This window comes from Colobus angolensis, unplaced genomic scaffold, assembly GCF_000951035.1.
Source record: "Colobus angolensis palliatus isolate OR3802 unplaced genomic scaffold, Cang.pa_1.0 Scaffold306, whole genome shotgun sequence".
Taxonomy (NCBI): Eukaryota; Metazoa; Chordata; class Mammalia; order Primates; family Cercopithecidae; genus Colobus; species Colobus angolensis.
This window is the reverse complement of record NW_012116333.1, coordinates 966,318-1,037,297: the sequence shown is the minus strand read 5'-3', so window position 1 is coordinate 1,037,297 and position 70,980 is coordinate 966,318. Positions and strand designations below refer to the sequence as shown.

General features: G+C 48.9%; 2 protein-coding genes across 8 annotated transcripts; one reads left to right on the top strand and one right to left on the bottom strand.

Annotated features, from left to right (window-relative positions):
- Positions 1–14,765: 14,765 nt before the first annotated feature.
- RBP3 (retinol binding protein 3, interstitial) lies at positions 14,766–24,482 on the top strand. The gene is made up of 4 exons (XM_011950325.1): positions 14,766–17,934; positions 19,749–19,939; positions 22,211–22,353; positions 23,924–24,482. The coding sequence occupies exons 1-4, from the start codon at positions 14,881–14,883 to the stop codon at positions 24,277–24,279; spliced, it is 3,744 nt and encodes a 1,247-aa protein (XP_011805715.1). The 5' UTR covers positions 14,766–14,880; the 3' UTR covers positions 24,280–24,482.
- A 7,852-nt stretch (positions 24,483–32,334) lies between these two features.
- Positions 32,335–50,177, bottom strand: ZNF488 (zinc finger protein 488). 7 transcript variants are annotated; one of them, XM_011950323.1, is made up of 3 exons: positions 50,067–50,133; positions 48,138–48,183; positions 32,335–35,769 (listed from the first exon to the last, which is right to left on the bottom strand). In XM_011950323.1, the coding sequence occupies exon 3, from the start codon at positions 35,607–35,609 to the stop codon at positions 34,638–34,640; it is 972 nt and encodes a 323-aa protein (XP_011805713.1). In that variant the 5' UTR covers positions 35,610–35,769; positions 48,138–48,183; positions 50,067–50,133; the 3' UTR covers positions 32,335–34,637. The 7 variants fall into 7 exon arrangements, with proteins under 7 accessions (XP_011805713.1, XP_011805712.1, XP_011805708.1 ...); XM_011950322.1 differs by lacking the exon at positions 48,138–48,183 and adding an exon at positions 49,574–49,678 and having other exon boundaries at positions 50,067–50,127; XM_011950318.1 differs by lacking the exon at positions 48,138–48,183 and adding an exon at positions 45,341–45,459 and having other exon boundaries at positions 50,067–50,127.
- Positions 50,178–70,980: the final 20,803 nt, after the last annotated feature.

The following is a 70,980-nucleotide window of genomic DNA, read 5'->3' as shown; positions in this document are numbered from 1 at the left end:
AGCATCCAGTTTTTCTCCAGAAGTCACTGGGGCACACGACTGAGGGGCAGCAGGAGATAGATAGATAACAAGACTATGTGTGTTTTCAGTTATCCCAGAGAGACCAGCCTCTTTTTAAGCCTCAAACAACACAGGTTTGAATTGAAGCAGAGCCTGACCAGGAATGACAGCTCCCTCACCCACACCCGCCCTAGACACATAACTGGATACACATGTCCACATGGACACACCACACACCACATGTGGACATGTCCACACATGTCCACACCATATATGATTTAATATATTACATTATAACTTAATATATTCAATCTTTCCATATTTCATATATTTTTTAAGATAGAGGCTCTGAGTCAAGATTCCTGTTTCAAAGAGTATGAGCATTGCAAGACTGTTTAACAGAAACTTCTCATTGATTGCATACACTTCACTTGTGTGCACACATGGACACATCACACATTAACACACGCCTGTATGCACGTGTGTGCATGTATACACATGTGCACCACACATGTGCACACCCGCACAGGCTCACACATACATGCAACAGGAATTTCTGATGCATTAGGCAACTTCTGAAACTACTAAAAGGCTCAGAGGAAACACTCTCTTCTTGGGCGAACTGAGGCAGAAAGAACGGAAGAGAAGAAAGGGTGTCTGAGGATGCTGTGGTTTACAATCAGGGCCAAAGTCAGATGTAGAAGAGAGGATTTGCATCAAAGTGTTGTCTGTGTGTGCGCTTAGCCTTATTTATAATTATGGAAAAGCAAATGGAAATGATAGCAAGATTCCGTTCTATATTCATTAGATTTGCAAAAATGAAAGCATGTGACAATACAGCATATTGGCACTGGTAAGGGGAGGAATGAGCACTATCATCAGTGGCTGGTGGGACTGTCATGGCTTCAGTCATCCTGGAGAACAATTCGGCAGCATCAAATAGAGATGAAACACCTAGAAACTCCATTTACTTATGCCCATTCTGGAGACACGCTTGCACATGATCAAACAGGCACTGCAAAGAGAAGACTGGAGCATTACTTGTAATCACGAAAGGCTGGCCATGGCCTCATAGTGGGTGCTGAGTACCTGCCCCGATCAGGACCCCTTCCCCTGGAATTGCCCTCAATAGCCTAGAGGGAGCAATTTGCCCAGTCCCTGCTGACAACCTCCATCTGAGAATGGCATGACGGGCATGAAGGCTTGGCTCTGGCTTCAATTTGGGGTGATTTTGAAGAGACAACCCCACTCCCCTGGGAACTGGCTGAGGTCTGTGGCAGCTGCATCACTCTCAAACTTTCCTTCTCCCTGCGCAGTCCAAGGCCCTCCCCTCCTGACAAGTGCAGCTGCCTAGGGTGCCACCTTCATGCCTCCCGCAGCCAGTCCCCTCTCAGTCTGTTTCACTGGAAACCAGAACTGTGACAGACCAAATATCCATCAGTCACTGAAGAGCTGACTAAAGAGCGATACATGGCTATGGTGACATAACGTAGAGCCATTAAAAATCATCCTAATTGACGCACACCCACATGGCTACATGTCAAAAATATAGTGCTGAGCAAAATGAGCAGGTTGTGGAGTGGCATGTGATATCTGGCACATACATAAAAACCCACAGAGAGTCTGTGTTCCAAGGATATGCTTATATATAAAGAAGTAGTTCATAAAAGGACCGGAAAGACACACAGCAAATGGCAGGAAGGAGAAGAATGTCAAAAAGACATGTCACTTAATTGGTAATGGTCTTTTTTACTTCTGTGATTTTGTAAAATCCATACATGGAAACAAGAATGGAAGTGAATGAGCTGGTGTTGAGAGTAGGTGGTTCTGGGTGATTTTGTCCCCCCATTGCACTGACACCTTCATGCCTGATGTCTCTTACTGACCTGTCAGCTCTTAGGAGAGTGTGTAGGCAGAAAGCTAGGGAAGAGAGGTCTCAAAGTCCATCCGCACTCCCAGTCTCCTGGTGTTCTGAACTTGCACAATGACATTTCGCCTCGGTTGGTGGGGGTGACATCCCTAGTACTAAGGGCATTAGGAGGTCTCAGCGTAAGTAAAATGAAGCTGACCCTGGAAATGACTCTTGGAAGCAACAGGCTGTCCCCAGGCCACACCGGACCGGGCACTCCGAGGCTCAGCAGTGGACACAAAACAAAGGAAGATCCAGCTCAAAAGGCACAAAGCTGAAAACCTTTCTCAAATCACCGACAATGTCTGAGGTGCGACCACCTCATGTGAGCCAGGTGGTGAGTGTGTGAGTGGTCAGGACCCCCACATCACACTCAAATCCTGGAGGTCATGCTGCACCCCAACATCTGGCACCTTTTGTGGTCATCCATGTGACTGCTGGACCATTCTTCTTCCCTTCTCAGGACAATGCTTATACTAGGCAGTACTTGGGCCACCTCTTCCTCTGGCTCAGTGACCATTGTCCTGGTTTGCCTGGCATGGTTCTGGTTAATGCCACTGTTCCCGTGTAACTAGTACTAGGGTACTGGATGATGTTATGCAGTATCCCCAGTCAGGGGCAGCTCAGGAGCCAATAGCAGAGGCCAGGTGGAAGCAGCAGGGTGGCTGGCAGGGCACGGGGGGAGAGTTGGCCCTGCCTGTGTTCAAATCCTGACCAGGTCACGTGCTGGCTGCATGCTCACAGCCAGGGGACATGGCTTACTGGGTCCTTGCTCATCACCCACCAAGTGCCACATACACAAATGTTTCCCAGGCTCTTGCATTTCTGTTCTTGCCTGCTTCTCTTTGTGTGTAATGCTCAGGAAAACATTTGAATCACCGCGTCCTCTGTCACCTGAAACCTTCATTTTATTCCTCATTCTTTTTCTTCCTTCCTTCTCTTCATTGTCTTTCCCTTGCTCTCCTAGTGCCGTCAGCCTTTCTAGTCATACCTGAGTTGGAAGTTGCCGCATGCAAACCCCCAGGCCCTCTGTCTGCTGGGCAGCCACAGCCTCCTGAAGGCGAGCCAAGTGCCTCCGGCTCTCAGGAAAAAGATCCTAACGCCTGTTCATAGCTGGGGTTCAGACACATGCACACGTCTGATGGGCTTAGGAGAAACAGCAGGAAGAAATGCAAAGAGAGAGGCTACATCATGGAAGGACTTTCCTAAATGAGAATGGCACCCCACATTGCTGTGACTTAGAGTTCAGGCACAGTGAAAGGAGGAATGTATGCTTTAGAGAAACTCTAGTCATTTACACAATGTGTATGTCTGCCATCAGTGAAATGGTATTTTTGTCTAGAACCTACTTGGAGTTCTGAGAACTCAAGTGCTCCCTAAGCCTGGACTGTTCTCACAACAGAAAGGCTTAGTGTGGGCATAAGAACGGAGTGCCCTGAGGAGCTAGCTTCTGGTCCAAGTGTCATTTTTATCCGCGAGCTTTATGAAATGTCATTGACAAATAAAATTGCATATATTTACGGTATGCAATGTGATGTTTTTGTACACATTGCAAAATGATTGAATCAAGCTAATTAACATATACATCACCTTACACTTTTTGTGGTGAAAATATTTAAAATCTACTGTCTTATAATTTTCAAGCATACAATACAGTATTATTAACCATAGTCACTAAGCTACACAGAAGATTTCTGGAATTTATGTATCCTTTGTACCCTTTGACCAACTTTTTCCCATTTCCCTTGCCTGACTCCTCACCCAGCACCTGGTAATCCAGTTTATGTTTAGACTCTGCTACTGACTGTGCTTGTGGAGAAATCTTTTAACCTCTCCAAGCCTCAGATTCTTCTCCTAAGAAACGGCAGCCACACTACCTGTGATGACTGATTTGATGTCAACTTGGCTATCCTGTGGTGCCAAGCTGTTTGGTGCAGCACTAGTTTAGATGCTGCTGGGAAGGTATTTAGTGGGTGTGATATACTTTTGCTACCAGTACCCTGTACATGAAGCAGATCACCCGCCATAATGTGGGTGGGTCTCATCTAATCAGTTGAAGGCCTTATGACCAGTTTCCTGAGGAAGAAGCAATTCAGCCTCAAGACTACAACAGAGAAACCCTGTCTGAGTTACCAGCCAGCTGCCTGCCCTTTCAAATTTGGTCTCAAGACTACAGCATCGACTCTTGCCTGAATTTGCAGTCTGCTGGGGTTTGCACAACAGATTTCAGACTTTCCAGCTCCCACAATCACACGAACCTATTCTTTAAAATAAACATCTCCATTTTACATATCCCCATAAGACTCCTTAAAGGGGGATGTAAAAGGGAGATGTTTATTTTAAAGAATAGGCTTATGATATCTCTGGGTTGTAATGATTAAATGAGAACATGGTGAGACAACTGGATTTCCATATGCAAAAGAATAAATTTGCTTCCTTACCTCATAACATATACAAAACTTAACTTAAAATGGATCAAAGACCTAAAAATAAGACCTAAAACTATGAAACCCTTAGAAGAAAACATAAGGGTAAGTCTTCATGAGCCTGGCTTTGGAAAAAGATTCCTAGATATGACATCAAAAGCAAGAGCGATGAAGGCAAAATTAGATAAACTGGACTTCATCAAAATGAAAAACTTTTGTGCTTCAAAGGACATCATCAAGAAAGTTAAAGATTAATCCACAGAGTGAGAGAGAATACTTGCTGATTTCATATATGATAGGGGACTTGAATCTAGCATATATAAAAAAACTCTTACAACTCAATAATAAAATGATAAATAACCCAATTTTTAAAATAAGCAAATCATCTAATTAGACATTTCTGCAAGGAAGACACACAAATGGCCAATAAGCACATGAAAAGATGCCCAATATCATTAGTCATCAGGCAGTGCAGATCAATGCTGTAATAAGATACCGCTTCACACCCACTGGGATGGCTATGATCAAAAAGTTGGATAATAATTGTTTGCAAGGTTGTGGAGAAATCAGAACTCACACATTGCTGGTGGGAGTGCAAAATTATACAGTCTCTTTGGAAAACTGGCAGTTCCTCAAAAAGTTAAACATAGAGTTACCATATGACCCAACAATCCCATGTCTAGGCATGTATCCAAGAGAAATGAAAATGTATGTTCACACAAAAACTTATACAGATATCTTTATAGCAGAATTATTCATAATAGCCAAAAGGTGGAAAAAACCCAAATTTGTATCAATTAATGAATGAATAACAAAATGTGGCAATATGCATAGAACGGAATATTATTCAACCATAAAAAGGAGTGAGCTTGAGCCCAGGAGGCCGAGACTATAGTGAGCCATGATCATGTCACTGTACTGTAGCCTGAGTCACAGGGCAAGAGGAAGACCTTGCAAAAAAAAAAAAAAAGGAACAAAGTACTGAAACATGCTACAACACGGATGAACCTTGAATACATTTTGTTAAATGAAATAAGCCAGTCACAAAAAAACACGTATTATATGATCCTATTCACATGAAAAATTCCAGAACAGGAAAATCTATAGAAATCAAAAGTAGATGAGTGGTTTCTTAGAGCTGGGAGGCAGAGATGTGGGTGTGGATAGTGAGTAAGAGCTGAAGGTTACAGGGTTTTATTTTGAGGTGACGAAAATGTTCTAATATTATTGATTGTGGCAATGGTCGTACATTTCTGTGAATACTAAAAAACATTGAATTATATACTTTAAATGGGTGAATTGTATCTCAAGAAAATCATTTTTTAAAAAAAGATTAAACGAGACAATCTTCATGACAGGGTACAAACAGAAGCGGTAAGTATTTTCCAAAGCCATTCTGCCTTTGTCCCAGCTACTCCTTCCCTTTTATGAGTCAGAGCATCTCCTCCAGTCCCTCATGGTTAGGCTGTCCTCAGATGCCAGACTCCAGGCTTTTCTTCTCAGAGACAGACCCACCAGCGGGGAGCCAGATGCCCCTGTAGACCAAGTCCTCCCTGCAGCAAGGCTCAGGACACACAAGCCCAGGTTTCCAAAGCACAGGACTGTCAGGGGAGCGCCCGGCACAGGGCTTCGTGGATGTGGTGCTCTGGTGAGATACCTACCTCAGCATCCCTGCTCAGCTTCTAGAAAGTGCCTAGGGTGCTGATGAAGGAGGACACTCAGGGAGGATGACTCCTGCGAGTGCCTGCTAGGGACCTCCTCGCCTTAGGCCACCCTGAGCCCCTGGACCAACATCCCCACTTCCTTGAATCAGTTCCACATCAGACACCTTAGGCAAGAGAGAGAGAAGGCTGCTTCCTGTTGCCTGGCCACGCTTTGCATGCCCTGCTCCCTACATACTCTGCTTTGCCCAGAAGTCGGTCCTCATGTTGCACCCACATCCTGATGAGTGGACTCAGCCTCGCTCCCTGGACTTTAAGCCAGTCCTGGGCCCTGAGCCTTCTGGGGTCTGCTCCTCTCTCTGCTCTCAGCCCTCCCCAGTGAACCCTGCTTCCCAAACCCTGCAATGTCCTGCTCTCAGATTCCCAAGGCTGTGTTCCACTAACGACTCCCAAGCCCCGTGTGTCATCCCACCTAATGGCCTGGATTCCTGAAGGGCGCTCGGGGTTCTCTGCCTGTTGGATTCAGGCTTCACCCCTGCATCTGTCAGTGCGGGGTCCATCTCCTTCATCTCCTCTAGACTATTGCTCTGCAGTTACTGGAGACACAGCCTTGCCACAGCCAGAGGGGTCCTAGTCCCTGCTGGAGCCTCTCTCCCCACCCCACCTCCTGCCACAAGTCCGTGCCTGGGATTATGACACCAACAGTAACCAAAGCTCACGGGAGTGTGTGTGGAATCCTCTCTCCCTTCAGCAGGCCCATGGCTCCTTAGCTCTGTGCTCTTGAGAAAGTTCTGTGCTCTCCCTGAGCCCCAGCTTCCTCATCCCCAAAGTAGAAGGAGCAGTAGCTTAGGAGAAATGGCCTGGGTGGGGAGTGATTAAGGCATCATCCATAAACACAAACACGGCACGTTCCCTGCAGATGCAGGCAGCAGGGACCCGACTCCGATCCTGGGTCACTAGCCTCGTGGCCTTACTTTCGTGTTAAACAATGTCATTCATGCATTCTCTCCAGATGCAAATTGCTTCCTCATTGCTTTGTGCAAATCAAGCCTTCCAAACCGCCTAAGGCCCCGCCCTCCTGTGTTCAGTCTCTAGGATATCTCTGGCCGAAATTTACTCTAATTGTCTGAAAACTTGAATTTCTGTCCTCACTGCACAGAAAAGATGTTGCGCAGGGAAGGCAGGACAGCCATGTGCTTCCGAGGGGCTTCCATCCTGCAGAGAACGGGCTTCCATCCTTCTACCCAACCACTGTGTGGGTGATGGGCCCCTGGCTGTTGGGACCTTGGTTACTATTCTGAGCCCCTTACACACCTCAGAACTCATCCAGGTTCAAAGGCCCTGGGCTCCGTTGCCTGACACACAGCACCCCCTGGAGGCGGCAGTGGGTAATGCGCCCTCATGACTCCAGCTCCTGCCTTGCATCAGGCAAGTGATGTCATCTTTGAGGCTGTGAATACTTTCTAATATAGATCATTAACAGCTGGAATAATCTATGTTCTGATACTTCAGTTATCTTTTCCTCTGATGGCACAAAACTGTGAAATGCTCAGCTGAAAGTAGGAATAAGGTATAAGCACAACCAGCCCTCCTTACATGCTTAGCGCAATACTTCTCAGCCCCTCAAGTACTTGAAATAATATCAATTCCATAAAAACTTTTCCCAGCAAATAGAAAGAGGAAGGAATAGGAAGAGAAAAAATTACTTTCCAACATTTTTATGAGATAGACGTTACCTTGATACCAAAATCAAAAGAAAACTTGAGAGCGATATTCCTTATAACCATGCAAAAGCCCTCAACAGAATACCAGCACATTAAATCCAGGAACATATTCAAAGGCTAATACATCATGAACAAGTGAGATTTAACCCATAAATGAGTGGCTGGTTCGAGATTAGATAACCAGTTAATATGATTAACTATATTAACAAACTAAAGAAGAAAAAACATCATGTTAGTAGATGCATCTGACTATATTCAAAACTCATTCATGATTTTTAAAAAATTCTCAAAATACTAGCAACAGAAAAGAATTTTTTAACTGATAAAGAGCATCTACAAAAAAATCTACAGCTAACTTTATACTTAATGGTAAACTGGATGTTTTCCCGCTAAGATCATGAACAAGGCACTAGAGACCCTAGCAAGGGCAATAAGACAAGAATAAAAAATAGCATCCATAAGTTGTCAATCAAGAAATGCAACATGAACAGCCTTTCAGAAAATTCCAAGGATTCTTCCAAACGTATACTAGAATAAATAAAGGAGTTTAGCAAGTTGCAAAATATATGATCAAAACAGAATGAATAACTGGACATTAAAATGTAAAGAAAAAAGTGCCATTTACAATAGCACCAAAAAAATCCCCACAAAATACGTGGGTATAAATCTAGCAAAATATTTGCATGATCTATATAGTGAAACCACACAACACTGATAAATAAATCAAAGAAGCCCTAAGTAAGTAAAGTGATATAACATATGCATGGGTTGGAAGACTCAGTATTGTTAAGAGATAAATTGTCTGCTAAACTCATTTGTACATTCAACTCAATCCCAATCAATAATCTGATTGTAAAGTCAATGATTTGAATCAAAAATTTATATGGATAATCAAAGGAACTAGAATAACCAAAATGATTTTGATAAAGTAAAACAAAGTTGGTAGACTCAGATTTCATAATTTCAAGACATATTATAAACTGTAGTAAACAAGAGAGTGTGATGTGGGTAGAAAACAGACAAATAGATGAACGCAGTGGAATAGATTGTAGAAATCGGCCCACACAGATGCGATCAATCACTTTTTTATCAAGATGCCAATACAATTCACTAGAACAAGGAAAGTCTTTTCAACAACTAGCGTGGGGTCAACTGGATATCTAATTAACTGAAAACAGATCATAGACTCATGTGAAACCTAATGCTATGGAAATTCTAGAACAAAATACTAAAGGAAAGATTTTGAGGCCTTGAGATCAGCAAATATTTCTTAGTTGTGTCACTAAAAGCATGAATCCTAAAGGGAAAAAAATGATAAATTTGGATTCATCATTTTAATCTTCAAAAGATACTGTTGACAGCATGAAAAGACAGGGCATGGACTGGAAGAAAATATTTGCAACACATATATCAGGTAAAAGACTTACATCCAGAATATAAAAATAACTTTTGCTTTATCAATAATAAGACAAACAACTGCCTCCCTTCCCCAACAAATGGGCAAAAGATTTGAACAGCGAATTCACCATAGAAGACATACAAGTGGCAAAGGAATACATAATAAGATGCTCAACGCCATTGCAAATTAAAATCACAATGAGATGCTACAACATACTTATTTGAACGCTAAAATGTTCCCCTTACCAATTGTTGCCATTGATGTGGAGGAATTGGCAGTCTCTGGCTGCTGGTAGAAATTTAAATTTTGGAAAACAGTTGAGTCGTTTCTTAAAATGTTAAATATACATTCCTATCCTAGGTATTGTATTACTCCAGCCAAAAAAAAGACATACATCCACACCAAGACTTGCACTCAAATATTTGTATCAGCTTTCTTTCTTTTTTTATTTTTTTAAACAGAGTCTTGCTCTGTAGTACAGGCTAGAGTGCAGTGGCACAATATTGGCTCACTGCAACCTCTGCCTCCTGGGTTCAAGCAATTCTCCTGCTTCAGCCTCTCAAATAGCTGGGATTACAAGCATCCGCCACTAAGCCCAGCTAATTTTTGTATTTTTAGTAGAGACTAGATTTCACCATGTCAGCTAGGCTGGTCTCGAACTCCTGAACTCAGGTGATCGGCCCACTTCAGCCTCCCAAAGTGCTGGGATTACAGCTGTGAGCCACCATGCCTGGCTCATATCAACTTTCTTCGTAATATTCATACACTGGAAGCAACCTGAAGGGCTCTCGACAGGTGCATGGATAACAAATTGTGGTCCATCTGTGCAATGGAAGGCTACTCAGCAAACAAATGAACTATTGGTACATTCAGCAATCTGGGTGAATCCCACAATCATTATGTTGGGCAAAATAAAACAGATAGAAAAGCAACACACATGGTATCATTTCATTTATAGCAAATTCTAGAAGCTGCAAGCTGATCTATAGTGTTGGCAGCAAGTAAATCCATGTTTGTCTGTATATGGGAATGCAGAGGGGACTGGGGAGCAAAGGGGCACCAGGATGACTTGAGGGGGACAGCAATATAAGTCGCCCAGGTGATGGTGAGAGTTTCGGGGGGGTACGCACATGTCAAAACTGACTAAATGATACACTCCAAATAGGTTCATTATATGTTAACTATACATCAATTAAGTTGTGAAAAAAAGGACATACTTATTAGATAATTTAAAAGGTACCGAAAAAACACAATAAAAAAACAAACAAGTGTGTATGCCCTTTGGCTCAGCAAGACCAGGTTTGGGAATTTATCCACAAACCAAAAAGCACCTTAGGCCCTTAAGAACATGTGTTCAAAAACATTTATCACAATATCGCTGAAACAATATTGAAGCAAAAACAAAGACAACTTAAAATATGCCTCACAAAGGGAACAGATCAGTAAATCATCAAGAACTACTATAGGATGAGTATCCCCTATCTGAAAGTTTTGGAGAAAGAAGTGTTTTAGATTTCGGATTTTCTTTGGATTTTGGAATATCTGTATGTACATAATGAGATATCTTGGGAGTGGGACCCTAGTCTAAATACAGTATTTATGCCTCTTGTATGCCTTACATGCACAGCCTAAAGGTAATTATATCAATATTTTAAATAATTTTTTGCATGAAACAAAGTTGGTGTTAAGTACTTATGTGTGAAGTTTTCCACTTGTGGTGTTGTGTCAGTGCTCAAAAAGTTTCAGGTTTTGGAGCATTTCAGATTTCAGATTTTTGGATTAGGAATCCCCAGACTATATGTAGCCATTAAAAGGATGAATTTAATGAGTATACTTCAACTGGGAAGGATGTTTATGTTGTATGTTTAAGTGAGTAAAACAAAATGCAAATTACCATCTATGCTAATAAAGGGTTGACAATAGAATGGACAAATGGATGGTCTGCCTATAGATGTGCGTATGGATCTCTCCTATGCGTGCACCTCCCACAATAGGATGGACAAATGGATGGTCTGCCTATAGATGTGTGGATGGATCTCTCCTATACGTGCACCTCCCTGCGTGTACGCAGAGACAGGTGACAATGGTTAGACATTCAATGCTGATTATTTGTTACTAAAGGAGGCTGGATTTTAAAAGATTTGGGAAAGGTTTGTTTGCACATTTCTACAAAATGAGTATGTTTTACTCCTCTGATTTAAGAAAAAAGTAAAATGAAAATAAAGTAAAATGAATAAAAAGTCAAGGTTCAATTTGCTTTGAAGTGCATTAAAAAATGTGTTGGCTTACAGGGGAGAGGAGGCTTTCAGGGTAGAGGAAGCTGGTAAGTCAGAGCTGAGATGAGAAAAGGGTAATAAAAATGTCAGTGGTAGAATCTATGGAGGCAGCCATTAAACTAAGGTAGCTCTAATGCCCTGATTTTCTACAAGAGCAAATTGAAACCTAACTCAGACTCATTTCCTATAAACAGCTAATTTAAAAGAACCCGAAGCTTAAGCCCAGTCAGTCACTGATGGCCAACTGGACATCAGTTACATGGTCTCGAACTTTCCACCAGGATGTTCCAAATCATGCAAGGGCCGAAACGCTAAGCAACCAAAGCATCTGTAATATTTATTGCACTTTCGCCTTCACCCTGTGGAAGCCTCCCCTTGTGCTCCCTTGCAAAGCCCCAAACCACCTCTTGTGGGGAGCTACCAGATTCATGAGTCGGTGTCTGCTCAGATAAGCTCTTTAAAATGTGAACATGTCAAAGCATTTCTTTAAATGATAGTATATAGATATTTGCTGTACCACTTGAACCATTTCCATTATAAAACATTGAGGGGAAAACTAACACAAAACAATAGACAGACATAAAACAACAATACACTGAAAAGACAACATCTGTGATGAAATAGGTAAGTCGCTCCTTCCTGTACTGCCCAGCTCCGCGTGCCCCCTGACCATCCCTGCAGCAGCCCTGACGTGTCATTGTCCCCCTCTTAACCTGCACTGTGGATGCTGCAGGGCTGGTCTCTGGAGCCTGGGTCTGGGCATTTCTCCTTAGATATGTAGAGGCCCAGGAAAGGTTTGGAGCCTAAGAAGCCCTAGGACTCCAGGTCTCCAGGGCAGCCCCAGCCTCTTGGAATGACTTTCCCTAATACCACAGGGGTGTTCTAATCCCAGGCAGAGCCAAGCTGCCCCTCACCAACTCCTGTGTCCTCAACTTCCTTTCAAAACTTCTAGGATGGTAACACCTAATCCTCCAGCAATACTGAGGCTTTTCTCCTTGTTCTATTTTTCCCTTTTGAAGAAGCCAAGGCTTAGAGCAGTCGAGTCACCTAATCATGGTCTCATGTCACCTTATCAAGGTCTCACCCACTCACCTATTCAGTTCTCACCAGTTCAGTTCAGGGTGGCTTCTAAGCTGCCCTCCACAGCTCTGCCCACAGGACATTTGTATAAGTGAGGGGGTGCAGGGCCTTCCAGCCCCCTCCAACTCCGAAACTCAGCCCCCAAGATCAAATGGACTCTCTGAACCCACCGTGGGCCTACAGTTTTCGGGGACTGGATGGGAAGACGTAGAGCTCTCGGCTTTCACTCTGGGGACTTACCCAGAACATGCTCTCCTCATGAGCTAAGGAGGCTGGCCACCATCGGCTTACATACCCCCACAACCCCTGGAGCTCAGAGAACTCTGAGGACAGAACTTGCCCTTCCACCTGCTTGGGCCTTACCCACAGGAGATGCACTGCCTCCCTACCCATGCCCCTCCAACTCAGGCACCCCAGGGACTTGCAACAGACTGATTTTTTCTCAAGTCCCTCTTAAGGCTCCGGGCTAGCCAAACAAATCAAATCCCAGTGATAGGTCCTGACATCCTATCCTGAAACTACATCTAGTAAGACTACAGTGAATCCTTTCCCCAAAGACAGTCTTACTCCTGTTCTCCCCCAAGCCCTTTCTGGGCCAGAAGCTTTGCCTGGACTCAAGCAATGGCAGACAAGTGCCCTCTGAGGACATGGAAGTACATGCTCAGAACTGTGATTCTCCAAGTGGAGGCAGAGAAGACCCAGCCTTCCCAGCAGGGCTCAGGGTATGCAAGGAGTGCATTCATCCGGAGGTGTTGGCAGCATCTCAGCCCTGCCCCATTCTCATAGTAAATTAGGCTCACTTCCATTGGCTGCATACGGTGGAGTGATGTGACCATATGTCACTTGAGCATTACACAAATCCTAATGAGCTAAAAATATGTTTGTTTTAGCTAATTGACCTCTTTGGCCTTCATAAAGCAGTTGGTAAACATCCTCAGATAATGATTTCCAAAGAGCAGACTGTGGGTCTCAGCTGTGCAGAGAAAGCCCACGTCCCTGAGACCACCTTCTCCAGCTGCCTGCTGAGGCACACAGGCGTGCCTGCCTGCTGCCTGCTCAGCCAAGGCGGTGTTACCGGAGCTAGCTTGGGACAGCTCTCCCGACACTCTGCCCTGGCCTTGCGACCACTGTCTGGACGGTAGTTGTCTGTCTGTTAAGTAAGGGAAATGCCCATTTCCAGGGGCATTCAGTGGCAAAGCAGGGCTTCCAGGTTCCGACCCCATAGCAGGACTTCTTGGATTTCTACAGCCAGTTAGTTGCAAGCAGCACCCACATTATTTCAATAAGAAGTGGCAGGAGCTGGGATCTGAAGAGTCCAGCAGTCTACCTTTCCCTGTTTCTTGTGCTCTATGCATTCGGAAGGAATGATTTGGATTCCACGTGAAGCCTGGGACCACAGAGACCCAAGACTTCCTGCTTGATTATCCCTGCAAACTGTGGGCTGTGGGCTGAGCCTTCAAGAATCAGGAGTCACCTCTAGCCATTAACTCTCAGAGCTAACCTCATCTGAATGGGAATACTAGTCCTGTGATATCTGGAAGGTGGGCGCCTCTACACTCCACACTCTACATGATGATCCAGCCACATCATTCTTAGCATTAGAAAGCTGTAGGGGGACCCCTTCTGTTCCCTGGAGGCATTAATAGGACATAGAAATAAATCTCAGGCTCTGAGGCTGATGCCAGCCTCAGACTCAGCCTCTGCACTGTATGGGCCAACTGTAGCCCCAAGGGCTTCTTCTTGCTAACCCCCTATCTGTCCCCACCTAAAACAATGGGCTCCTATTAGTTACAAAACTCTCTGGCCTGTTTTTTCTTTTTTTAGCTATGAAACAGAGATAATATCTAATACAGAGAACTTACTAGTAATGAGTGCTTCCTACTTGCTGGGTACTGAGAAGAAGTGCTTTACACATATTTTCTCACTTAATCTACACAAAAAGTAATTAAGACACTTCCCTGAGGCCATGGGAGAGACAGTGGCAGAACCAGTTCTCCAAGGAGGACTTGCAAGTTAATAACTGGACTTTGCAAGGCTCTGGTGGAAACTGTCGGCTTGTAAAGGATGGAGCACGGTGTCTGGCATGTGGCAGGAACTAAAATAATGGCAGTGATTAGTGTTGTGATATGCAGACGCAGCACAGCAAGATAAGATGCAATGTACCTTCTGGGTCAAACCACCCTGGCCACTCCTCCCCGATACCCAGGGTTGATGTGCTTGAATTAGACAGGATTAAAGGCTTACTGGAGCTGGAAGCCTTGCTCCAACTCAGGAGTTTAGCCCCAGACCTTCTGTCCACCAGCTGAGGAGGACAAGGGCAGAAGGCAGCTGCACAGAGCAGGGCCACGGCCTTGCACACAGTCCAGGGGGCTTTCGTGCAAGAGCCAGGCCTCCCCCTGGGTCCCATGATGAGAGAATGGGTTCTGCTCATGTCTATGCTGCTCTGTGGCCTGGCTGGCCCGACACACCTGTTCCAGCCAAGCCTGGTGCTGGATATGGCCAAGGTCCTCTTGGATAACTACTGCTTCCCAGAGAACCTGCTGGGCATGCAGGAAGCCATCCAGCAGGCCATCAAGAGCCATGAGATTCTGAGCATCTCAGACCCGCAGACGCTGGCCAGTGTGCTGACAGCTGGGGTGCAGAGCTCCCTGAACGACCCTCGCCTGGTCATCTCCTATGAGCCCAGCACCCCCGAGCCTCCCCCACAAGTCCCAGCACTCACCAGTCTCTCAGAAGAGGAACTGCTTGCCTGGCTGCAAAGGGGCCTCCGCCATGAGGTTCTGGAGGGTAATGTGGGCTACCTGCGGGTGGACAGCGTCCCCGGCCAGGAGGTGCTGAGCATGATGGGGGAGTTCCTGGTGGCCCACGTGTGGGGGAAGCTCATGGGCACCTCCGCCTTAGTGCTGGATCTCCGGCACTGCACGGGAGGCCAGATCTCTGGCATTCCCTACATCATCTCCTACCTGCACCCAGGGAACACCATCCTGCACGTGGACACTATCTACAACCGCCCCTCCAACACCACCACGGAGATCTGGACCTTGCCTCAGGTCCTGGGAGAAAGGTACGGTGCCGACAAGGATGTGGTGGTCCTCACCAGCAGCCAGACCAGAGGTGTGGCCGAGGACATCGCGCACATCCTCAAGCAGATGCGCAGGGCCATTGTGGTGGGCGAGCGAACTGGAGGAGGGGCCCTGGACCTCCGGAAGCTGAGGATAGGCGAGTCTGACTTCTTCTTCACCGTGCCCGTGTCCAGGTCCCTGGGGCCCCTGGGTGGAGGCAGCCAGACATGGGAGGGCAGCGGAGTGCTGCCCTGTGTGGGGACGCCGGCCGAGCAGGCCCTGGAGAAAGCCCTGGACATCCTCACTCTTCGCAGCGCCCTTCCAGGGGTAGTCCACTGCCTCCAGGAGGCACTGAAGGACTACTACACGCTGGTGGACCGTGTGCCTACCCTGCTGCAGCACCTGGCCAGCATGGACTTCTCCACAGTGGTCTCTGAAGACGATCTGGTCACCAAGCTCAATGCCGGCCTGCAGGCTGCATCCGAGGATCCCAGGCTCCTGGTGCGAGCCATCAGGCCCAGAGAAACCCCTTCTGGGCCCGTGCCCGATGCTGCAGCTGAAGACCCACCAGGGGCTGCCCCAGAGTTGCCTGAGGACGAGGCTATCCGGCAAGCACTGGTGGAGTCTGTGTTCCAGGTGTCGGTGCTGCCGGGCAACGTGGGCTACCTGCGTTTCGATAGTTTTGCTGACGCCTCCGTGCTGGGTGTTTTGGCCCCATATGTCCTGCGCCAGGTATGGGAGCCGTTACAGGACACGGAGCACCTCATCATGGACCTGCGCCACAACCCTGGAGGGCCATCCTCCGCTGTGCCCCTGCTCCTGTCCTACTTCCAGGGCCCCGAGGCCGGCCCCGTGCACCTCTTCACTACCTATGACCGCCGCACCAACATCACACAGGAGCACTTCAGCCACATGGAGCTCCCAGGCCCACGCTACAGCACCCAACGTGGGGTGTATCTGCTCACCAGCCACCGCACCGCCACGGCAGCCGAGGAGTTCGCCTTCCTCATGCAGTCGCTGGGCTGGGCCACGCTGGTAGGTGAGATCACCGCGGGCAACCTGCTGCACACCCGCACCGTGCCGCTGCTAGACACGCCGGAAGGCAGTCTCGCGCTCACTGTGCCGGTCCTCACCTTCATCGACAATCACGGCGAGGCCTGGCTGGGTGGTGGAGTGGTACCTGATGCCATCGTGCTGGCAGAGGAGGCCCTGGACAAAGCCCAGGAAGTGCTGGAGTTCCATCAGAGCCTGGGGGCCTTGGTGGAGGGCACAGGGCACCTGCTGGAGGCCCACTATGCTCGACCGGAAGTCGTGGGCCAGACGCGTGCCCTGCTGCGGGCCAAGCTGGCCCAGGGCGCCTACCGCACAGCTGTGGACTTGGAGTCTCTGGCCTCTCAGCTCACAGCAGACCTGCAGGAGGTGTCTGGGGACCACCGCCTGCTAGTGTTCCACAGCCCTGGTGAGCTGGTGGTAGAGGAAGCACCCCCACCACCCCCTGCTGTCCCCTCTCCAGAGGAGCTCACCTACCTTATTGAGGCCCTGTTTAAGACAGAGGTGCTGCCCGGCCAGCTGGGCTATCTGCGTTTTGACGCCATGGCTGAACTGGAGACAGTGAAGGCCGTCGGGCCACAGCTTGTGCGGCTGGTATGGCAACAGCTGGTGGACACGGCTGCGCTGGTGATCGACCTGCGCTACAACCCTGGCAGCTACTCCACGGCCATCCCACTGCTCTGTTCCTACTTCTTTGAGGCAGAACCCCGCCAGCACCTGTATTCTGTCTTTGACAGGGCCACCTCGAAAGTCATGGAGGTGTGGACCCTGCCTCAGGTCGCAGGCCAGCGCTATGGCTCACACAAGGACCTCTACATCCTGATGAGCCACACCAGTGGCTCTGCAGCTGAGGCCTTTGCACACACCATGCAGGACCTGCAGCGGGCCACGGTCATTGGGGAGCCCACGGCTGGAGGGGCACTCTCTGTGGGCATCTACCAGGTGGGCAGCAGCCCCTTATATGCATCCATGCCCACCCAGATGGCCCTGAGTGCCACCACAGGCAAGGCCTGGGACCTGGCTGGTGTGGAGCCCGACATCAGTGTGCCCATGAGCGAAGCCCTTTCCACAGCCCAGGACATAGTGGCTCTGCGTGCCAAGGTGCCCACGGTGCTGCAGACAGCCGGGAAGCTGGTGGCTGATAACTATGCCTCCGCCGAGCTGGGGGCCAAGATGGCTGTCAAACTGAGCGGTCTGCAGAGCCGCTACTCCAGGGTGACCTCAGAAGTGGCCCTGGCCGAGATCCTGGGGGCCGACCTGCAGATGCTCTCCGGAGACCCACACCTGAAAGCAGCCCATATCCCTGAGAATGCCAAGGACCGCATTCCTGGAATTGTGCCCATGCAGGTGAGACCCAAGGGAGACCTGGTTGAGCCCAGTCCCGGGAGTGAGTTGGCCCATTGTCCGCACAGGCCGGGCTCTGTGCACAGTGCATGACAATGGCTTTTAGATTTGTTCTCATGTTTAAGTTTTGACCAGTCAAGTCCTTTCCTCTTTCTCAACCTGTTCCATCCGCTCTCTGTGACCCTGGGGTTGCTGAACACCTCTGTTGAACATGCATATTAGGTTGGTGCAAAAGTACTTTCAATGGCAAAGCCTGCAATTACTTTTGCACCCACCTCACAGGAAGCCAGTTTGAAAGCCAACCAATACTCACAGGAAGCCAGTTTGGAAGCCCCTGGGATAGAAGGCGTTTCAGCCTTGGCTGGGTGGAAGGTGAGTGATGGCAGGGCTTCTCATTGTCAGCATTGGGGAAGAGGCCAACACCTGGCAGAGGTGGCCGTGGGCTTCACCAAGTGCCCCACCGCTGGCTGAGAGTTCCACCTAGGCAGCACTCACACCTCCACGCTGTTCTACCTGTGGTTTTGCTGCATCATCACGATTGTGCAGGGCAGCATTTGTCATGAAATCCCTTGTGAGGAGGGTCTGAGGCCAGGGTTTGAGTGCAGGCAGTTTGTCTGGGAGGCCATTGCTGAAGCAGGCGTGAAGGAGGGAGCAGGGAGAGTGAGACGGGAAGCTGACAAGCAGATGCCTCAAAGCTGTTCTGCTGAAGCTGTTCTGCTGAGTGTAGGGATGCTCCCAGGCACAGCCCTCTGCAGGCGGGGCCCAGTGGCTTCTGTCCTGCATTGGCCAAGAGTTGCCCTGAGGATATGACTCAGGGTGGGGCAGGCTCCCCCTTCTTGGAGAAGGCCTGAGCTGAGGGTGGAAAGACAGGGCTGTGCTATAGGAGAGCCTGTCAGTGGGGCCGGGGGCAGCTGAAAGCAGAGGGGGCTGAGAGTACCAAAAGCATCTGCTACAGAATTGTCATCCCCATTTTTCACAACTGAGGCCTGGAGAGGAGCAGAGGGGAGTGGCCTGGGGCCAGAGAGCTGTGACTGAGGGCAGGGCAGGGCCTGGAGGGTGGTGTCTCTGTCAACGAAGGCTCCTGGTCCCAGTCAAGCTCACCAAGTCCTGCCTCCCTCCAGCAGCCTTAGAGAGGGAGGAGGAGGTGCATCCACGTGGGAGTAGCCTGTGCTAGGCTTGCAGGATCCCCGGTTTCCAAATCAACTGCTCCTTCCTTTCCAGTATAGCCAAGGTTCACGATTTGGGGTCTGATGTAGATTCAGATTCTGGCTCCACCACTTACTGACTATGTGACCTGAGACTAGTTACTTAATCTCTCTGTGCTTCAGTTTTTCCATGGAAAAGATGGGGATTATGTTATCTCCTGCACAGGTGGCTGTGAGGATGATGATAAGCTCTACAAAGTGCTTAGTACAGGGCCAGGCGCCTGGTAAAGGTAACTAACATCTTCCAATCCTGCCCCAGTGGAGGGGAAGGTGAGCTTGGAGACATTAGGAAGTATCTGGTGAGGTTGGAGAGGTCAGAGGTGAGACCATTCCTGGGCCTTCTAGCTCAGGACACCAGGGCATGTGGGTGGCAGACAGGAGCATCCTCAGCAAGGAGGCTGCCCATGGATCACACATGTCCCAATGGCATGTCACATCTCAGACATGCCACTGGGAAAGTCCCTGGTATCTACTAACTCCTTCAGAAATGTCAGTTCCTGTTCCTGCCCTTAATATTTCCCATGACATAAAGGCGATCCGTGGTGCCTGCTTTCCTGGACTCTAAAACCGGCTGCTCCTCCTGACACTGAGTAGGACCTCCAACTCTTACAGATCCCTTCCCCTGAAGTCTTTGAAGAGCTGATCAAGTTTTCCTTCCACACTAATGTGCTTGAGGACAACATTGGCTACTTGAGGTTTGACATGTTTGGGGACGGTGAGCTGCTCACCCAGGTCTCCAAGCTGCTGGTGGAGCACATCTGGAAGAAGATCATGCACACGGATGCCATGATCATCGACATGAGGTCAGTGGCCAGGGGTCGGTGCTTCCCAGCCAGGACGCAGGACTGCCGGGGGACAGTCAAAGCTATAGGCCACAGCAGGGAAGAAAAGGAACCCTGCAACACAGCAGAGGACCTGAGGGGGCCAGGCCTCCTTCCTATCAGGGCTCCAGCCAGTTAGCCCAGGGGTTCTTGTTTCATTGAAGGCGGGGCCCAGCACTGGTCGTTTTTGTAAACTTCTCCAATGATTCCAATGTGCATTCCAGATTGAGAATTACCCCAAATTTGCCTGGTCATAGGATTCAGTGGGGAGGAGAGGAAGGAGACGTTAAAAACTCTGATTCCTGGGCTCCACTCCTCCCTTACTGACTCAGAAGCTCCGGTAGACAGGCCCGATAATCTCTATTTGACAGGCATCCCAGGTGATTCTGATGGCCAGTGGCATGTGAGACAGCCAGGCCTCCCACCTGGGAAGGTGCCTCACGTCATACAAAATCAACTCACGACAACCCTGGTCACATGAATCGTCATACAGGCAGAATTTGGAAATCGCACAGGGAGAATTTAGAAATTAATCACTATTGTTATCAAAAGAATTCTTTGCATCACCAAATGATTGTCAGAAGGATGTCTTCAGCTAGCCACCTCCCCTCTGTTTCTGTAAAAATGTGCCTCATATGTCGTGAGTTTACATCATGGACCAGGGGTAGGAGGTGGATGAGCACCCTCAGGCAGTGGCCAGACCTGGCATCCCGTGACTCTGGAGTCCATTGGTGGACATGCCCCTGCACCCTCCATGGGCAGGCTGCCTTCCTCAGACGGGACCCTTCCATGCTCCCCTGTTGTTTAAAAGAAGTGGCAGGGGGTGGCAGAGCGGGGCATTCACCCAGCTCCAGATCTCTAGCCCTCAGCACTCACTCACATGGTTCTTAGTGGTCACTAGGTGGCTCTCGGTCCTGCACCCACTGCCCTTCCTCCCTGGGAGAAGAAAGAACATTAGGGCTAAAACATTAGCCCTGGCTCCAGTTCTGTGTGTGTTCTCAGCCCGAGCTTGAGGCTCCTGTGGTATCTCTGATCATTTTTTTCTTTAGAAGTTCTGTTGAGCACCCGAATGACACTCATGTTAAGTCCCTTTCTTCTGAATATGCCATTTACACTTTTTAAAGAGGAGATGGCCCCAGTCTGCAAGTGCACTTTGCTTAAAGACCCTTCCACCCCTGAGGTTTGTTTGGAGGTTCAGACACTGACATCACAGGCCCCGAACCCAGCCAGGTCATCGCAGGCCATCAACTGGACGAGGCTGCTTAACACATCACTAGCCCCAGTGGGGAGACAGAGGCCCAATGAAGTCACACAGTGGGACAAATCTAAATGGCCTGGGAGAAATGCAGGCTCCCTTTCTTCCAATGTGGCTCCACAAGCCTGAATATTTCAACACACTAAGTGCCCTGTTAAGACACCTGAACTAAGACAGCCGGTAGGTGTCATAAGATTGTCACAGAATGCAACTGGGAAAAATAATGTTTCCCAAAATGTGTTCCACTCATAGGCAGATATGGGTGCAGGGGAGCAGTCCATGGTCAATAAATGGGGGAAACTGATCAACAAGTTTCTGACTGCAAGACTTGTCAGGGCCTTTTATACATATATATATACTTATATACATTTATACATATATATGTGTGTATACATATTATGTGTGTATATATACATATATATATATATATTTTTTTTTTTTTTTTGAGATGGAGTCTCACTCTGTAGCCCAGGCTGGAGTGCAGTGGTGCGATCTCAGTTTACTGGAAGCTCCGCCTCCCGGGTTCACACCATTCTCCTGCCTCAGCCTCCCAAGTAGCTGGGACTACAGGTGCCTGCCACCACTCCCGGCTAATTTTTTGTATTTTTAGTAGAGATGGGATTTCACTGTGTTAGCCAGGATGGTCTCGATCTCTTGACCTTGTGATCCCCCCACCTCAGCCTCCCAAAGTGCTCGGATTACAGGCGTGAGCCACTGCACCTGACTGGTCCTTTAATATATTAACATGTGCTAATTATATAGCAGAAGGAAAGGATAACATATTTGACCACAAAGTTTCTTGTTCTCAAGAGACTACTACTCTTGGAAATACTCTGGAAAATGCCAACCCATGGAATTCTAAAGGCGGAAGAGGCAGTACATCGAGGCTGCCAAGAATTAGAACCCTCCATGGGACAAAGATCCTGGCCTCCCCGAGGGGCACAGAGGGCCTCACTGTGAGCTCAGCCCCTGAACAGGTTCCGCTTCCCATCCCTCAGGTTCAACATCGGTGGCCCCACATCCTCCATTCCCATCTTGTGCTCCTACTTCTTTGATGAAGGCCCTCCAGTTCTGCTGGACAAGATCTACAGCCGGCCTGATGACTCTGTCAGTGAACTCTGGACACACACCCAGGTTGTAGGTACGTGGAGAAGCTTTCCCCTTTCTACTGTCATTCTAGAAGCTTCTGGGAAACCAGGGAAAGACAGCCTGGGTGTAGGTAAAAGTCATAGTAACCAGACTGTAAGGCCCTGTCCTAGTCCAGGCACTAGATGTGCATGATCTCGAATCCCTGAAAAGCATGTATCACTACGTCCATTTTCTAGAGGAAAAAAAAGTGGGGATTGACTAGGTCAAGTATCTTTTCTAGGGTCATGCAGCTAATAAGTGGAACCCAAAATGTGAATAATAGTTTGTCTAATACCAAAATTTCCCCCAGGCTTAGCACCATAATCACCAGCCTGCAGGACAAATGCAGAATTTGAAGGATTCTCCCCGCCCCTTACCAACCCCAATGGGCATTTCCAGTGCTCACCATATTTGAGCTCTCAGCTGCAGTGCCACACACTTGCCTGGAAAAGTCATGATGTTCATCGGGCTTCTGTTCACTGCCCTGGACACAGAGCAGTGGCTACAGGAGCAAAGGCAGGCCCTGAGCTTTACAGAACCATGACTCTCAAAGCCCCATTCCAGGGTGGATGGCCTCCATCTATCTTCCCTGCCCAGTGTGTAAGACCAAGGAACTTGTGCTCCTATCCAACGAGAAAGGACTGGAGAGATCAGTGGGGGTGTGCCTGTGACCAGAGAAACACCCCATCATTTTCATGTCCATGCTTCTGTAATACACAGGCATTTTGCTGTAGCTTCTAGGACATACATTCAATAATATTACGAAGTGTAAATACAAATCAGAGCCAGGTGAATTCTAAATTCAAATAGATGTTCAAGACTGGAAGTTAAAGATAGACTCAATTCTATAGATAGTGAGGTCCCAGAACCGTGAGGTTCAGTATGGGAGCCACAAGCCACCTGCGGCCACCGAGCATTTGAAATGTGGCTCTCCCAAGTTGAGATGTGCTGGAGGTGTAACATGCATACCAGATTTTGAAGACATTACAAAAAAAAAATACCTCATTAATAATTTTATTTGATTACATTTTGAAATGAATGTATTTTGGATACATTGGCTTAAACAAAACATGATGGAAATTAACACCAGGGATTTCTTTTTGCTTGCTCAACATGGCTACTAGGGAACCTAAAAGGACATCTATGGGCAGCATTCTGGCTCACGTTGCATTCCTGTCGGACAGTGCTGTCCTAGAGGGTTGTTCTTATGACATCACAAATTGGGTTTTTCTGAGTCCAAAGTGAAAAGGAAGTCAGGTCAGTTTAAGTGTTTTCATTATTCATGAAGAGAGAGGACGTCCCTTTCTCAGGAGAGTCAAGTCTTTCCTATCACTTGGCATAAAAAGGCCTCGTTGGGAGTTGTCAAGCACTGAAATCCTCGTGATTGGGCATACATTCTTGTCGCCATTTTACGGATGCAGAAATCAAGGCTCAGAGAAGTCAAGTGGCTCACAAGTGTACACAAGGACACAGACCAAAACCCCAGGGCCTCCTCCATCACTGCAGGCCCAGGCAGGATAGAGAAGACAGGTGTTCCAGGGTCCTGACATGACCCCCATCCTGAAGGGCCTTATGTCTTCCAGGTGAACGCTATGGCTCCAAGAAGAGCATGGTCATTCTGACCAGCAGTGTGACGGCCGGCACTGCGGAGGAGTTCACCTACATCATGAAGAGGCTGGGCCGGGCCCTGGTCATCGGGGAGGTGACCAGCGGGGGTTGCCAGCCACCACAGACCTACCATGTGGATGACACCAACCTCTACCTCACTATCCCCACGGCCCGTTCTGTGGGGGCCTCGGACGGCAGCTCCTGGGAAGGGGTGGGGGTGACACCCCATATGGTTGTCCCTGCAGAAGAGGCTCTCACCAGGGCCAAGGAGATGCTCCAGCACAACCAACTGAGGGTGAAGCGGAGCCCAGGCCTGCAGGACCACCCGTAGGGAAGGGCCCCATAGGCAGAGCCCCAGGACAAACAGAACCTCTGGGATACACACCAAGGGCACTCCTGCAGGTGGCCCGGCCTGAGGTTCCCAGGGGCAGCAAAGGGGCCTGCTGAGCTCTGGTTAGGCTAGAGCTGGAAGTGTGTATACACACACACACACACGTACATACATATATACATATATATGTGTATGTACACATATATATGTGTGTGTGTGTTTATATATATATTTATATATATATGGCTTTCCAATAACAACCTAAATTTTAAAAAAGGTTCCTTCTAGGTGGTAGAACTTGGGGTGGTATTTTTACCTTTCTTCTTCATACTTTGCTCTTTGTCTTAAATACTCATTAATGTGCATATATCATTATTTTCAGATGCAGCTGTCATTATTCCAAAATATAAAAAAATAAAGAAGATAAAATAAATTATATAACTGAGCCATTAACCACAATTTAGTGATCACCAGTGGTTGTTAAATCTCTTTTTTTTATGGGTTTTCCATTCACATTATTTGGATCTTCCGGATCTGCCCTGCTGGCCTCTATGGACAGCTGATTTTGTTTAACATGTGGCGCAAGATGCTATGGGGTCAGCAGGTGGCAAAGGTCCTGTGGATCTTAAATAGGGAAAGGGCTGGTGCAGCCCTTCTGCTGGTGATGTACACATGCTGGCTGTGTCTCTTCTGAGCCTCACGCCGGCTGCGTAGCTGGCCACTCTCATCTTCTACCGAGGAGCCAGCTGAGACACAGACAAACTCCACAGCTCACCCAAAGTCACACAGCCAGCATGGTGGACCTGTGTCCTCCTTTGGGCCACCCAGCATTTGCAGCACCTTTGGGTGATCAGAGAATCACTGCCCATAGGAACTGGTAGGAAAGGGTGATGTCAGCCCCACCTGGGTGGGAAACCAGCCCGGCCACTTCCCCATCTGAGTGGTTCTGGGCAATTTGTTTCACTTCTCTGGGCCTCAGTTTCTTCATCTGTTCAATGGGAGAAATAATAATACACTTGGAGTTGTGAGAATGAAGTGAGTCAATCTAATGCCCAGCCAATGTTAGCTGAACACCCTGGAAGCCCACTTTTCCAGCCCTTCTGGCAGCAGGGCATGGGCATGTGGTCCTGCCTTGGTCAACCAGAAGCTCCTGTGCAAGATGTTTAATCTGGAGCAAGTGGCCAGGGAGCCTGGGCAGTGGCCATCTGCCAGACGCCTAGTGTATAAGGACAGCACAGCCATGCCCTATGCTTAGCAGGGACAGCAGCAGCACCCTCAAGAGGTGCTTCCCAGACTTCCTGGTGTGACTTTGGCTGTGGTCCTGGTGGAATGACCCATTGTCCCTACCCACTGCTCAGCCAGGTCCTCCAGCCCACCCATCTAGGACTGGGCACCATCAGGGGTCTTTCATGAAATCCCTGTCTGCTTCCATCCACCAAAGACTTTTCTGTAATGAACAGCACAGTCTGGTACAGCTGGTTAAAGGGTAGGTGGGATCTGAACCCATCTCTGCACAGTTCCAAAGATCCTTCTGTTTCCACCACATCATGAAGAGGCCCTGGGCCTGATCTGGAAAGGGGGTTTGAGACAGACAGGAGCGAAAGTCCTCTGCATAGCAAAGTAGAGGCTCAGCCTTCCTAAATGCAAGCCTTCTTGCATTGTTACCTGCTTACAGGCACAAGACTGGAGAAAAAGGAAAAGGAAAACCAAATCCCATCAGGTCTCTTTTCTGGTGGGACACCCAGATGGCCAAGAACTGCCTAGAAGTCTCTGTTCAGATGAGCCCTGGGCCCCTACAACTCTCTATGCCCTGGTCTGAGCTCATGGCCTGCACCCTGCCAAATCCTACTTACCTCCAGTTCACATCTTGCACATAGCCACACCTCCTTCCAGACACTCAGACTCCCTCCTCTCTGTCCTCCACACCTCTCACCCAGTGTCCACCAATGATCAGGACCCAAGGTAAGTTAATACCTGAGTTAATGTCACTCTGCTCTGCACCCAGCCTGCCATCTTCTTTGCCTTGTCTTGGGGTCCCAGCTTTGTGCCTAAATCCCTGACACAGCTCTCTGCCCCAACTCTGTGGCCTGACCTGCAGCTAAGGGTTCATCTTCACTGGAAGGGCATTGTTAGGTGATGCAGACACTCCTGGAAGGTCATATTTATCTGTCCTTCTTGCAGATGTGATGGAGAGGTAAGTCAACCAGGACCAAGCAGGGGTTCATTTGACTGGCATCCAGGGGTGCTGGAGTGCCCCTAGGAGTCAGCTCAGCCCTGTTGTGACAGCATGTACAATAAATGGATTATAAAGGCCCTGGCAGGGACTCAAAGCTGGCTCTCTGGGGCAAGACAGGCCTAGGAGTTTCCCTATTGTTCACCATCAAAGGCCAGGCCGCACTCTGGGCAGCCAAACCAGAGCCATTGGGTAGAGAAAGGAACTCAGGGTATACTGGGTCCATCTCCCCCTGGCTTTCTTTCCCCTCCAGGGCAGATCCTGAGGATGCCAGGCTAGCCACAGGGCAAGTGGTGGAAACAGAGCTGTCTCAGACCTGGTCCCCGGCGCCAGAGAAGACTTGGGGGACCAGATGTTAGCAGCAGGGGCAGGGCATGGGCACAGTCCACTCATGGGCATCTTTGCAGTCTGACCAGGGACTGATAGCACAGAGCTAAGGGGCATGGTGGGGGTGGTGACTCTGGGTGCTGGGGGCTCATTTCCAGGTGCTCTTGGTCAGCAACAAGCCATGCCTCTGCCAGGCTCTGTAAGGAGAGGAAGGAAAAGGTAACCTTCACCTCCAAGTCCTTGCTGGAGACGTGGTGACCCCCATCCAGGGAAGGAGGAACCAGGGCCTACTGCAGTGATATGCTTCATCCATAGGGAATGCAAAGGGGCCACGTGGGGACCCTTGTGGGCCTGCTGCTTTCAGGCTGGACTGAAGCAATAAGGGAGGAGCTTCCTCTTCCTGTGTCCATGTCTGCCCCGCACAGGCCCACACAGTAGATGGCCCTGACTGTGTGCCAGAGGGCCCTGGTTACCCACGCAGCTGTGATGCGGTGAAACGATGTGACTCAGAAAGAAAAGCAACACAGCCGGTTCACACTCCGGGCCAGGAAACCCACCTCCAAGGTCCCCGCCTGGGGGCACCCACCTCCCATCTCCTGGTTCCTATGGGATTTAGCTGCCACCTGGCCTAGGTACCCTCTCTGCTTTGCTGACCAGGGTGGTCAGCACTAAAAATAGCCTCCTAATCCAAGCAGTTTAGAATAGCAATGGGATCAGACAACAGTGGCTTCCTCCGTCTTGCCCCAGGAAAACACGAGATGGCAAGATAAATGGAAACAAAACGGTAGAGAACCCCTCCCATTCTCCCTGCAGGCACTGCCTCCCCTAACCCCTTTCATAACCGGTTTCTGGGCCGGGCGCGGTGGCTCAGGCCTGTAATCCCAGTACTTTGGGAGGCCGAAGCGGGCAAATTACCTGAGGTCAGGAGTTCAAGACCAGCCTGGCCAACATGGTGAAATCCCGTCTCTACAAAAATACAAAAATTAGCTGGGCATGATGGCAGGTGCCTGTAATTCCAGCTACTCAGAAGGCTGAGGTGAGAGAATCACTTGAACCTGGGAGGCTGAGGTTGCAGTGATTCAAGATCGAGCACTCTGGCCTGGGCAACAGAGCAAGGCTCCATCTCCAAAAACAGAACAAAACAAACAAAACGGTTTCTGAAACTTCTCTCCTAGGAAATGTCACAACCCAACACATGTTGGAGAACGGCTTATTTTTCAAATAAAAGGTTTATTCTATGAGGTTCTGATCTTGCTATGCCATCTGTAGACCTACCACATGACTTCTAAAAACACAACGAAATTAGGCAAATGATAAGGGTGCGTGATTCCCTCTTTCAAGGGAAGAGGCCTGTAGGAAGGCCTGCTGCCTCCAGATGGCGCCATCACTTTCCAGGGGTATGAGGAGCGCAAGGCTGGTCTGGGGGCTACTGTAGCTGACTTTCACCCCTGATAAGGACTCTGTCTCCGTGCTCACAGGAACAGGGTGGTGCGGCTGAGGTTAGAAGTGCTAGGCCCAGCACCGGCGTGTTCCAAAGCTGGGAGCATAACAGAGTTAAGGGGTCACTGGCTGGTGGCAATCCTGAACCATCACCACCACTGACATGCTTCCATGAATCCATGCCACTTTGGTTATCCATCAGTGTTTGCAAAACTCTTGAGTCAGTTGACAACGAATTTCATACAAAGACCTGAACTCTGGCCTTTCTCGAGGCCTGCATCCAGCCTGGCTGTGCAGTCTTCACCCAGGCACTGAGCTCCCCACGATTTCCACTTACAGGCAGTTCCATCCACTCATTAGTCTACTTCAATAGACTTTTGAGCTTGGGATCCCTGGCCTAGACATGCAGGAATTGGCAAGAAGTTGAATTCTAGGAGCCCAACTTTGTAGTGGTTTTACTTCTCTCCCAGGTAACAACAGAAAGAAAAGTTGACCTTTGTTAAAATTGAGAACCAAAATGAATCTGAATTCAGAATGTCTTAGTTTAGCCTCATTAGCATATTTTGAGGACTTTTATAAATCTGAATTGAATGGCTGCCACTGGGAGATAATTTATTAAGATAGAATTTGCCATGTTTCCAGCTACTGTAGATAAAACCTCCTCTGTTCCGCGAGGTCAGCCAAGACTTTCTGCTCATCGACTCAGTGTCTTTGGGTCACATGCCTACCAACAGCTTTACCAGAAAGCCACCAAGGCTCTAGATCCTAGGAGAATGGAGGATAGAGGCAAAGCTGGCCAGAACGGCAAGGGGACACCCTGGGGCACCAAGTGACAGGGTACAATCTTGAGGTGGGGCATTGAGGAGCTTTTGTGAGCTTGAGAGGCAGGTTAGGAATTCAATAGTGACAGGGTGAGTATCTCACCAGGACCACAGGATGGGGTGCTGAGCTGATTCAGTTAGACGTAGAGAATCTAAGGAACACAGTAATTCTTACCCAGGATTGTAAAATCAATACCTGCTGATGTGATATATTGTGGCACCATCTCATGCCAACTCTTAACTGGCGACTGCCTAGTCCATTCGGGCTGCTATAACAAAACACCATAAACCGGGTGACTTATTAACAACAGAAATTTATTGCTCACAGTTCTAGAGGCTCGGAAGTCCCAGATCAAGGTGCCAGCAGCTTTGGCGTTTGGTACCATCTTCCTAGTTGGGAGATGGCAACTTTAAGCTGCATTCTCACAAGGTGGAAGCAGGGAACTAGGTCTCTGCGGTTTATTTTTATTTTTTAGAAACAGGATCTCACTATGTTGCCCAGGCTGGAATGCAGTGGCACAATCATAACTCACTGCAGCCTTAAACTTCTGAGTTCAAGTAACTCCCCCACCCACCCCACCCATCTCAGCCTCCTACGAGTAGCTGGGACTATAGGCACACATACCACCTTATTCAGCTAATTCTTGCATTTTTTGTAGAGAGGGGTGTCTCACCATGTTGCCCAGACTGGTCTCAAACTCCTGTCCTTGAGCAATCTTCCCATCTCAGCCCCCAAAGTGCTAGGATTATAGGCATGAGCCACTGTGCTCAGCCACTGGGGTTTCTTTCTTTCTTTTTCCAAGATGGCGTCTTCCTCTGTCACCCAGGCTGGAGTGCAGCAGTGCAATCTTGGCTCACTGCAACCTCCACTTCCTGGGTTCAAGCAGTTCTTCTGCCTCAGGCTCCCAAGTAGCTAGGATTACAGGTGCTCGCCACCACACCCAGCTAATTGTGTGTGTGTGTATGTGTGTGTGTGTGTGTGTGTGTGTGAGTATTTTTAGTAGAGACGGGGTTTCACCATATTGGCCAGCCTGGTCTCGAACTCCTGAACTCATAATCTGCCTGTCTCAGCCTCCCAAAGTGCTGGGATTACAGGTGTGAGCCACTGCACCCAGCCTCCTTTGTAAGGGCACTAATTCCAACCTCCCAAAAGCCCCACCTCCTAATACCATTACCTCAGGGGTTAGGACTTTAAATAAATTTTGGGAGACACAAACATTCAGACCATAGAAGTGCTAGAGAGAGCTTGGGCAAAACCATGATTTAACATGTCTATTCTCCAGTAGATACAGGAGGGCAGAAACGAAGAAGGCCTAAGAGAGAATTTGACTCCCAGACTCTGGGAACCCAGCCTGGTGATAATTAGGGACCACAATATTAACAAGCTGTAAACCCATCACTTCCACAAATCACTTTTGAATTTGTCCATTTAAATGGCTCTGAGCAATTTGGATCTACATCCATTTTTACCAAAATTAAATCCAAGTTAAAAATCAGAGTTGGGGGAAGATAGTGTGCTGTTTTCTATAGCTTCAAGTTTTCCTAAATGCCTATCCTGCTTGGGAATGGTGTAACTGGTCAAGGTTAGTAATAATTGCACGTGAGGCTGTTCTATTCACATGCAATGTAAACTGTCACTTGTTGTAGCCGAGGTTCCTCAGAGATTGTGGATGGGGCAAGGTCCAGACCTCTCAGTGGTTCTAACCTTGACCTCACCACCACTTGCCCTGCAATGCTGAGCACATCAGCTCAGGTCTGTGGACCTCAAAGTCCAGTGTTGTACAGGGAGGGGGTGGTCTAGAAACCTAAAGTCCCTTCAGTTCTAAGTGTCTGCATGTCTTGGTGTATTTCTGCCTTTCAAAGAGATTTCACAGAAATTACAAACCAATCAATTAAGCCAGAGAAGGACAATTGTGCACAGCGTTTGATAGATCCTAAAACCCTCCTGAGAAGCTGATTTGAGATGTGGCAAGTACCAGGCCAGAAGCAGGCATCTCACTCATTCATTCATTCGACAAATGTCTGTTGAACACCTACTATGTGCCTACATTTATCTAGATGCCAGCAATGCTGTAGGTAAAAAAAAACCCACCAAAAATCCCTCACAGAGCTTACATTCTAGTGATAGGGGACACGGTAAGCAAGATAAATCAGTGAAAGACTTAGTATGCAAGATAGTGGAAGTGCTGGAGAGAAGGGAGATAGGAAAGCGTGTGTGTTTACAAGTAGCAGGTATGAGTTGAAATTTGAGACAGGGAGCCTACATGTGCTGCTGTCCCAGTTCCTGAACCATCCACAATGCCACATGACCACACTGGACTGGGCAGACAGGTGGCAGGCTGAAAAGGACACGAGCTCAATCTGGGGTCCTGGAGTCTTATTCTTGCACTGATGCTCCTGAGCCCATGGTCTTAGGAATGTCCTTGACCTCTTGGAGTTTAATGTCATCTGCAGTAGGTGGGAATTATTAATAACAATCTGCCTCCCGGCTGCTGCGTGTCAAGTGCATAGTGTGGGGTCTCATGCCGAGACCTTGAGTTGCCCTTTCCTGCCTCACCCAAGACAGCACACAGGGAGGCTCCTGTAGCTTCAGCTGCCTTCTGTGCTCAGCCTCTCTGTGTGTAAATGATACCCCCACACAGCACCTAAAGGGGCCGGCAAGGCTGAGCTTTCCTTGTCTTAGTGAGCAAGGGACCTCCCAGTGTCCCTATGGGAATGATGATGCTTTATTGGCATCTGTAGGGAGCACCCTTCCCTCTTCTAGATGTGGAAGACAATGAGCTCAGGGGGTCCAGGCTCCCTCCTCCAGGCCACACTCCCCACTGCAGCTGGAGAGCATCCCCAAAGTGCCTCTCAGAGCCAAGCCCTCAGTCCCCTCGGTCCAAACTGCTCTCCTGTGAGGCCCTCCTACCCTGCCCCTCCATCTCCTCCTCACACCCTGGCACAATTGCAGACTCTGGACTGATCTTTCTCCTGAGCCACTGCTCCCCTGCCTGCATCACCAAATCACCAGCACATACTTGTCTTTGAGGCTCAGCTCAAAGTGCCCAGGGTTGCTGAATAAATGAATGGAAATGGACCCACTCACTCAATCCCTTGCCAGGCCAGGGAGACAGCATAGGTGAAGGAAGCTCAGTACACATGGAGGCTTCCAGCTGCATGGCAGCCTCCTGCGACCCTCCACAGCCAAAGGAAGATTGCACACATATTCAGACCCAGCTTCTCACACAGAAATTATTTCCACAATATTTATTATGCACCAACAGTATGCCATGCCCTGTTCTAGGCACCAGGGATGCACAGTAAACAAACCAATCTCTACCCCCAAGGAGCTGACAGTGTGGCTGCAGCAAATCAACAAGACGACAAACAGAAAGATGGTTGCAGAGGGTGAGACATGCTGTGAAGGAAGCAACAGGGTGATGTGGATGGGAGTGACAGAGGCTGCAGGACTGCTTTACAGGGAATCTGGGAGACTTCTCTAAGGAGCTGACCTGTGAGAAGAAGCCCTGTGGAACCACAGCAGGAGTGGCACCACGAAGAGCTAGAGAGAAAATGCTGAATGAAGCCCAGGCTTGAGAAACGGCATGAGAGCTGCGGTCAGAACACGGGAGCAGACAGCAGAACAGCAGCAAGGTGGTATAGCGGGGTGGCCTCTGCCCACTGCCACCTATGGGCCTCATAAGGGCAAGCTCAGCCCATGAAGGTAGCAGGCATAGCTTCAGGGGAGTGTCAGAAACACTGAAAGTGTTATAGCATCACCTGCAATTGACTCATTGTAGAAATGGAAAGGAAACAGCTCTTGCCTCCCAGGGCTATTATAGGACTCACTATAACATCTGTATTCTTCCAGTGCTTATGCTATTGCGTGGCACACGGGGACGTGAAATGAGTGTTTGCAATTAACAACAGGCAAGGACTTGTTTGTGAAGCAGCTGACAGGTCCTGCTGGGTCCTTAGGCCTGTAAGTGTGAAGGGCAGCCACAGAGTTGGAGGCATCATCTGAGTTACACGTTCAGAAGATGATCTGGTTGTGTGTGTGTGGACAATGGATGGGTGCATGGTGAGAGGCAGGAATGGAGGCAGCGAGGACATCAGAGCAGCCAGGTGGGAGTGCTGCTGCCTGGAAGGGTGGACAGAGGAGAGCAAGAGAAGGGGTGTAGTCTGGGAGGCTGGCTGAGATCCCCCCCTGCTCACCTGGCTTATTCCCAGCCACAAGCCTGAGCTCTGTGCTGGGGGCTCATTGGAGGGCTGGAAACTGCACATCAAAAGAACAATATCTGACAGTGAGGTGGAAACCAGTGCAAAAACGACACTGGCCTCCCCACAAAGGGCTTTCATGCAGACTGACCTGTGCAATGTCAAAGAGCACAGCCTGGGCTCCTCACATCCTTAGGAACAAGGGCCGATGCGGGTACCTACAATAGCTACTGACCGAAATGCAGTAGATAATAAATGGTACCTAGAATGCTCCCCAGCTTCACAATCTGGAAGCCTAGTTTTTGCACATGTCCTATTCTTGGAAGGTAAAAGGGCATGTGTGTAGGTGGTGGGGAGGGGGTTCTATTTCCCTCTACTCATATACTCGCAATGTAAAGAACTATGGACCAGGTGTTGGCTGGAATTACGATCCCAATTCTTCACCTTCCTGTGGAGGGGATGGATGCTCACTCCCGTGTCTCAGCTTCCTCAAGGGCAGCCTACGCTTTCCCACTCCTCAGTATTGGGCCTGGTTCTGCCACTTGTATGGGCTGAGAGGACATTGGCAATGTGACCCAAGCAGAGGCTTCAGGTGTGCTTGTTAGACTCACCCTCTTGTGTTCTTGGCATAACCGCGAAAGAAGCATGCTCGCTCTGGGTAGCCCACCAGCCGAAGAAGAAAACGAACATGACTTGATCAAATCTGAGACTCGCTGCCAAGCCCAGCCAAGCTCAGCTTAACCTGAGCCAACCCACAGACTCGTGACTGAGACAGATGCTTTAGCTTGTATGCCATGGAGATCTTGTTAATAATAATAGCTGACTAGTACAGACATCATCACAAAGCTCATTGACTCAGTGCTCAGGGTCTGCAGGCAGAATGCTGGCCACTTTCCGCACACCTTTCATGTGACCTGAATGCCAGCCTAACACACAGTGTTATCATCTCCATTTCACAGACAAGAAAATGGGGACTCAGCAGGTTAAAGCTCTTTGTCCGGGGTCACAGCTGGTATGGGAAAGAGCCCAGATTTGAATCCAGGCTTGTGTGCCTCCAAAGCCCATGATGTGTGCCAGGAGTCACCCCCGCTCTCTGTGCCTGTTAGGGCCTTTACCCTGGATTTGCAAAGCCCATCACTTTATTTCAGGACTTCATTTCCTTCAAAACACATCATGCAGGTGTGGCTTTTTCAAATTATGCCTGAGCTGTTTATCTATGAATGTCAAAGGTGGCAGCTCTGCGAAGGACCATGACATCCCCCTCAAGGCAGGCCCAGGGAGCCCCCTTCTGCCAAAGGCTGCCTGCTGCACCCAGCAGGTCACTCTGCAGCCACCTGTTAGCTGTGAGAAGTCATGTGCCTGGAGAGGTGGTGGCGCTCCCGGAAGTGCTCCTGGCACACAGGGCAGGCGAGGGCCTCTTCTCTCTGCTTCTGAGAATGTGTATCAGGCCCTGCATGCTCCTTTTTGTGGTGGGACCGCATGTGGAAGACCAGGTCGGACGTCAGGCGGAAGGACAGGTTGCACTTTGCACACCAGTTCTGGGTGGACAAGCCCAGGGAGGTGAGGGTGGGTGGCAGGAGGGCCCAGGAAGTGGTGGAGGATGACAAGGGTGGGGGTACCTGGGCCTGGGTATGCTCCAGCCACAGTGTGGGGGCACCCAGGAAAGTGCTGCAGAGTGGAGCATTCTGTGGCAATGTTTGCAGGTTCCAGAAATCACCAACCAAAAGCTTGGGAGTTGAAAGTCGACCCCAACAAGTGAGGTCTGCGGTGTTGAGGAGTCCAGACAGTTCCCCCAGGGTGTCTGCACATTCCCCTGCAGGGAAGACTGAGGTTGGCCCAGGCCCCTCTGCTGGTCGCTTGGTTGGTTTGCTAAAGGCGCTTCTCTGCTCACCTCGTGCTCTGCTGGGCCACACAGAGAAGACTTTGCTGCCGGCTGGGCCTCTGGGGATGTCCTGGGTCAGCTGCAGGGCACCAGGCTGGCCTGTGGGGTCATCGTGCTCCCCCTCCTGGGCCTGAGCATCCACCTGCCGGTCCTTCATCCTCGGCAGCTCTGTGAAGGCGCTCTGCCTCTGCTGCCCACATGCCTTCAGGGGCAGTGGCTTGCCAGGTCGGGGCTTGCCTGGGGCTGCCAACAGTGCCAGCTCCACACTGCCCACATCCTGGCCTGCCCTGCCCACAGCAGCCTCAGGGCCCAGGCAGTTTGTCTTCTCCAGCAGCACTGGCTTGTGGCCCCGGCCCAGCTCAGGTTCGCTAAGTCGCCATCTGTTTTCAGCCGATGGGCTCAACGGGACTCCCTTCCCAGCTGCCATGGTGATCACCAGGGCCGGGGCCACAGGATAAGCACGGTGGCCACTCTGGCAGCCATCAGTCTTTGGGGGTTTGGGGTTCTGGAGGGCTTGGCCCAGCAAGCAGCCATGAGATGTGGAAGTTCCCTGTGACACTGGGCTGGACACACTCGGCCACAGGGCCCTGCAGAGAGAGGAAGTGACAGGCAGTGAGATGGGCATCCATCACTCAGGCACAGCGCATCATGAGCTGGCATCAGACAGGACCCTGACGCTCAGGCCTCCTCCGCGGTCTGTGGGATGGGTGTGCTGACCACACCACCTCTGAGGAGACAAGGAGCATGGATGGCACCGTCCTCCAGGGCCCACCTCCCTGAGGCAGAGTGGGGACAGGGGTCTCTGCTGAAAATGCCCATGGGCAGCAGCCCCTACAGCTCAGTAGAGAGAAATGTAGGATTCCCCTGTCAGAAGTGGTTCCTGGGGATTACTCAGGCATGAAATGGACGGTCTGGAGGTGAATGGAAAGAACCTGCTCTGGGGACTGCGTTAGGGCCTTGCGGGTCCTCCAGAAGTTTCTGGGTCATCTGTCAACAAGTAGACTCCATCATGAGGAAGCCACGTGCCCTCAGCCCCTGCTCCATGCTCAAGCTCCCTCTGGCCCTGGCTGAGTGTTGAGGGCACAGGGAGGCCGCAGCATTAGGGCCGCTGTGTTGGAGGATCATGGACTTCATGGTCTTTGCTCCTCATGCAGCTCTCTCTGTCCTGACCCTAATGTCAACCCATCGCTCCTCGGGTTACCAGACCTGCCTCCCGGCCTGGCGGCCCCTTTGTCCACATCACATTCCCTGTCAGCTTCTGCACGGTCTCCGATTTTCTCAGAGCCATGCTTCTTGTGAGAGTCATGTGTCCCCACTCTTCCCCCAACTCCCAAGTACATGTGGACAGCTTTATTCCCATCATACCTGTGAACTCATTCCAAAATGCACCTCAGGCACAGCCTCCCCTTGAGGCTTCCCAGTTCTCCCAGACACAGACAACACTCCCTCCTCCATGCCACCACTGTCCTGGGCACCAAAGGCCTGCATGCACCACGTGCAACATTGTATTTACTTGTTTGTGGTCTGCTAGAAGGCAAACTCTAAGAACCCAAATATGTCAATTCACCTTCACATCTGCAGTACTTAATCATGCATGCAAGAGGACAGGAGCTCAGGAAGCCTTTGCTGAATGAAGGAGTGAATGAATGACAGGACAACAACTGTTAGAAAGAAGTCAACTTTGTCCTCCCAAAGAGTGTGGCCTATGACCTGCTCCTGCACAGAGAGGAGAATGTGAGCCCTCCATATTCCCACAGGGCCAAGGGAGGAGACAGCCGCATGGTGAGAAGGGCGACGAGCCAACTGCAGCCTGCCTCCTAGCTTCTCCACCTCCTGCTCCTACCCTTTGCTCCCTGCCAGGCACTTGGCCCTGCCCAGTCCACAGCTCAGGCACAGGTGGGGAAACTACTAGCTGTGGCTGAAGGGTGTGCTTTGCTTTCCAACTCTGAAGTAAGATCAAACTATGAAGCCCCACCAAGGGCATCCAGCCTCTTCCCATTTCCTTATCTCCCCTTGACCCTAGTTCTAACCCCAGTGAGAACCCACCCAGTTTTTCCTTAGGGAATAGCCCACCAGCCTGTGGGTTGGCCTGTGGGTGCCAAGAGTCACCTTAAGGGTGGGGGTCACACAAGGGCCTGGAACTCCAAAAGTACCTTCCCTCAGGCGCTGGACTAACAGTCTGACCATGGCTGGGAGAAGAAGGCTGAGGGGTCAGATCTGCCTAACAGGAGAAGGAAATGAAGTATGGTTTATAGTAGTGAAAGCAACAAGCAAGTAAATGCTAACTCCAGAGACATGGGGAACAAAGCAGGACGCATACGCAATGCGAAGCACTGTGCAGCCTTGGACAGTGATGCTCGCTATGCTTATGATCAAATGCTGATCATGGTTTATAGTGGTGGTTTATAGTGGTGAAAGCAACAAGCAAGTAAATGAATAACTCCAGAGACATGGTGAACAAAGCAGGATGCATATGCAAGACGAAGCACTGTGCAGCCTTGGACAGTGATGCTCACTATGCTTATGATCAAATGCTGAGGAGGCAAAAGGACAAAAAGATTATAGATTTGGTGTTACCTATTCTATGCGCACACACACAAAATGCATACACCAAAGGAAAAACCCCAGGAGGAAACACAGAAAACGACCACCAGGTCATTTGTTCATTGATTCCCTCTTCCGTTCATTCCGCAAGCATTCACTGAGAGCATCCAGCATGCAGGTCCCGTGCAAGGTGCGGTAGTGACGGTGGTGATGAGGCAGTCCTGAGTTCAGTTGTACAGAACACAGGGACCTGCACATGCACCAGTGTTGCAAACAGGCAATGGTGGCATCTAAACTGAGCTCTGAGGACCCAGAAGGGCCTGCCCAGGGTTCACAAGAAGCTTGCATGGGGCCTGCGGTGTGGAGAACCTGAGGGCTCTCTGGGGAACTGAGCCTAACACAGTTCTGCAGTGGGAAAGTGTCCGGGGAGGGGTAGGATCCAGAAGCCAAAATAAAATGGACCTGACTGTTTTTAGAAATAAATGATTCATGTTTTAAGTGTGGCTATAAAGACTATACAATAGTATGGGAAAAAACATTTATAATACAATGTTAGTGTCAGATATAAACATGTTGTAAAACAAAACAGGAAAAAAGCCTATCTACCAAATAAACAGAAACATGAAAGAAAACATACCAAAGCAATATGTGAAAAATAATTTATACTATGTACGTACTCTGTATAACATATAGTATACATAGGATGTATACACACTATACCATATAATATGCTATATATGTAATATGCTATATACTATGATGATGCTAGTATTGGAATTTGGCGGAGTTTTTTCTTAACTTTCCAATATTTTCAAACTAGTCTTATTTTAGCACTTTGTTTTGTTCTGCAGTCAACTGTTTTAAAGGGGGCAGTGCCCTTTTCTGCTTGGTTGGGGTCAGAATTCTGTAAGGGATTTTCACAGCCCAGTGGAGCTGAAGCCTCTGTGACTTCAGAGATGCTACTTTCGTAACTGCTCCAGAAAATAATTCTGAGGTGAATTCCCCCTGCTGTCTACTCTCCCTTGGAAAAGAGGAGTCCTAGGCCCCACACTGGAGTGTTCTGGCCGGAGTGTCCTAGGAGCGGAGGGGCCTGCCCAGCGGGCAGGCTGTTTCTCATAGGGGCTTCACAGTCTGTTTCACACCGCCTAGAGAGACCTCACCTCTGCCAAGCCTGGAACTGAGCATTCCCTGGGCCACAGGAACCAAAGGAGAGCTTCGGAAGAAGGGTGCCTGGGCACACAGATCAGATCAGATCAGCTTTTAGGCAAAGTGCATTTCATTTTCTGTTCATTCACTCAGTAAACATGCACAAAGCACCTACTATGTGCGAGGCTCCAGTCTACGTAAGACTGGTGACTCTCTACACTGAATTCTAAGTAGTTGGAAACGGCTGGAGAGTAGGGTGAGTGTGTAGTGTGGCCTGTGGTGTGGCCTGGAGGATGCATGTGGAATTCAGAGCAGGAAGGTCCTCTGTGGAGGCCCAGAGAAAACTTCAGGGCTGGACGCAGTCCTGAAATAGCAGCCCTGGCCTTGCCCATGCTTGAATTTAGGAAGAGAACCTAAAATGTGGGGACAAAGAGTAACTGGCCGAGAACAGAGCCAGTGATGCTCAGGGGAGGGACACTCTCCTATTGGCCCTCCCCACCCACCCCTGCCATGCACTGGCCTGTCTCCAGTAATATGTGGCAAGGTCTTTGCTGGAAGCTCAAGCCTCCTCTGCTTTCTGAGCATGGAGAAGACAGAGACCAGTGTGAAGCATAGGTCAAGAAAAAAAATAAAGAGAAGGAGAAAACAGAGAAAATGCATAAAGATTCCTAGCTCTAAACGTTCTTCCACCTCTATCACTGCCCCAAATTTCTCCAGGGCTCTCTGTCATGAAAATTTCAGAAAGTGCGTGAGAAAACTTTGCAAATGAAGTCAGGGGTCACAGGCAGGGGAAAGTACTGGTTTCAGACTAGGCCAGATAAAGAAAAATATCAAAGACATCAGGAGAGCACCGACCTCGCCCACGGGACACCTGCCGCAGTGAGCTGCCACACGCCTGGCCCAAGTAAGAGGTGGACACACTCCCCTGGCAGCCACCATCTGCGGGTTCTACCTCATGTGTGTCCAAGGCTCTTGATGGGTGGGAGGGATGGGCAGAGGCTGCTTCATCCCCACTGGAATCAGGCACCTCCTGCCAGGTGTTGACATAGATGTGAGGAAGGAAGGAGGCCACACCTATGGCAGACTGAGTTCTGTGGTTACTCCACCTTGGCATGTCATGGAGCCACTGACCCCCATCACACCAGATTTTTCCAACCCCAGCAAGTATGCAGAACTCAGCCACTCTCAAAGAGTCTCAAAAATAAAGCTTGTATGGCTTGGCAAATAAGAAATTAGGTCCATGAATATGGCAAAAGTTAGACACAGTGAGCTTTGCTGGTCTTTCCCTCTGTTTTCCTTCCTCGAGAACACTCTTAAAAGAACAATCAAAATAGCAATTAAACAAAAATGTCCCTGTTATCCTCCAGAGAGCACGATACTGTATTTGCTTTACTCTAATGACTATTGCATCTATTACCAAGCTTCAGACTATCAATAATACACAGGAATACCAAGAAGCAAAATAAAACAGAAAGGCACAAAAAGTAGAATGGGAAAGACGTGGGTTCGAATCTCACCTCCATGCATTTATTATGGAGCTTCAGTTGTGTAATGTAACTTCTCTCAATATTGGGCAGTCGTGAAATGAGTGGGAAAATAATGCATTTAAACAGGATAATAATATCCAGAAGGAGGCCCCCACCTCGCCCGGCCCATGTCAGTGCCTCAGGAATGTTCATTTATTTCTTTGTGGTCAAGGGACAGGAACAAAATGAAGGACATGGAGAAGTAAACAAAAGAATCAATGACTATACAGAGCCATGCTGCTGGGACAAGGGACACCCTCTCCAAGCCTATGATGGAGACAGGCAAAGTCTTCCATAGACGGAACATCGCTCTCCTAACTAAAATACTTGCATTCTCAAAGATACAAACTGTGCCACTTTCTTAACTGAATAAACGCAGGCAGCATGGTGAGGTAGGACGGCCCAGCAGGCCTTGCCCAATATACCCTAAGAGAACACCAAACATTCTGCTCTTAGGTGTTCCACCCACCTATACTGTTTTATTCCCATGCCTTCACCAGATGTTGAAACGTGCTGCCAAATCAAACCTAGACATAAGACAAACCAAAATAACAAGGAAAGCTTGCTGGTTAAGACTGAGAAACAGCGTGGGGTGGGCAAAAGTTAAGACGCTCGGGTATAAGTCTCAGCTTCAGTGTTTCGAGAGGGCCTTGGACAGGTCCCTGTCCTTCAAAGACCTTGCTCAGCTGCAAAATGAGGAGGCTGGACCAGGCGGCCTCTATGGTCCTAAATACCATAAGGCGCCGAGTGATATCTTTATGTGGCATTATGATGCATCTCTTGTGATCAGTCTAGTTTTTTAGACGTTATTTTGACAAGCTAAAGGGCAAAAAATGCAGATCTAATAATCATCTGTGCAACAGCCTGATACTTCTGTCAGCCATAGCCATACCCAGACTAACTTGCTCTTCTAACGTTCATGAATATTCAGACACAAACAGGACTGCGGACTCCTTCTAAAAGAGGTAGATTAATAGGTCCCAGGAGCAGATCCCTGGTTACCTTGACACTCCACAGTGATTTCTCATATCCCTTAGGTTCCAGCAATCAGGACTTCCTTGCTGCAGACAGCAACCTCTACCCAGGTAGTTTAAACAGAAAGGAACTTATTAAAGGGTATCATGCAGCTCATTAAATCTCTATGAGAGCCACAGACCAAGTTTGGGTGCTCTCCAAGGGTCAGGATAGCCAGAAAAAAAAAGCCTGACCATGCTCTGGCACTGTCTAGTAGAAACTCTGCTGGTTATCAGCACCTATCACAAGGGATCAAACTCCTACAAACTCCACCACACACAGCCACCCCACAAGACCAGATGTCCCTGCCACTGTGAATGACAGACATCACCTTCCTGCCAAAGACTTCAGCTCATGGGACTCGACTGCACAGCCAGGACTGGGTGATGTACCTGGCTGCTTGTGGGGATCTATGTCAAAGGCCTGTACCCTGGATGCAAAGCAGTCTGGGAAACATGGATTCAGCTTCCCAACCTCTGCAGTGCAGGAAAACCAAGTGAGATGGGGTTAGAAATGGTTGTTGATTGAACCAATGACAGTATCTGTTACTGTGGCACTTAATAAAGCTCACCCCCTGAGGAAACTGAGAGGACACAGCCATGCAACTCTGTCTGAAGGTTTTCCTCTCTGCCTGCAACTTGATTTTCTTGGCATGTGGCCAGTGGTGTGCTGGAGTCGGCTCACATTGGCTTGTGAGATGATCAGGAATGTTTAGAGTTAGCTGTTTTAACTCAGACATTATTCAAAACTAAATTATACAAACTTACAGTCATAGAAATTGTATTAAAAACACAGGTAATACATACTCAGAACCCATCACTTTCTAGGCATTCTACTACACATTCCCGTTGCCTACACTGTGGACGCCGCTATGTCTGCTGGTGCAGGGGCTTGCCACTGTCCACTCCTCCTCACACCACATCCAGGGATATCGTGAGTGGCCATAAATCAGGAAATCAGTCAGAATGGGATCATTTATGGAAATGCTATAAATCAAGGCTTGATTTCTTGTTTTGTTCATTGTCTGGACTTAAGAAAGTAATGGGAAAAAAATTGTCAATAATGCAGATTAAACTGAAATTGTTGTCTTGTCAATAGCTGTTATATTGTGAATAGCTCACAAAAAGCTAAGGGACTATTCTTCCAGTATTCTGAAACTATTATGTGATTTACAAAAGAAGTTATTTAGATCACTGACAAACAAGTGAAGTTCTGACACATGTTCATTGTTCCACTTTCGTCTTACACTTTATTGTAAATTAAAATATCACCCAAAATTCATGTTGGAGCTACACCCTGAGAACCAGTTGCTAAACACTTACCAGCACACCACAGCGTGTACCCCATATACTTTCTAATTCTTGGCACCAGAACAATGAGAGGCCCTCCTGGAAGAGGCAGGAGGCCTCCAAAGGGCAGACAGATACAAAGAAAAGAGAGAGCAGAGAGAACGGCACACACAAATGCCAGGCAGTGACAAGAGTGGGTTAGACGTAAATCGAGAGTGTTTGTGAGGACTGTTTATGGGTAAGACCACATGGTCTAGCCACAGGGAGCCAGACCATATCTCTTGGGGGAGACAGTCATTCATTTGTTCTGTTGGTCCGTGGGGAAGAGACAGCCCATGTCTGATCTATCTCTGCAGCCCCCACAGGGCATCTCAGGAAGAGTAGGGTGGACTGCAGGGTCCCCCTTTGCCCCAGGTTTTTAAACCAGCTGACAGGAAAGGAGGAATACACAATCTCTATGACAAGAGCAGTCAGATGGCTTGGTTCTGTTTTATGCTACTCAGCATCCTTCCTCACCAAACCCAGTTTCAGTTTGAGAAGCTGCTTATGTGTGCCTGGTACTGGAACTCTCTGAATAGCTCAATCCTGGTCTTTTTTGAGCTTATTTCTCCAGTTATCCCTCTGACACTGTGATCTACCTGCCATCATAACCTTCTAATTAATTCCTTCTTGACAAAGTTGGCCAGAGTCTGTCGCTGTGGTTTGCATCCAAAGAATCCTGATTGCTATGGATGTGACAACTCACCTCAGCTTGGAGCGTTATGCCTCCAGGACTCTCTCATGGAACACACACACACACACACACACACACACACACACACACACACACACACACCACATACGGCTGCCACCCAGAGGCGCTGGCTCAGCCCTGCCCCTGCACCTGTCAGCATCTAGCAGCAGCTGCCACATTCACAGAGCACACAGGACTTTCGCCTGCCAGCTCTGACTTAATTCGACTGTGCTTGCACCATGGTTGAAGGCAGTTTTCCTTCCTTGCTAGTTGCCATACTCATTTTCTCTCTTGACCCTCAGGAGTGCCAAGCCACTTCAGGCACCTGAGGACAGGGGCTCTGCAGGCATAGGTGCACAGAAGGACAAACGTTGGAGCAATGCACATGCAGGCTAGGCAGGATGGGTCTGGCTGTGCCTGGCCCCCACCCGCACACTAGGGGGCAGTCACCTCACCACCTGGCCCTGCCCCTAGAGACAGCATGTGTAACCTCATCTCCACTCACCAGAAGTGCTCACTCTTGGTTCTCCCCACACATTAATCCACTCGCTTCTCCTCTGTTCCCCTGTCAGAGGTTTGTGAACTGTCTGCCTGTGCCAAACTGGACACCCATGGGTGGACCAGCTTTCAGTCTCACCCTGGAAGTGCCCATGGTATGGAAGGGAAGACATGCAGTGACCACATGTGAAGATGCCACCCATGGGGAAGTGGCATCAGCCAGCTGGGAGGCCTTCATCTCTACCCACCCTCACCAGCCCCACCCTCAAGTTCTGGAAACCAGAACTCAAGTTCTTCCAAGTGCCCCCTTCGCTGGTGAGTGGTACTGGCAAAGCCAGACCCCACTCAGCATTCCAGAATTTTCATCCTTAGAAAATATTTATCCCAGGGTTCAGGGAGAATCTAGGAGTGGATGAGAGCCTTATTCAATGGGGCCTCCATGGCTTGCTATGCATAAATATAACCTGGGCCAAATCAGCTTCTTCCTCTCCCTGCTTCCTGCCCACCCATGAAAGGATGTACCTGTGTCCAGTCACTTCCTGCAGGAGCTCTCAAGGAGATGAGACAGAGGCCAACTCTCTCACAGAGTGAAAGCACAGGATAAATCAGAGAGAAAGCAAGTAAAGCGAACACAAAACCTCAGCGTGCCCTTTTGTCACAAGTTTTTGACCAGCTCCTGTGGAACATCACCACCCTGCCTTGCCCTGCAAACCACCCTGTGTGACTTCTGGAAGTCCAGGTCCTTTGTCGCATGGAGAGGATGCAAACCACATGCTGCAGCAGGCTCTGCACCACTCCTGATGCCCTTTTTGAGTGGATTCCTCAGAGGTGGTGCCTGACGTCAGAGATTAATGTCAGCCAGTGTCTCCCAAAGAGGCAGAGGCAGAAACATCACTCCTCTCTGTGACCCCGGTTTCCATCTGTAAAATGGGCTTGGGCTAAGCTGTCTCTCCAGCCCATCTGAGACCTTCCCGTGTATGACTAATGGGATGAAGTCAATCTCCTTTACAGCAGGATGGAACACTTGCTATCAGGATGCTTCAGAGTATGAGAATAGGAGTCACCATTTATCGGCTACATAAGTTCTACATGACAAACAATGGTATTAATAAATGAAATAAGGCACCTTGTTCATTTCATTTTCATAAAAACCATATGGGGGAAGCTACGTGTCTCAGTTCAGGTGCACTTATCTCCAATCTGCCAAATGCCATCCTGATAAACTCAGGGCAGCATCTCAGCTTTTAGAGACCATTGTGGATCTGGATACCGCCAACTGCTGAATTAAATATCCCACCCAGCTTCACAATCCATCAATGTTAACATCCAGATCTTAATAAGAAGGAGCAGGAGGATGGAGAAAATGAGGAGATGAAACTGGGAACTATCTGGGGACCTTTCGTCCCACCCGGGACCGGCGAGGGTCACTGTTGTCACATGCATCAGCACTGCATGGAGTAAGGTCAGACAGGCCAGGGCACAGGATGTCCTCCAGAACCCCAACAGAACAAGGGCCAGACCGAACACCTGCAAGGTGGAAAATGACATGAGTCTGGCATGACTTGTTCCCAGGGAGCCCCCGCCAGCTCCTCATGCACGTCTCTCCTTTGCCTACAGACTCACAACCTTTTTCTTACTCTAGGATCTTTCCCAGGGCCAACATCAGATTTGAGTCTCATCCACCTCCAGGCTTTATCTTTAACACCTCTCAGACAGCACCTCAGATGGGGGATCTCATTCCAGGTCACACCATGCCCTGGCCAGGGCGTTCTCTGGTCAGGGCCCTGAGCACACACACAGCAGCCCAGCGCTGCCTGGCTCCTGCTTTCCTCCGAGGACCCGCCTGCGCCCTTTGCACCTGCAGACCCTCCTCTGTCCAGACCACTGTGGGCACAGTGCAGCTGCACCTTCCTCCCCTTCACAGACACCAGCTGCCCTAGATGGCAATGGATCTATGAAGCCCTATTCTCCTGGCTCTGAACATGAAATGAAAAGATGCTTTGTGGTCGTCAACTCTCCTCAGTAGGCTCAGTTCACACCCGGGCTCTCGCCCCCTGACACTCTTTACTGGCCCTTGTCACTCTGTCATTGTGAGTGTCCTGGGAAGGGCTCCTCTTGTCCTCCTTGGCTCTTGTCCCTCTGACCTCAGCAAGACATTTTTCTGAGCCACACAGACGTCTCTCATTGCCACCCCATGTCTTTCCTACTTGAAAAAAAAACAGATTTCATTCCAGGACTAACCCACCACTTTCAGAGCCCTCAGATCCCGTGAATCACGGAAATCAAGTGATGATCTTTGAAACTTTCTGAAACTGAGCTCCCCAAGTCTACAGGGGATCTAGCCATTGCTGGCCTTCCTCACCAACACAGAGCACATCTCCCCAAGGCTCCCAACCCAGCTGGGCCATCAACCAGGGTCCCCTATTGCCCAACTCAGCAGGTGCTGCATCCTGGGAGATGAAGCCTCACACACCCCACGGTGTTAAGAGCTTGCGGTTCTCAGTTTATCACCCATCCTCTGGACCCTGACCGCACACTGATCATTCACTCATCTAGGAACCACTGGCCACATTCTCCCACATTACCTGTCTATACCTTAACCAGGTTGTCTCAGGTAACCTTGGAGTCTTCTGTCCACATAGATGTTAAGTGCACGGGCTCCAGGATCAGAGGCCAGCTCTGCTCTATCCAACCTGTGACCTTGGGCAAGGTGTGGGTCCTCTCCAGGCCTCTGTTTTCTGATCTATAAAGAGGGTGACCTTGGTGTTTTCTTCACTGGGTTGCTGGAAAGATTAGAAGAATGAATATAGAGAAAGTGCTAAGAAACCTGTCTCAGTAAACATTAGGGGTATCACTTCTTATTGCACTGAGTGCAAAGGGATAGAGTCCACCCCATGGCGGCCTTCCCATTACTCCTGAGCTCTCAGGGACCGGCACACAACGGTGTTTAATGAATGACCAAACAGCCTGGGCATTTTTCTCCTTCCCACTACACGTACAGAAGAAAGAACTCTTGGCAAACAGCTGGATAACCTCTTTTTCCTGAGATGTCTGAAGTCACTCCCTAACCCAAGCCAACTAGCCAGCCTCAAGCTGTTCTGAGCTGCAGGTCAGGCACCAGATCTTATTCAGAGACACCATGTACCCCCAACTCCCCCATGCAGTGCTTTGCTGCATCTGCCTTTCTCTTTAGCTAAAACATACAACAGCAGAAAATGCCTCCTGTCTTCTAATCCTTCAGTGTCCCTAGTCTCTGCAGAAGCTTCCCACACCCTTCTGGAAGATTCCAGAGGACAATCATCTATGGGCCTTTTCTGCATTTGGATTGTGAGGTCCTGGGGTTTCCTAAGAGAGGGAATACACCTGTTTCCAGGAATTCTCCTGGCTCTGGTACACTGAGGAAATTAAACACTGAAGGTGATCCAGGCTTTCCCAGAGGCTGACTGGTGGCACTGGGGAGATGAGAGATTCCTGGTCAACCCCTACAGGCTCTGTGGCCAGCTATGCCTAGACGCCTCTAGCAGCAATGCCTGCTGCATTCCAGGAAAGTTAAGTGCAGGAGACTACGGACACAGCCAGTACCCATAGAAGCAGGGAGAGCGGCTCTAGTGCAACGTAACTTGGCCATGCGGACCCTCATAGGGATGGATGCAATCTCATCACCCACTCAGATGCCTGAGACTGTGCAGAAGCAGGGCCAGTGAAAGCAGAGGGCAGATCCAGTGCTTCAGTGGGGCCCTGCTGTGCAGATGGAGAGTCTGCTATGGATATGACTGAGTATGGCCAGGACGCAGAACAGGGAGCAGTGTTCTGCCAAACAATGCCAATAGGCAATGGCTGGTGCTGTGTGGAGTGATATTTTAGATGTTACATGTGCCAGGGCTGCAGCAACATGGAAGTCACATAACGGGACTGAATTAGCCCTGGTCACTCAGGCTCCAGGGCACAACTTGTGTTCCAAATCAGCCCTGCTACTACCTGCCTCAGACAAATACTCTGGGCCTCCATCTCTTCATAAAACAAGAACAGTGATCTTCACTTCAGGCACTCACGGACAGGACTCAACAGGGCTCTGTACATGCCAGGTAGCAAGAGCACAAGGAACAGCAACTCTTTTCCTAATACAACTAGAGAATAAAGGTGGAGCCTGAGACGGTGGTCCCAATTCCACTGGCAGCCTTCAGGGAAAAAGTCCACGATTTTACCTCAGCTACTCCTTCCGACATTCCCAGGTTCCAACAATAGCATCATCTAAGGATAAAAAGACAATGATGTTCTTACAAAGACACTGACCACTGATGAGGAACAATCAGTTTAAAAATATTAAAATTCATCTTTTTTTAAAAAAATAATTGGTGTGATTACATGTTTCAAACAAAAGTTGCCACCTCTTGGATACCTGAAAAGAAATCTGCCAAGCAAAGCAGACATGATGATTCTAAATCATTTGCAAAGTCTTTTACCCCTCCCCCCAGAATCCTCACATATTGGGGATCAGGGATTAGATATAAAAGGCAATTTAACTTTTTAAACCAGAAAAGAACCTCACAAATCACAGTTCCATGCACATACCTATGAATTTGTCCAAAATATCTAGCACATGCAAATTCTTTCACTGAACACACTGCAATATACCCTCATCATACTTAATTTCTGTTTAATTCTGTGTGATTTATCTATGGCCAAATTTCCATTTCTGTATCAATAGAAAGTAAATTAGTTGAATTTTCATTAAAGGTCATAATAAACTACAATATCATGTTAAATTATTTCCAAGAAGCAAAAGCTTCAAGCTTTATTGGTAATTAAGATCTTTACAAACAAACAAGGGCTCTTTCATAACTTAGTGCACATATATTATGTATTTGTGTGTGTTTGAACACATAAATATTATGTGTCATAAATATTAAAAATTAAATCACATATCTCTGATAAGATTACATTTTAACCAAGAAACAAAAAATTGCCTCGATATAGTTCTATTTTATCCCTCAAAAATGAATGAGGCTTGATTTTCTAGAGTTCATCCTTCATGCATCTATGACAATCTTTGATACTAACAGGAAATATTTTCCCCTTGGCCCTCCTATTTAATGTACGTAAAATCATTAATTTCAAATGCCATAATTACTGCCATAAAATGCCTAATGTCTCCCTCAGGAGTAATTAAGTAAGTTCATTTCTGTACATCAGGGGCATTGGCAACTACATATTTTAGAAATTTACTGTTAATTTCTTATTTCCAGGCACCCTCATGTTTCAGGTGCAAAGCTCTAGCCTCCCACTGTCTTCCCACAACCCTGCTCTGAATCCTGTCCCCTCCCTCCCCTGCACCTGGCATTGCATAGCCTGCCCAGAAGGCAGGTGTGGGTAGGAACTCCCCTTAAATGCTTCTGCAAGGCTTAGCTTCCTGCTGTGCTGTCTGTGTCTATTAGTAAAGGCAAAATGTCAAGGAAAGGATTCAATCAACCCCTTGCCTCTAAAACTAGGTATGTTCTTTCAGCTCATTCTAAAAACTCATTATAAGGTGATCATTTGGCTTTGTTTTGTTTCCCAGGAAAGGCAGTGAACAGGTTACACGTCCAGATCTTTGGATATAATCTGTTGGAGAAAGGATCTGGGGCTGATGCATGGTTCTTACCCTACTGCCCAGCGCAAGCCTGGGCTGAGAATAACAGAGCAATACACGATAAATCCCGGGAGGGGCAGAGGGAGGGATGAAAACAACTGCAGCCTGAAAGTCACCCTAGGAGAAAAAAAAAATCATAGGCAGAATTCTTGAGTGCTGAAAAAACAGCGGGGAGAGGGGGAAGGTGAGGGAGAAGGATAAAGAAAGAGAGGAAAAGAGGGAGAGGGAGAGAGACTGACACGGAAGGAAATGAAAACAGGAAGACAATAAAGAAGAGATAGAGGAGAAAAAGTGAGAGAGGAGAAAGGGAACAGGAACGGGGATGGGACTCGGAGACGACATGAGAGAGCTAGAGGAAGCTGGCGACATTGGGAAGGAAAGGACCCCACAGTCAAAGGCAGGACTCAACAACCTTGTCCTGGGGAAAGGCAGTGGAAGCGAGATGGATCGCGCCGCCCGCGCCCGCTCGCGGCTCTGTCTCTGCAGACAGGAGGGCGCGCCTCACCTGGGCTCTCTGGAGATGTGGAGCAAGAGGTGCTGGGGCAGCACAGCCTCCTCCCGGCCAAGAGCACAACGCGTGGCTCTGAACTTGGCGCTAGAGCCCTGAGGGCGGCCAGGTCCCTCCCCAAAGCCGCTCCCCCCTTCGGGGCGTGGCCTCGGCTTCGCCCACCCCCAGGGAAGCTCCAGCCTTCGGGGCGGGGCTTGCGGGTGGGCGGCCCCGGCCGGGGAGGGCGCTGCTGGCCAAAGAACCCGCAACCCCGGGAGAAAACCCTTTTCTGATCCTCTGGGCTGCCCGGCCCTACCCCGGCTCAGCTCCGCAGAGACGCCCCCAGCTGCCTGGTCAGAGTCTGGAGCCAGCGCCTGCGGGAGAGCGAGGGCGTCCTTTGGAGGCGGCGCCTGCTCCCGCCGACCCCCTCTGGTTCTGGGCGCCAGACCTCTCGCTCCTGGGCCCGCGGGGTCTCGGCGAGGCTGGGGCTGCGCGCGGTGCCTGCGGCTCCAGTCTGCGCCGAGGACCCCCGCGGTCTCCTGGCCCTCCTTCCCCGCGCAGCCTGGCGGCCCCTCGAGCGGCACCTCCCCACGCTGAAGTCGCCCAGCTCTCCCCTCCAACCCCCGGGAGCGCCCGCAGCCTCTGCTCCCCAGACCCCCGCTGTGACCACGCAGCGCTCTGCCAGGAAGGCGGGCTCAGCGACTCGGGCCGTGGTGGAAAATGACAGTTCAAGTGCATTAAAATTAAGAACTTATGCTTTGATTTAAAAAACAACAAACGGAGTGAAAAAGCAAGCCACACACTGAAAGAAGATACTTGCAGCAATTGATAAAGGATTAGTATCCAGGATATATACGTTTAATAAAAGAGAGGAACACCCAAAGCATAGACACAGACATGAATAGGCACTTTGGAGGAACCATTAGCGACCAAAATCGTGTGAACGGAGGAAGTCTCTAGAGTAATTAGAAAATGCAAATTAAGACCACAAGGAGATGTTTAATCATTAGGCATAAATGTTAAAATATAACAATAACAAATGTCACAGAAGGCATGAAGCAAGAGAACCCTAATATGCCCCTAGCATATTAGTAACACCCATATTAGTACAGCACAGAAGTACACCCAATTATAAAACAACACTAATTTAAGATATTCTATTATACTAAATACAACTCCAAAAGAGGAGGAAAAAACTGACAACCAACCAACTCAATGCTTTTCATCACTTGTAATTTTTAAGTTATATAAAGAAAGATATATTTTAGACTGTATTAATCCATTCTCACACTGCTATAAAGAACTGCCTGAGACTGGGTAATTTATAAAGGAAAGGTTTAACTGACTCACAGTTCAGCGTGGCTGGGGAGGCCTTGGGAAACTTACAATCGTGGTGGAAAGGGAAGCAGAACAGGTCCTTCTTCACAGAGTGGCAGGAAGGAGAAGAATGAGTGAAGTGCAGAGTGAAGGGAGTAAAAGCTCCTCACAAACTCATTCGATTGCCTGAGAACTCACTTATACTATCATGAGAACAGCACAGGGCAACCACCCTCATGATTCGATCACCTCCCACTAAGTCCCTCCCCCTACATATGGGTATTACAATTAGGACTACAATTCAAGATGAGATTTGGGTGGGGAAACAGAGGCAGGCCATATTATGCCACCCCTGGTCCCTCCCAAATCTCATTTCCTCATATTTCAAAACACAATCATGCCTTTCCAACAGTCTGCCAAAATCTTAACTCATTCCAGCATTAACCCGAAAGTCCAAGTTCAAAGTCTCATCTGAGACAAGGCAAGTCCTTTCACTTATGAACCTGTAAACTCAAAAGAAAGTTAGTTATTTCCTAGATACAATGCAAGTACAGGCATTGGGTAAATACACCCATTCTAAATGGGAGAAACTGGCCAAAACAAAGGGACTACAAGCCTCATGAAGTTTGAAACCCAACAAGGCAGTCATTAAACCTTAAAGTTCCAAAATGACCTCCTTTGACTCCATGTCTCACACCCAGGTCATGCTGGTGCAAGATGTGGACTCCCATGGCCTTGGGCAGCTCTGGCCCTTTGACTTTGCAGGGTGCAGCCCCCCTCCCAGCTGCTTTCTTGGGCTACCTTTGAGTGCCTGTGGCTTTTCCAGGCACAAGGTGCAAGTTGTCAGTGGATCTACCATTCTTGGATTTGAAGGGCAGTTGTCCTCTTCTCACAGCTCCACTAGGCAGTGCCCAAATGGGGACTCTGTGTAGGAGCTCCAACCCTACTTTTCCCTTCTGCACTGCCCTAACAGAGGTTCCATCAGGGCACTGCCCTCCCAGTAACTTCTGCCTGGTCATCCAAGTGTTTCCACACATCCTCTGAAATCTAGGTAGAGATTCCCAAACCTCAATTCTTTTTTTTTTCTTTTCCTGACATGGAGTCTCACTCTGTCACCCAGGCTGGAGTGCAGTGGCACGCTCTTGGCTCACTGTGACCTCCACCTCCTGGGTTTAAGTGATTCTCTGCTTCAGCCTCCCAAGTATCTGGGATTACAGGCGCCTGCCACCATGCCAGGCTAATTTTTGTATTTTTAGTTCAGAGAGTTTCACCATGTTGTCCAGGCTGGTCTTGAACTCCTGGCCTCAGGTGATCCACCAGCCTTGGCTTCCCAAAGTGCTGAGATTACAGGTGCGAGCCACCACGTCTGGCCCCAAACCTCAGTTCTTGACTTCTCTGCACCCACAGGCCCAACACCATGTGCAAACTTCCAAGTCTTGGGGCTTGAACCCTCTGAAACAATGGCCCAAGCTCTACCTTGGCCCCTTTTAGCCATGGCAGGAGCTGAAGCAGCTGAGATGCAGAGCACTGTGTCCCAAGGCTGCATAGTGGAGGTAAGGGCCAATGAGCCTGGCCCACAAAACCATTTTTATCTCCTAGGTCTCTGGGCCTGTGATGAGAGGAGCTGCTGTAGGTCTCTGAGATGACCTGGAGACATTTTTCCCCGTTGTCTTGATGATTAGCATTCATCTCCTCATTATTTATGCAAATTTCTGCAGTGGGCTTGTATTTCCCCCAGAAAATGGGTTTTGCATTTCTATCACATCTTCAGGTTGCAAATTTTCTAAACTTTTATGCTCTGCTTCCTCTTGAACCCTTTGTTGCTTATAAATTTCTTCCACCAGATATCCTAAATCATCTCTCTCAAGTTCCAAGTTCCACAGATCTCCAGGGCAGGGGCAAAATGCCACCAGCCTTTTTGTTAAAATCTAGCAAGAGACACCTTTATCCTAGTTCCCAACAAGTTACTTATCTCCATCTGAGACCACCTCAGCCTGGACTTCATTGTACATATCACTACCAGCATTTTGGTCAAAGTCATTCAACTAGTCTCTAGGAAGTTCCAAACTTTCCCACATCATCCTGCCTGTCTTTTTGTGAGCACTCCAAACTGTTCCAACCTCTGCCTGTTACCCAGTTCCAAAGTCACTTCCATATTTTTTGGTATCTTTACAGCAGCACCCCACTACCTGATACCAATTTATTGCATTAGTCCATTCTCATGCCGCTGTAAAGAACTGCTCAAAACTGGGCAATTTATAAAGGAAAGAGAGATTTAATTGACTCACAGTTCAGCGTGGCTGGGGAGGCCTCAGGAAACTTACAATCATGTCAAAAGGGGAGGCAAACACGTCCTTCTTCACATGATGGCAGGAAGGAGAATAATGGGAGAAATGCAGAATGAAGGGAGGAAAGTCCCTCACAAAACCATCAGATCTCATGAGAACTCACTATCAGGAGAACAGCACACCACCCCCATGATTCAACCACCTCTTATGAGGTCCCTCCCCCAACACATGTGGGTTACAATTTGAATTATAATTCAAGATGAGATTTGGGTAGGAACACAGAGCCAGAACATATAGACTTGCTAGAAATTTTCTAAAATTATATGTCACTCTTGTGCATACAAAAATGGAGAAAATAAAATTGATTAAGGTATCTCTACAAATGTTTTACAGTAACAGTTTGACTTCTGAATCCCACTTGGTTGTGCTCGTGTTTTTCCACCCACTATACCCTCTCTGCCGTTCAAAGCCCTGGTCATACAGCAGTTTTGACACTGGAATGTGAACTCATTCACACTCCTGCCCTAGAGATGGGGCCTGTGTTCCCTCCCATTGACTCTTGTATCCCATTGACTGGATTAATAGAGTACAGTGGAAGTGACACTGTGTGATTCCCAAGGTGGTGCCATAAAAGGCGCTACAATTTCTGACTTGTGAAAATACTTACTCTGAGCCACCTGTTAAAGCCCAAACATCCTTAAGCCACCATGCTGAGAGGAAGCCCAGGTCATACAAGGAGGCCACATGCAAAGTCTCCATTCACAGTTCCAGCTGAGCCCAGCTTTTGAGTTCTCCTGCCTAGAACCCACACTTGTGAGTGGAGGAGCCTCCAGAAATTCCAGTGTCCAATCCTTCAAGTCATGTCAGGCTGCTCAAGCCTTCCCATTGGGGGCTCAATACATGTGGAGCCCTCCCCACTCTGCCTGAGTGCCTGACCCTCAGAACCTGTGAGTATAATAAAATGGGCTTTGTTCTGTGTCCCTAAGTGTGGGGTGGTCTGGTGCACAGCAGTAGAGAACTGGAATGTCCTTCATTCAAAGGACACTGGTAACACTGCAGTTTCCATCTCCCTCCAGGTCTGCCATACCCAGGGGGACCTCAGTATCATGCAAATGACCTCTTGCTGCCAACATTCTCACCTCCCAGTCCTTGACTTCCTCATGCACAGTGACATCCTCACCTACGTCACCTGGGCTAACTCTTCCAGTAAACAAAAAGGCAGGATCTGGGTGGGGTTTATGGGACAGTGTCAGGGCTATTGTAAGGGGAATAGAGGTTTCGTCTTACACCCCCTCTATAGATCCTATGATTCCCCCTGGTGTTGTCAACATGCAGAACATTGGGGAGAGCTGCAGGTCACAGTCACCATGTCACCCTTCCTGTCAATCATAATAGAGAATTCTGCCCCCAGGGTAGGGGGAGAGCCAGGCAGGTAGTTGGAGGCAAGTCTCCCAGAGCCAGCTGCTGACCCTAGTCTCTGTGACCTGGGCAGTTTCCACGTGGAGGACCTCAGTGTGCACTGGTGACAGAGCATGAGGGTTGCAGCCCCTGGGCACAGGGGGAGGCAGCAGAGAAGGTGGCCAGAGGTAGCCTGTGCTTAGCCAACCTGGGCCCTGGCACAGGGACCCAAGAGTGAGGTGGGGTCACAGGAGCAGCCAGAAAATAGGAAGTTACTGCCATAGTGAGCCCTTCTTGGCACTCTTCTTGCTGTTGCTGCTGCCTTCTCTACCACTTAGTTTGGGAAGCTTCAAGTACTGCAGCCCTGGCTGGAGAATCTTCTGCCACCACCTGCACCCAGTCTCCATAAACTTCCAAGACTACCAAGACCGGAGTGCAATCCATAGCTAAGGCCACAAGGAGAAGATTCTGGAATACTGCAATAAAAGCGCTTCTTCTACAACTTGGAGAGCCATGTGACAGTCTCTGCACTTTCAGGAACAGTTTGGTCTGTCTTGGGGTGGCCTTGGGAAAGCTGGGTGCATTAAGCACCTTCTGGCTCTCAAAGTAGGAAATGGGACCAGTGTTAAGCCTTGGAGAAATTTTCTTGGTTCCCTTTCCCACTCTTCCTGCTGGGTGGGAATACACTCTGTGCTTATTCACTAGTAGCAGTGGTGTAATCTTCAGGAGAATCTTGAAGCCCTTTCTGGTCTCCAAAGCCCTTCCCCTGCCCTTCTGGCAACCTCACTACAATCCTGGACTATGAGTAGCTCAAGTGTTTTTCTCTCTGGCTTCCTGGTCAGGGGTGACCCCTGGAGGTTGAAGAAGTCACCAGAAGCAGGTGGTGGGACAAGACTCAGGCTTCCTGTGCTGGGTTGTTTCCAGCATCGCAGGTTGAACTCCCTCTGATTTTTATAATTCCCCCTGTATGCTGATGCTTGGGGAACACAGACCCCAACCCACCAGCTCCTAAGGAAAGCCAACAATGGCGGGGGCTTCCTGCTTGCTGGAAGTCCCTCCTGCCTGTTCAGCTTAGGGACTTCCAAGATGCCCTGGACAGGTCTTGCCCCCTTGATCCTTAGCACAGATGCCCTGGACAGGCCTTGCCTCTTGATCCTTCGGGGATTTCAAGATTAACAGTTCAGAGAATGGTTAGGGCCTGGAGACTGTGAGGGCCTCAAAGCTGGTCAAGCCCAATCTCTTCCCATCCTGCTTGGGGCAGGGACCCCTTATTTCTGCTCACGCAACCCAGTGACCTGGGGCATACATCCTTCTGAGCCAGCCCACTCTTTTGGAGAGATACTTCCTTGCACGAAGCACCATTTTTATACTTCCCCAAAAATGACCTCATCTAGAATAAATAGACTTTGTTGCCCTCTTATTAATGCAGGAAGTTTCCTTTTCATTTCATTTTGTTTTCCTGCTTAGTACTGTTGTGCTCCCCAGGAATGTTTCCTGCTCCAGGCTGACAAGTCCTCAGTCTCCACGCCTTCCTCACCTACTGCCTTCCTTGCTCACTTCTTTCAGCCTGGGTCTCTGATTTCAGGCTGAACTAGTGACCGTGCGCTGGGGCCTGCGCTGTGGGGTCCCCTGCACCAGCCCATGTTTCCCGCTTATCTTTACCACCAGCCATGAAGTAGGGTTGGGGAAGATGTTTAGCCCTGGGGAGAGGAGGAAACTGGCTTAGAGAGGTTAAGTAGCATGCCCTACACATTCAGTAGATTCAGACTTGGGTCTTCTAACTTGTGTCTGCCTGATCCACAATCCATGCTATTAGGTTTTTTAAGTTATTAATTATGATAAAATATATACAACATAAAATTGATCATTTTAATTAGTTTTAAGTGTACAATCCTTCACATTAAGTATATTCACAGTTTTGCACCCATCACCACCATGCATCTCCAGAATTTCTTTTTTTTTTTTTTTTTTCGAGACGGAGTCTTGCTCTGTCGCCCGGGCTGGAGTGCAGTGGCCGGATCTCAGCTCACTGCAAGCTCCGCCTCCCGGGTTTACGCCATTCTCCTGCCTCAGCCTCCCGAGTAGCTGGGACTACAGGCGCCCGCCACCTCGCCCGGCTAGTTGCTTTTTTTTTTTTTTTTGTATTTTTTAGTAGAGACGGGGTTTCACCGTGTTAGCCAGGATGGTCTCGATCTCCTGAGCTCGTGATCCGCCCGTCTCGGCCTCCCGAAGTGCTGGGATTACAGGCTTGAGCCACCGCGCCCGGCCGCATCTCCAGAATTTCTCATCTTCACATACTGAAAGTCTGTACTCACTAAACTATTACCACCCATTTCTCCCTCCTCTGACCCCTGGTAATCTCTATTCTGTTTCCTGTATGTATGAATTGTCCACTGTAGGTATCTCACGTAAGTGGAATTATAAGATATATAATTGTATATATACATGCAATGTTATACATACATAATTGTATATATTATTGTATATATTATACAATTATACAATATATAATTGTATACATACATACAAACATACAATATTTGACTTCTTTTATCTGACCTATTTCACTTAGCAAAAGGTTTTCGTGTCATCCTTGCGCAAGGGGCCATGCTAATCTTCTCTGTATCGTTCCAATTTTAGTATATGTGCTGCCGAAGCGAGCACAGCAAAAGGTTTTCAAGGTATAGCTATGTTATGCCATCTATCAAATTTCATCCGTTTTTATGGCTAAATAATATTTCTCTGTATGTATATGTACCACTTCTTGTTTACCCATTCACGTGCTGATGAACACTTGGGTTGCTTCTACCATCTGACCATTGTGAATAATGCTGCTATGAAAACTGGCATACACATATCTGTTTGAGTTTCTGCTGTCCCTTCTTTGGGCATACACATATTTACAAGTGGAATTCATGGATCATATGGTAATTCTATGTTTAACTTTCTGAGGAACTGCCAAGCTGTTTACCACAGTGGATGCACCATTTTATGCTCCTAGCAACAATGCACAATGGATACAACTTTTCTACAGTCTCTCCAACACTTGTTATTTTCTCTTTTTTGATATTAGCCATCCCAATGGATGTGAAGTTGCTTCTCATTGTGGTTTTCATTGGCATTTCCCTAATGACTAGTGATGTTGAGCCTCTTTTCACGTGCTTATTGGACGTTTGTATATCTTCTTTGGAGAAATGTCTACTTAAGTCTTTTGCTTATTTTTTGTTGGACTTGTTTGATTTTTGTTGTTGATGTGTAGAAGTTCTTTATATATTATGGATATCAATCTCTTATCAGATACTTAATTTGTAAATGCTCTTTTCCATTCTGTGGACTGTCTTTTCATTTTCTTGATACTATCCTTTGATGCATAAAAATGTAATTGCCAGGCCGGGCGTGGTGGCTCAAGCCTGTAATCCCAGCACTTTGGGAGGCCGAGACGGGCAGATCACGAGGTCAGGAGATCGAGACCATCCTGGCTAACATGGTGAAACCCCGTCTCTACTAAAAAATGCAAAAAACTAGCTGGGCGAGGTGGCAGGCGCCTGTAGTCCCAGCTATTCGGGAGGCTGAGGCAGGAGGAGAATGGTGTAAACCCGGGAGGCAGAGCTTGCAGTGAGCAGAGATCCAGCCACTGCACTCCAGCCTGGGTGACAGAGCGAGACTCCGTCTCAAAAAAAAAAAAAAAAAAAAATGTAATTGCCATGGACAAATTCAGTTTTTGACTTTTTTCTTTCATTATCTGTGCTTTTGGCGTTATATCCAAAAAATTATTATCAAATCCAGTGTCATAAAGGTGTTCTCCTATGTTCTCTACTAAGATTTTGGTAGTTTTATCTCATATATTTACATTTTGATTCATTTTGGATTAATTTCTGTAATGGTATATAGTAAGGGCCCAATTTCATTCTTTTACATGTGGACATGCAGTTTTCACAGCAACATTTGTTGAAACTACTGTGCTTTTCCAAATTAGATAGTCTTGGCAACATTTTTAAAGAATCAATCAACCATATATATAAAGATTTATTTCTATGCTTTCTATACTGTTCATTGGTCTATATGTCTGTCTTTAGACCAGTACCACACTGTTTTGATTGCTGTAGCTTTGTAATAAATACTGCAATCAGAAAATACAATTACTCTACTTTCTCCTTTTAAAGATTTTTTGGGGGGCTAAGGGGTAGTATTTGTAATCTGTTGAGATTCCATGTGAATTTTATATGGATTTTTCTATTTCTGCAACAAAAATACTGTTGGGATTTTGGTAAAGATTACACTGAATCTGTAGATGTCTTTGGCTATTATTGTCAGTCTAACAACATTAAGTCTTCTAATCTTTAAACATAAAATGTCTTTCAATTTATTTCTATCTTTAAATTCTTTTAACAATGTTTCATAGTTCTCAATATACCTATTTTTGCCTCCTTCACTGAATTTATTCCTAAGTATTTTATTTGTGTGGTGCTATTGTAAATAGAATTATTATCTTAATGTCACTTTATTTTTTATTTTTAGTCTATAGAAATGCAACTAAGTTTTGCATGCCAATTTTGTATCTTGCTACTTTACTAAATTTATTTACTGGCTCTAACAGTTTTTTGTGGAATCTTTAGGGTTTTTACATGTAAGATCATATCATTCATAAACAGGGACAATTTATTCTCTTCTTTACACTTTGGATGCCTTTTATTTTTATTTCCTGCCTAATTGCTCTGGCTTGAATTTCCATACTATGTTGAATGAATACAATGCAAATGGACATCCTTGTATTGCTCTTGATCTTAGGCAAACATTTTTTATCTTTCACCCTTGAGTATTTTAGCTGTGTGTTTTCATATATGGCCTTTTTCATGTTGAAGAACTTTTCTATGCCCTTAATTTGAGTGTCTTAATCAAAACAGGTATTGAATTGTATCAAATATTTTTCTTTATCAATGGAGATCATGTAGTTTTCTTCATTCTACTAATGAAGTGTATAATACTTATTTTTAATGTTGAATCATTTTAAAATTATGGAAATAAATCTCATTGTTGGAAATATACAAATCTTTTAATAAACTATGGAATTCAGTTTGCAGTATTTTGTTGAGGATTTTTGCACTAATATTGATAAGGGATTTGGGTGTATAGTTTTAGTACAGTGTCTGGCTTTTGTATCAGTGCAGTGCTGGCCTTTATAGATTTTGTTTAGAAGTGTTCCATCACCTACAGATTTTTGAAAGAGTTTGCAAAGGATTTTTCTCTACATATTTGGCTGAATTTACCAGTGAAGTCATCTGGTCCTGGACTTTTTTTTGTTGAGAGGTTTTTATTACTAATTCAATCTCTTTACTATTATAGGTCTGTTCTGATTTTCTATTTCTTCACAACTTTTTAAAATTTTTTATTTTTCATTTTTCATCAACTTTTATTTTAAGTTCTGGGGTACACGTGCAGGATGTGCAGGTTTATTACGCAGGTAAATGTGTGCCGTGGTAGTTTGCTGCACAGATCATCCCATCACCTAGGTAGTAACCCCAGCATCCATGAGTTATTCTTCCTGATCCTCTCCCTCCCTCACCCCACCGACAGGCCCCAGCGTGTGCTGTTCACCCTCATGTGTCCATATGTTCTTATCATTCAGCTCCCACTTGTAAGTGAGAACATGTGGTGTTTGATTTTCTGTTCCTGCATTAGTTTGCCAAGGATAATAGTTTCCAACTCCATCCATGTCCCTTCAAAGGACATGATCTCATTTGTTTTTATGGCAACATATTATTCCATAGTGTATATGTACCACATTTTCTTTTGCCAGTCTATCGTTGATCAGCATTTAGGTTGATTTCATGTCTTTGTTATTGTGAATAGTGCTGCAATGAACATACACATGCATGTGTCTTTAAAGTAGACACATTTAAAGTAGAAACTTTAAAGTAGAATGATGTATATACCTTTGGGCATACAGCCGGTAATGGAATACCGGCAGGGTCAAATGATATTTCTGCCTCTAGGTCTTTGAGGAATCACCACACTGTCTTCCACAATGGTTGAACTTATTTACACTCCCATGGACAGTGTAAAAACATTTCTTTTTCTCTGCAACCTCTCCAGCATCTATTGTTTTTTGACTTTTAAATAATCACCATTCTGACTGGCATGAGATGGTATCTCATTGTGGTTTTGATTTGCATTTCAATGTACTTATTTCTCGTTGGCAAAAATGTGTTGATTGTAATGGTTTCCATTTTAAATAATAAAGATGTCTTTGAGCCTAGTTATAATGATTTAAAATTCAGTCTGAAACCATAGTTACTTTTGCCCCAGTGGAAGCAAGCAGTGACATTCCCTATGGAGCTAGATCCTCAGGCGAGGGAGGACCAGGCTCCCACAAGGGAATGTCACTACCTGCCTCTGTTGGTGCATCTGCCTCTGGGTGTGGGCGTCAGCAAGCTGCGTGTGCAGATCCCACATTTGGTGAGCACAGTGGGAGGGAAGGTGTAGGGCTAGGGACTGCTTGGCTGGTACTCTGGGTATGGCCAGGCTTTCTCTGAGTTCATGCCTGTCTCAGGGCACTCAGGCTTTGGAGAGCTTATGAAAGGCCCTGCCTAGATCCTCCATGATGGGGTCAGTGCCTACCCTGATCCCCTTCCCAGTGGAGTAGGTGAGGAAGAACAGACATCTGCCTAGCAGACAGACGCGCCTCACAGCTATGGAAATTGTGACAAATTGCTTGACTGGTCAGAGCCTCAAGTTTTTCATCAGTAAAATGAAAATACAGTATGTGGATTTAGATGCAGGCTAGAGAAAGCAGTAGAACAGTGGAGGGGAGAAGGCTGCTCTTGGATGCATTAGAACCACCACATATAAGCATTATGTTCAGGAGGTAAACATTTATAGACATGGTCTTTGCTGGAGGAGTGAAGAGCCTCCTGGTAGGCTCCCCTGAGCACATAATACACAAAAGACCATAAAGCATCGCAGATACAGAGAAAGGACTCAGATGAGGGCACCAGCCTTAGTTTTAACTGATGCCATCTCCAAGACCTTGGACAAAACACTTAATTCACAGGCCTCACATTTTCCCTACAAAACTTGAAATATTTCCCATTTCTGCAAAGCTGTACATACCGATGGAGCTGTGGGATTGCAAAGACCTTTGCATCTTGGGCGGCTAGGGCAGATGTGATTGAACCCCACCTAGATGGAAGTCTCACAAGGCTCCAGCCCCATTCAGGCTCCTTTCTCTCTGTCTGGGGACTAAGTGGGAGAATATTAGCAGTAAGATCTGAAAGTCAGGACAATAAGGGCATGTGGCTCTCCCTGCTGCTGGGGAAATGATGAAGCCAGGATAGCAGTGGCTAGGTGTGCTTCTTCCCTCTCCAGTGATGTCTGCTGGAGAAGCCTCTCTATGCCCAGAGTGGCTTGGCTTTGCAGGCTGATAAGAAATCTGGGAAGCAAAATGGCCTAAAGTGCACATCCTCCCTTGCCTGAGTGCCAGGCTTCCACAGGGAACATCACTACCTGCTTCTGTGGGTGCTGGGAAATGTGGGGCAGTGAGCAGGATCTGGAGGTGTCATGAATAGGGTTAGCAGGTCACACACAGGCTGCCAGAGGATCCCCAACCCAAGAGGCAGGTCTGATGCCCAAGAATCCAAGAGTCCAACAGACGAATGACAGACCAGGTCTGGGTCTGTTGTTCTCAAGGGGCTTCTGATGGACAGTGATTCCCAAGAGCTCTGCCCCATCCAACCACAGACGGTTGGGGATGGATAAACCCCCAGGTAAGTGGGAATAAGGAGAGCCAGTATATCAGAATTGCTCAGGGCTTTTCAGCTGGGACATCCTCCCACAGTTCTTATCTACACGGCCCCCAGCTGGGGTACTCAGTCAACTATCCTCCTAGTCAGCTGACTAGGGTAATAGTCAACTATTAGCCAAAAAATGCACCTCATCCCTGAAAGCCTGTTGGTCCCAGACAGACAGGTCTGGGTGGTCACCCTAATGAAAGTCACCACCAAGATGATCCACTATGGTTGCTGGGGGTGTACCCCAGCCAAAGCTGTGCTGCAGTCAGAGGAGCTTGTTAAGAGACTGCTAGGAGGCTGGAGTGGGCAGACTCCTGCCCACCGGACAGATGTGCCTCAACTCCTTGACACGTCTCCTTTGTTTTCAGGCCCAGCAGCCTGAATTCCTGCCTTGGCCTTTATGGCTCTGCAATACAGAAGAGACTGCAGAGAAATATGTAAAGTAAGGCTGCAGCCTCCCCTGCACTGCAGGAAGCTTTTCCTCTGGCAGGCAGAAAGCACATCCTGTCAGATGGGGTGGACGTGGGAGTCCCTCGATGGGGAACACAGAGCACAAGGTGGCATTCTGAAGCAGGAATGAGGCCAGCGCTCACTGGTTCCATTGGGTCTCTGCAGCCTTGGCTGGCTCCTGCCTGTGAGCCCCAGGAATATTGCAGTTTGCCCTTGGGGACATCACAGGCTGGGAAGGGACATTAGACAGGTAAATCACTGACTCAGTCTCAGAACCCTGGGTTACACAGTGCTGAGGGCTCAAGGAAAGGGACAAAGAATTCACATGGAAGGTTAAAGGAAAAAGCAGGAACTCCTAAAGACAAAGTCAAGGGTGGCTTCCAGGGACGTGGGTCTTTGAACTGGGTCTTGCAGGATGGAAAAGACAAAACACTTAATTCACAAGCTTCACATTTTCCCCGGCAAAACCTGAAATATTTCCCACCACAGGGGACCTGTGGTGGAGTGAGTGGTCTTGCTTGGCTGGGAATGAGGTTAGCTCAGGGAGGGCTGGGAGAGGACTGGGCAGGTCAGCTTGAGGACAAAGCCACAGGGGCTCATTGTGCCAGGCCAAGGAGCTGAGATTTCCTGCTGTGAGCCATGGAGAGCCAGAGAAGGCTCTTGAGCAGGGGAGTAGCATGATCAAGATGGCACTTAAGGAAGAAAAGTCTGATGACTGTGGGTAAAATGAATGGGCAACAAGGGCAGGAGTCGTGGGGAGCTCCGTTGGGGCCATATGGTATCACTGTCACTGAGGGCCACTGAGGTTTAGCCAGCAGAAAGGAGGGTCAGGGAGAGGAAAGGGAGGCCATGTGCAAGGCTGCCAATAGGGAGAGTCACTCCTCTGAGATGAAGGAGGGATGCGGGAGAGGAGGGGGAGGAGGGAATGGGATGAAGAGGCAAAGAATTTTCTAGTAGAAAGGAGGCCAGCTGGGAGGGCTGTGTGTGCATCTCCCCACTTGTTCAGCATAGGGTGTGTGTGTGTGTGCATGTGTAACTGTGTGTGTGTGTGGTATGCATGCATGTGTGCACATATGTGTACGTGCATGTGTCTGTATGCGTATGTGGGGTGTGTGTGTGTGAGTGCGTGTGTGTGAGTTCGAGTTCCTTTGGGGAGTGTTAGGATTGTGAGGATGCAGCAAGTTGCCATCCTGACTTCCTTTTGTGGATCCCTCATCTCCATAGGCCTCAGAGTCCTTCACTGCATTTATCTCACCTCACTGTGTCCAGCATGGCGCCCCAGGACGGAAGAGTTGGGGTGGGAGGTGGGGAGTGCGCCTCACTGCCCTGGCTGCGCTTGGGTCCTCTGGCTTCTCAGGGCCACGTGCTTCCTCCCCAACCTGAGAATGCAGCTATTCTTCATTGCCTACTCCACACAGGGCAGCATCGTCCCACAGCTCACATTCATCCCAGGCAGGGGAGTGCTGCTTTGAGCCCCTAAGGGAGGCCTGAGAGGTTGGGTCAGAGGGAGCTCCAGGGAGCTGAGGGGGTCCCTGAGACCTTGGTTGGGAACCTGACAGCACACAGGGCAGATTGGCTAGGGCATCTCACAGTACCCACCCTGACCCCAATGCCTGTTCCCCTGAACCCTCTGACACCTAGTTGCACTGTTACCTGTATTCCCTGTGCTCCTGACTTTCTTGGCCTCCCGGACCTTCTCTGTCCCCTGCCCTTCCTCTGCCCTGCCTCCTTCCCGGAGTGTAGGGGCCCGTGGGCAGGTGTGTGTGTCCTGTAAACATCTGCCTGTGCTGGCCGCTGCTGTCTGTGTGCCCTCTCTGCTCTGGCCCTCTCTATGGGAGGGAGACAGGGTCAGGGTCAGGGGGAGTGCTGAAGAGTTTAGTGCAGAAGAGCTTGGTCCCCAGGTGGGTCTCAGACAGGGGAGCCCATGGGTGGGGTCCTGAGCCCCAGGCCAGGCTGGGGAGCTGGAGGGAGGCAGGAGGAGAAAGCTCAGGCAGCTGGAGTTGGCCTAGAGGGGAGCCCAGGCCCAGCAGGAGGCACTGCACAGCTCCTGATTGGCAGGAGGTAAGAACACTTCCGATGCAAATGCCTGGAACTGGGCACTGAGAGGGTGAAGCGCAGAAGAGAGGCAAGGATCCTGAGGACTGGATGGGAGTCTGGGCCCCACTTATAGCTTTGATGAAGAGCTGCTCCCTGAGCTGGGGGGAGGCTTGAGTTTGTGCATCGTGTGCTGTGGGTTTGGGAGAGGGAGACCTAGGTGGGCATGAGGGCAAAGAAAGCAAGTTCACGAGGAAGGATTCTGGGTGTTGGCCGAGAAGGGCAGCAGGGGCTGAGCAGAGCCTGGCCACCTTCCCTCCTGAGCCAGGGCTCTTAGAGCTCCCCCACATGGCAGTGACTCTTCGCCCGCAGTGTGAAGTCAGCCTTCGGGGTCCATGCTCGGCCCAGCCTTGCTGTGCTGGCTCAGCCCATCACATTGGATTAGCCTGTCCCAGTCCTGCCACCAGAGTCAGCTCTGTCACCAGAGCCAGCTCTGCCTGGCCCAACCAGCCCTGTCTGCTTTAACAGAGGCTGACAGGCCAAATCCCCGAGCCAGTGTGCAGTGCTTAGCTGCCTGCACACCCTTCGGGGCCGCTTCTCTCAGCCTTTGGTCTTTTTCTTTCAGGAGCACAGAAAGTCAAAGAGCCGTAGCACTCTTATTAAGCAGATTTGCTACTTTGGTAGGATAAAGAGAGTGGGGGAGATTGAGTCAGGGTCAGGGATCTGGAGCTGTGGGTGCTGGGTGCAGGGCTGGGGTCTTAGCAGGATGACCTTTTCCAAACTCAGCCCTGCATCTTGAAGGATACGGTGTCCAACACAAGGGAAGCCCATAGGGTTAGGTTTAGGATTAGGATTAGAGTTAAGATTAGGAATGCCAGTCCCATTGCCCATCCCTGAATCTCAGTTGCATGCCCTTGGGTTAGGGTTAGGGTTAGGGGTTAGGGTTAGGGGTTAGGGTTAAGGTTAGGGGTTAGGGTTAGGGGTTAGGGTTAGGGGTTAGGGGTTAGGGTTAGAGTTAGGGATTAGGGTTAGGGTTTGGGTTAAGAAAGTCGGTCCCATTGGAAGGGCCTGATTTGTAGTTGCACATCGAAGGGTCATGCTGGACCTTTATGAGCTCTCCAAAGCCTAAGTGCCCTGAGACAGGCATTAGCTCAGGGAAAGCCTGGCCATACCCAGAGTACCAGCTAAGCAGCTCCTAACCCCACACCCTCCCTCCTACTGTGCTTATCAGATCAGAGACAGAGAAAACAAAAATATCTCTAGTCAAAGTCACAGCAATGAATGAGCAAGACACTGTATGTGGCTGGTACCCTCCTCCATTCAGGGAGGTCTTCACAGTAGACAGTGGCTCCAGGAGAGCTCAGGAGCTGTTTTGTAACATTCCATCCCTGTCCACCTCAGTCCCGTTTTTTAATTTTTCTCAGAAAAACAATCCATGAACATCTTACCTTAACAGAGGAGCTTGAGTCTCACGGGCACATGGTCATGCAGGAAGGAGGTAAAATGGTACAGACCACTCGAGCTCACAGAATGTGTTCTGGTTCCTCAGGCTCTTAGAGTATTACTGGGGTCGCCTCACTGTGCATTCTTAAAATGTCTTCATTTCCTTACAAGCAAATTAGCAGATTCAATGTGTCAACTCCAGAGGTAAGCACTCCTGCTCTCCCCATGTTGGTCCCGTAGGGGGAACAGAGCTGGGCGTAGGCCTCAGAGAGCTCTGTGTGCAGATTCCTGCCCTGCTTCTTGCAGCAAGTTGCTCAACCTGCTCTGAACTCCAGGTCCCTCCCCGGTGTAATGAGCATAGTAAGCCCCCGCCCCATGGAGTACTGAGAACTGTGTGGGGTCCTGCGTGTGCACCCCTGGTGCTCATAACCCTGAGGTGCTTGCCCTCCAGCTGGGCTGTGTGAAAAGGAAAAGAGAAGAGCCAAGGGGTTTGCCCCCTTGCACGCACCTTAGTCTTCCTCCTCTCTTCCTCGTCTCCCCTCCAAGTGACTTTCATCCCCTGACCGTATCTCAGATGGTACAGAAGGCTGCCCACGGTCCCCGACTCCCCTCCCCACTGCAGGGCTGCAGCTCTGGTCAGGAAAAGGCTGGGCTCATGGGGAAAGCATTGAGGTGGCCATGGGGTTCCCTGCCCAGGTGCCACTGACCTGGAGTCCTGAACTCCTGGGCCCAGAGATGCCAGCAGGGCTGCCAGCAGGCTCTGCCCACAGGACAGCCCTGCTGCTCCTCCACCTGCCTGTGGGACAGGCCTGTGCTTGTGGAGTCCTGGCTGGAGCCGCCCTCAGGCAGAGGTGGTGCAGGCTGCTAGTGGGTGAGGGTTCAGGCGGAGTGATGGGAAGGACCCTACCCCTCCCCATCCCTCCTCTGTAAAACGGGTACCAGGCCGAGGCCCCCCATCACTCTAGGGGTCTCTGGGTGGCAGGTGCTTGGGTCTTGGTAGCCTCTGCCCTGGAGGATGAAGTGGGGGTACCTGGTCATGCCTTGGAATGAGCTGTGCTGTGGGCCCAGCCAACTGTAGGGGTCCTGGAGCTTCTAGAGGTCACTCCTGGTGCCTTTGCTGAGCAGATCACTCCTTGCTTCTTCTGCAGACAACAAGCATGATTATTGCTATGACGGATGGAGCACTGGTGCTAAATGCATTTCAGGACATTCTCAAAGAAGCCAGTCAGGTTCACAGTTACCAGCATTTTGCTCCACCTATTTTGATGACTAATACTTAATGCCTTCAAATGCGTTTCAGGAGACTCTCAAAGAAGCCAGCTGGGTTCACAGTTACCAGCATTTTGCTCCATCTATTTTGATGACTAATACTCAATGCCTCTTTGCCTTAGGCTGAAAGGCTTGGAGCCTGGGGGCCACCATTTACACCCCGGGTGTGGCTGATTATAAGATAGACCAGTTCATTCTCAACTGGTAACCAGGCACCACTCTGGAGCTGAGTGGGGAAAGGCATCCCAGGTGGCTTTCCCAGGGCCACCCAGAGGACAGTCATCTAACTTGCCCCAAGTGATTTGGGCCGGCCAACCCATGGCCACTGTAAAAGTGATTGACAGCGTGTTGTATAAATCCCACCACACCAAACAGGAGGGTGGAAGAGTTCCCCACTCCCTGATAGTGGGCTGCAGGCTACAGAAGGTTGTGGCCCTCAGAGCCTGATATTCTGCTGCCCCAAAAGCATGGGGGCAAGACACTGGCCCCTGGGCCTGTGACCTGCTGCATCCTCACCTCTTGGCGGGGGTCCAAACCACCCCCAGCGCTTGATAACAGTAATTGCACACAGCCCGGACCGCGTGTTTGCAGTGGGCCATGGAGTTTCTGAACAGCATGACCTAGTGGACAGAGTGAGTGGGGTGGATTTGAGAGGTGGTGGGGGCCTGGCTCCCGTGCCCTGAGGCTCACACTCCCTGCCCCTTTGTACCCTACTCTCTATTCCAGATCAGAACACAGGTTTCTTGAGGTGAAGTCTGTGTGGAGCCCTCCGTTGTGTGTGCAGGAGGTGAGAGCTGAGGAGGCCCCGCTGTAGTAAGAAGGGTGTGTGCTGCATGTGCGGTATGTGATGTGTGTGGTGTGTTTTGTGATGTGTGTGTGTTGGCTATAGTGGGTATAGGGTGTGTGTGGTGTGTTTTGTGATGTGTGTGTGTGTGTGTGTGTGTTGGCCATAGTGGGTATATGGTGTGTGAGTGTGCGTGGTGTGGTGTGGTGTGTGCTGTAGAAGTTGTGTTTGGATGCATGTGGGGTTTGTGTGTGTGTATGTGCTGTGCAAGTGTGTGTTGCACATCATGTATGGCGTGTGGTGTGTACGGTATGTATATGGTGTATAGATCATGCATGTTTCTGGTACAGTATATATATGTTGTGTCTGTGGTATATGTGTGCTAGTTGTATGCGGTATAGTGTGTTTGTGGTGTGAGTGTTGTATCTGTGTCTATGTAGTGTGGGCATGCATAACAGCTAACCTGGCCCATAGACCAGGAGCAGCCAGGGTTCATCTCAGGAATGCCAGGTGGGTGTGGGAGCTGAAATATCTGTGTAATTTACCACATAAACAAAACGGGAAAGAGGAACCAGGTAATAGGGGATGAGGAACAAGAAGTGGGGGTGTCAACATCCTACAGCACCCTGGGAGCAGAAGGAAACCTCCATAGCCTGAAAAAGTCGTCAACACAAACACCCTTGGTTCTCCTTGACCCCAAAGGATAAATCCTAGCACCCATCAGTGCTGTCTGGGATGTGGAGAGAATGTCTTCTTGCCAGCCAGGGTCCCAGCATGGGTGGTGATAGCTCTGTGAGGGCCTCTGTGATGACACCTGTCTGTCCTGAGCTCTGTCTGCATGGGCTGGGGCTGGGCATGGCTGACATTTGTACAACTGCAGCTGCTTCAGAGGAAGAGAGCCCTGGGCGTACTCCCTCCAGGGGAACAGCACGAGGCCCTTAGCAAGACCACCAGGACCTCCAGCGGTTGCACTCTGGCCTCCCTGTTCCTCACTACAGAGCACCCTGGCAATATGCTGTGGGGACAGACATATGGTCCATATCTGAGCTCTGCTCTCCATGGGCACACAACCAGGAGCAAATAGTCCAATTCCAGCGAGCTCCAGAGGTGCCTCCCATGAACAGAAAGGACGCTGTCAGGCCTGTCGTGAGTCCCAAGGCACTGGGCTGTGCTGGGCCTGGCACAAGGCTGGGAGCTGGTAGGACCCCAAAGCAAGAACTACGCTGACACTTCCATGATTGGTCCTGGGCTCTGGTCTCCCACCACGCCTCTCCGTCACGCAAAGCTGAGGGTTGGGGTGGAGTAGAGAGCTCCCCTTCCCCTCAGGGTCTCTTTCTACTGCTTCTGGTTTAAAGCCGCTCAGCTGTGCAGCAGTTGTGACAGCTGTGCTCCTCTGATGATGTCCCCTGGACATGCACAGGCTGTGGCGTCTGAGCAGCCCTGTCAACCCCAGATGAGGATGTGAGTCGTCACTCTTCAGCTGGAGGCAGCTGAGTTGAGATGACAGGTGCCCTCCGCCCACCAGCTTGGCCCGCTGCCTCTGCCCACGTGACCTGGCAGTCACAGCCCTGACCTGTCAGCTGTTGGCCGACTTGTACAAAGCCACCCCACATGGAGGGTGACAGTCACAGCAGGGAAAGACCAAGGCAGGAGCCTGGAACCCAAATGCAACACAGTGAGACCTCTCAGCAGGCTGCCACCAAGAAGCCACGAGGGCTCCAGGGCGCCCAGGAAGGAGGCCAGGGAGGGAGGCACGCAGCCCAGACTCCCCCGTTTAGCCCTGGGCCTCATATCCAGCCTGGCAGAGGCCTCTGCTGGGCTCAGGACCAGCCTGGAGCAGTGAGGCTCTCCAGGGGCCACTCCCTGCTCTGGACGCCCTGTGCAGAGGTGGACCAGGTTGGGGGGCATAGGCACTCTGCAAGCCCTGCCTCAACTTGAAGGGCCGAGCCCACCTGCGCTTGGCAGTCCTGCTTGAAGGACACCTCATCCTGGAAGTCTTCCCTGATGACCAGCCCCTCTGACTCCCTGCAGCCCAAGGGCTTGGTCTGTCCCTCTTGTCAGTCACTTGTCACCCAGGATGTACCATGACTTCTGGTTGTCTACGTCCAAGTATAATTTTCTTATTTAGTTCTTTGTCTTTCTTCTAATCTTTCATTGTTAAA

What these genes read in the sequence shown, in the direction of transcription:
- RBP3 (XM_011950325.1), top strand. Translation starts at nt 14,881, where the DNA reads ATGATGAGAGAATGGGTTCTGCTCATGTCTATGCTGCTCTGTGGCCTG. An exon ending in CTGGAATTGTGCCCATGCAG is followed by an intron (nt 17,935 to 19,748) that starts GTGAGACCCAAG and finishes CAACTCTTACAG; the next exon opens with ATCCCTTCCCCTGAAGTCTT. An exon ending in GACACACACCCAGGTTGTAG is followed by an intron (nt 22,354 to 23,923) that starts GTACGTGGAGAA and finishes TATGTCTTCCAG; the next exon opens with GTGAACGCTATGGCTCCAAG.
- ZNF488 (XM_011950318.1), bottom strand. Translation starts at nt 45,375, where the DNA reads ATGCATGTGACAACAGTGACCCTCGCCGGTCCCGG. An exon ending in GTGACCCTCGCCGGTCCCGG is followed by an intron (nt 35,770 to 45,340) that starts GTGGGACGAAAG and finishes CTCTCTCTGCAG; the next exon opens with GGCCCTGTGGCCGAGTGTGT.